Source organism: Mobula birostris, chromosome 24 (assembly GCF_030028105.1).
Source record: "Mobula birostris isolate sMobBir1 chromosome 24, sMobBir1.hap1, whole genome shotgun sequence".
NCBI lineage: Eukaryota > Metazoa > Chordata > Chondrichthyes > Myliobatiformes > Myliobatidae > Mobula > Mobula birostris.
Window position 1 is genome coordinate 62,820,609 of NC_092393.1, and position 72,089 is coordinate 62,892,697.

Consider the following 72,089-nt stretch of genomic DNA (forward strand, 5'->3'; position numbering starts at 1 on the left):
GGTAAAGAAACAGCAGATGTAATACAGTGTCGGGAAGTGTATGTTCATGCACTTTGGTAGAACGAAAGGGTTGACTATTTTCTAAATGGAGGGAAAATACAAAAAACTGAGGTGTAAAGCGACTTGGGAGAAATGTTAGCATTCATTTCAAGAGGACTGGAATATAAAAGCAAAGATGTAACATTGAAACTTTATAAAGCACTGGTGAGACCTCTCTTGGAGTATTGTGAGCAGGTTTGGGCTTCTTGTCTTAGAAAGGATGTGCTGAAATTTCAGAAGGTTCAAAGGAGGTTCACAAAAATGATTCCAGGCTTGTTATATGAAAAGCATTTGATGGCTCTGGGCCTGTGTTCACTGGATTTCAGAAGAATGAAGGGTGTCCTCATTGAAACCTATTCAATGGTGAAAGACCTCGAAAGAGTGGATGTGGACATGTTTTCTATGGTGGGAATGTCTAAGACCAGGGGACACAGCCTCAGAATAAAGGGGCACCCTTTTAGAATGGAGATGAGGAGGAATTTCTTTAGCCCGAGTGTGATGAATCTGTAGAATACTTTGCCACAGGCAGCCGTGGAGGCCAAGTCTTTATGTATATTCAAGGCAGATGTTGATAGATTCTTGATTGGTCAGGGCACAAAGGGATATGAAGGGAAGGCAGGCGATTGGGGTTGAAAGAAATATTGGTTCAGCCATGACAAAATGGCGGAGCAGACTCGATGGGCCAAAAGGCCTAATTCTGCTCCTATATCTTATGCCTTTATGGTCTTATTTCTGTTTCTTCAATAACCTATTTGTACTTATTTGTCCGTTATTCCTGATACATAGGTAAAAGTGGACATAGGTATGTTTACAAAGCAGCTGATTCTGCTTGCACAACCAAATGAACATTAAATCTGTACACCATGTTCACAAAAGTACACTTTAATGAGGAAAGTTAAAGTACTTTGTATCACCCTTTCCTGAATAAGCCTCATTCAAGAAGTAGAAATTGTCAGCCACTCAACTTATGTGACTGCTTTTTCATTCAATATGATCATGACTCATCCTTTACTTACTAACCCTACAAACTCACTTTCAAGGACTCCACAACTCATGTTCTCAGTATTATTTATATATTTGCACAATTTCTCTTCTCCTGCACATTGGTTGTTTATCAGTCTTTGTTTATGTATATTCTTTTCATAAATTCTACTGTATATCTTTATCATTCCTGCGAATGTCTGCAAGAAAATGTATCCCAGGAAGTACACGGTAACATATAGGTACTTTTATAGTAAGTTTACTTTGACTTTACCTTTCAAGCTATTTTCCTGCACCAAGCCCTTGTTCCTAAATTCTCTTCATATCCATAAATCCGTCAAATTATGTTTTGAGTATGCTCCATCACAGAAGAGTATTTGTTAAACGGTGAGACTGGGTAGTGCTGCTGTTCAAAGAGGTAGGTATGCTTATTGAAGGATGTGCAGGTGCAACAAGTAATCAGGTGGGGAACTAGTCCTTGTTACAGGAGGGTGCAAATGGAAGGTCTTATTGCCATTCTGTGGTGTGCTGGTGGACTGTTGTAAGGAAGGACGTACATGCCATGGAGGGTGGCAGGAAAGATTCAATGGACTGGTTCCAGGATGGCAGCACTGCTGGAAGTTCATTGATTTATTGTTGTCACATGTACCAAAGAACAGTGAAATCTTTGTTTTACATTGCAGATCTACTGAGAGCAGCTTGCAACAAGTTGCCACACTACAGTGCCATGTTGCATCAGAGATTGAGTCGAACTGGAATGCACTTGCTGGAGTTTATGACAATGAGAGCAGCCTCCAAAATTCTTAAAGAGATCGACAGGTAGGACGTTTCCCCTGGCTGAGGACTCTAGGACCAGAGACAACAATATCAGAGTCAGGGCCAGGCCATTCAGGATAAATGTTTTCACTCAGAGAAGGTGAATCTCTTTCCTGCAGCACTGTGCAGACTCAGTCAAAACAGGGATAGTCTCTACTGCCATGATGAGGCCAAATTCAGATCCTCTACTACCACGATGGGGCCACCCTCAGTGTGGAGGAACAACACCTCATATTCCATCTGGGTAGCCTCCAACCCAATGGTATAAACATCACCTCCCTCTGGTTCCCCTCCTCCTTTCTTTCATGGTTCACTGTCCTCTACTATTAGAGTCCTTCTTCTTCTTCAGCTCTTTACCTGTTCCACCTATCACCTCCCAGCTTCTTTCTTCACCCCACCCACCTTCCCCATCACCTATCACATGCCAGCTTGTACTCCTCTTCCCTCCCCACCCACCTTCTTATTCTGATGTCTGGCCTCTTCCTTTCCAGTCCTGGTGAAGGGCCTCAGCCTGAATGTCGGCTCTTTATCCCCCTCTATAGATGCTGTTTGACCTATGGAGTACCTGCAGCAGGTCCTGTGTGTTGCCAGAGGCTGATAGTCTCTGGTACATGAAGGGAATTTGGGCACAATGCAGGGAAATGGCACTGAGGTAGATTAGCTGTGATCTTGACGGATAGCAAAGCTGTCTCAGAGTGCTTACCCTTCTGAGCCTTCACAGCCCTCTTGAGTGACAGTTCCAACGATTCAGGCCACTTAGGGTGAGAAGGTTTCCTGGCTGAGTGATGACGTAATCCAAGAGCCCTAGCTAATCTCTGGGACTAGGGTCTATAGGGCCGGTGGCATTTAACCTGGAGGTACAGTGAGGAGGAGAAGACGTCAAGGATGGTTGAACTGGCCTGGTAAGTGTCAGATGAAATTTAGTGCTGAGGATTGTGAAGTGTACATTTTGGTCCAAAGAATGAAAGGATGGCACAATTCTGAAAGGGCTACAAAAGGGGGGGGGGTGGGGATATCTGGAATATCTTCAGTAAATCATTGAAGGTAGGAAGCCAAGTTAACAAAATATTCACAACAGCATACAAAACACAGGGCTTTATAAATAATGAGCAGGAGAACAAGTGTAAGGAATTAAGGTGAAGCTTTATTAGAACACTGGTTCAGCTACAGCTGGTGCGTTGTGTCCACGATGGACACCACTTTAAGGAAGATGGAAAGGTTTAGGAGAGGCTGCAGATGAACTTTACCAAAATGGTGCCAGGAATTAAGGATTTAAATTATGTGGATGCATAGAAGAACCCCTCAAAACAAAGGTAATTGGAGTAGCTGATAGAGGGCTTTAACATCACTGAAGGTACATACACCCAAGGTAGATAGAAACTTCCCACTCTTTCGGATTTAGGAACTAGGGACAGTGAATGAAGGACAGAGTAAATGGGACGTCCTCTTTTCCTGAGCAGAAGGGCCGAGAGTTTAAATTGATAGGAGGAATGAATGGGGAGGTGAGAAGAAATGTCAGACGGAGGATACAGTGTGGAGGCTGGGGGCTTCGGCAGGCAGCACTTTCTCGCTAGTAGGTAGCCGGCACACCGAACGGCCTGCTTCCTGCTGTATTTTCCGTGCTTCCAGGTCTGGCACCACTGTCCTGGGCGGGGGTAGCCGGCAGAACACCGCCCCCGCCGACAAGTCGCTTGTCCCGACGGGCGCGCCCTCCACCGGGCGGAGCTGGCCGGCACACTGGCGTCAGCCGCCCGGGGCCCGCACGGTGGCCATGGCTCAGAGCCGCCTGGAGTCGATATGGCGAGAGCTGGACGAGCCGCAGCTAGGTGCGGGCTGGGAACTCTTCGTGGACATCGCTGGAATCCGCATTTACCGCTTCTACCGCGAGGTAGGGCCAAGCAGCGGAACCGCAAGCTTCAGGCTCCGGCTCCGCAGAGGGGAGGGGAGAGTTGCGACCGTCATAGCGAGGGCTGTACTTCAGTTATTTGCCAAAAAGATGGCAGTTTCCCTCCCACTAAGTTTAAATCTTAGAACATAGAACAGTACAGGAACAAGCCCTTCGGCCCAGAATATTGTGCCGGAATAATTAGATTAGTAATCAAATGCCAAACCAAACTAATTCCCGCAGCCTCCACGGTTCCAGAGAAGACAACACCAACCCCACTTTAAACACATGCCTTCTAATCCAGGCAGCATCCTGCCAACCTACCAACTCTTGACCTTAGTTGCTCAACGCTGCATAAAAGATCTGTGGTATTCTCACCCAACTGTCAGTGAGTGATCTTCCAGCAAGAACTTGTGAAGTTTTAATAATCTTACGCAGAATTTATGCATCTAACCCAGCACTTTGCTTATCCAAGGAGTTTGTGTAGTAAAACTAAAAAATGGAAACTTCTAGATGTCACTGTTGATAGAAATGAAAATGAGAAATTTAGAATAATTATGTTTGTATTGATTTTGTTTGGCACTGAGCTCTAGTACGTATTCTTACCTAGTGAAGAGAAGAGGATATTGCAGGGGGAGCAGATGAGATGGGTACGCCTTGGTCAGGTATTGTCAGTGGATTGGGGGTAAAAGATCACTCCCCTCTCCTGCATCAGAGCAAGGATTTCCACAGCAAATACCTTAGTGAAAAAAATCACCTTAATATTGTACTGGACAAGAAATACTAAGTAGCACTGGACAAAAAAAGGCAGTCACAATGAACTGTCTCCCAGTGAACAGTCTCCCAATACATCTCCCAGTGGCCACACATTTTAATTCCACGTCCCATTCCCATTCCGATATGTCTATCCACGGCCTCCTCTACTGTAACGATGAAGCCACACTCGGGTTGGAGGAACAACACCTTATATTCCGTCTGGGTAGCCTCCAACCTGATGGCGTGAACATTGACTTCTCAAACTTCTGCTAATGCCCCACCTCCCCCTCGTACCCCATCTGTTATTTATTTATATACACACATTATTTCTCTCTCTCCTTTTTCTCCCTCTGACTATACCCCTTGCCCATCCTCTGGGTTCCCCCCCCCTTTTCTTTCTCCCTAGGCCTCCTGTCCCATGACCCTCTCATATCCCTTTTGCCAATCACCTGTCCAGCTCTTGACTCCATCCCTCCCCCTCCTGTCTTCTATCATTTTGGATCTCCCCCTCCCCCACCCACTTTCAAATCTCTTACTAGCTCTTCCTTCAGTTAGTCCTGACGAAGGGTCTCATCCCGAAACGTCGACTGTACCTCTTCCTAGAGATGCTGCCTGGCCTGCTGCATTCACCAGCAACTTTGATGTGTGTTGCTTGAATTTCCAGCATCTGCAGATTTCCTTGTGTTTGTGTCCTTCATGACTCAGCTTTCCTTCTCCTGTGAATTTGCTCACAAATTATTTAACAGCCATCTCAGATCAGCAAGAGGAAGTCCAGTCTCTGGCCTACAGAGAGGATGCTGAGCTCTTGAGGGATAACAGACTGTAAAAATGCATTTTCAAGGAAGAAATGAACAGCAGATATCCAGATTTGTAATGTGTATCTATAGACTGACATCTTTATGGAGCAAATGTAATCATATCTAGTTCTCTGATGCTAGCCCAGTATTACCATGGAAGCAACGGTTGTGAAGGTTCTGACAATGATTCTTGGTGTTGCGTTCTCAACATGCCTCATTTCTGCCGTGGGTGTTTCAGAAGCGGTCGTTTTTTGCGAGCTGGCATGATCCTTAGTGTGGCATTTAACTGGTTCCTTAGCCCTTTGCCACTCACTCTCTTTCTGTGTTTTGCAGGAATCCTGCCTCTATGAATATAAAATCTGTGGAACCATTTCAGGTTGTGCTCCGGAGTTGTTTGTGGACGTCTATATGGACCTGGACTATAGGAAGCAATGGGATAGTTATGTGAAAGGTTGGTGGTTGATGTGCCTGGTGTGTTGTTAATGCTTCAATGGCAGCTCAGCTTGTTTACTCAAAAAGATTGCTGCAGAACACAATTTCTTACGAGCTTTTCAAAGGTTGTCTGTGTAGGCCTGAAAACAGCTACATTTCTTCAACTGCAAGTTCTTCATCCACTGAAAGGAAATATGAGTGTTCACACCCCAGCTGCAACCGAATAACCTTTGCTGCAATAAAGATGGAATTGCATTGGAGTGTCACGCTTGCAAGAATGAATAAGTCCTCAACAGTTACTGGGAGAACAAGGTATGGAGACGGCTGCTTTTAGACCCTTTCTCTGGAGAAGCATCAGTGCCTTGAGAGATGAAAGGAAAAGGCTTTGTATTAGAGAAGGTGCAGAGTGGCACGTGTCTTGTTTAAGTAATGTGGAGACACAAAGCTGTGCGTTTAACCCTCTGCTCTACTCGCTTTATACTTATGTCTGAGCTCCAATGCCATATTCAAGTTTACTGACACAGGCTGAATCAAAGGTGGTGATGAATCAGCATACAGGAGGGAGATTGAAAATCTGGCTGAGTGGTGCCACAACAACAACCTCTCACTCAGTGTCAGCAAGACCAAGGAGCTGATTATTGATTTCAGGAGGAGGAAACCAGAGGCCCATCAACCAGTCCTCATCAGGGGATCAGAGGTGGAGAAGGTCAGCAACTTTAAATTTCTCAGTGTTATCACTTTGGAGGACCCAGCACCCTAGTGCAATTACAGAGAAAGCTTGCAGAGCCTCTACTTCCTTAGGAGCTTGCAACAATTCAATCTGACATCTTCAACTTCGATAAAACTTCTATAGATGTGCGGTGGAGAGTATATCAACTGACTGCATCACAGTCTGGTAAGGAAACACTAATGCCCTGGAATGGGAAATCCTACAAAAAGTAGTGGATACAGCCCAGTCCATCACGGGTAAAGCCCTCTCCATCACTGAGCACATCTACATGAAGTGTTGTCACGGGAAAGCAGCATCCATCATCAGGGACCCCCACCACCCAGGACATGCTCTCTTCTCGCGGATGCCACCAGGAAGAAGGTAAATGAGCCTTAGGATTCACATCACCGTGTTCAGGAACAGTTATTACCCCTCAGCCATCAGGCTCTTAAACCAAAGGGAATAACGTCACTTGCCCCATCACTGAAATGTTCCCACAATCTATGGGCTCACTTTCAAGTTCTCAATCTCATTTTTTCAATATTTATTGCTTATTTATTTATTATTATTATTTCTTTTTGTATTTACAGTTTGTTGTCTTGAATGCCCAAGTTGGTGTGATCTTTCATTGATTATATTATGGTTATTATTCTATTATGGATTTATTGATTATGCCTGCAGGAAAATGAATCTCAGGGTTGTATGTGTACTTTAGTAATAAATTTGCTTTGAACTTTGATTGTTGGGGTGCACCTGCCAATGAGGGGTTCAGGGGTAATGGGTGTGCTAGTGACAAGGAAGCAGGAAGGTAAGGTGGGGGGGATGTCTGTGTCTTTGTACTAGTGAGCAGGGTGGGGTTGTACCGGGAATGTGGTGATGGTGGGGTAAGGTGTTTAAGTACTGTTGAGAGGATTGGCAAAGGCATGAACAGTGTACTGGTGTTGCACTGATCTGTGTGAACTTTGTTCAACTGATCAAGATGTATATTAAGATACAATATGTAAGTTGTATATTGTGTGAATTGCCGCCCTAGGAACTTCAAAGTCTGGCAATTGCTGTTGAGCTTGCATACCTCCTGCACTACATCACAGGGGGAGCAGCGGCAGGATAATTCCCAGCAGAAACGTTTTGATGCATTTCTTTGTTTAAACAGCTGCCCTACATCTGTGAGCTTTGCTGAACTACAGGTCAAGTAGTCTTTACACAGTCCTTTTCTTTCCACTTGCCCTGTGTGAAGTTAGAGTCCTCTGATGTGTGGTGGGGCCGGGGTAGGTTGCTCGTCTTTTTACATGATACACAATTTATGTGTTTTGAAATAACCAGCCCAGGAAGCTGCTGGGAAGTTCCACCCTGTGCATTCTGTGTCTAGCAATGCTGATATTTTCTCTATTGTTAACTGTTTTTTGGATGTTCTGTTCTCTTAATTGTGTGGCTGAAGTGTTCACATTAGTAGCCTTCATCTGGGTTGGCCATCCACCTGGCCTTTCTAACAGGTGTCTCCTTTTGAGTGACCTGTGAGGCACCTTTTCCACCTACTCAGTAAGGAAGGTGCATTGTCACTCCTGCAGTGGTGCAGAGCTCTGAGATCTCTCCACATGCAATAAAATATTTGGATACAAACTTTTTCCTCCCAGCAGTGTCCCATACCAAGATTAAAGGAAGAAGCCAAAGGTTCACTGTATCTCTTAAATACATTTTAAGTTGATAACAAGTAAACTGTTGTTTTTACTGTGCTTGTATTTTTCTGGGCTATTTGCAGTATTGGCTTCCTTCAGCATCTCTTTCAGGTACTGTTCATGTCATTTCTACCTCTTGTCTGGGTGTCAATAGCTAAAGTTTTTATAATAATTTAGAATTGTAGATTAGGTAAAATGGAATGTTGAAACTCTTCAAACAATAATGTTGTGTTGAACATCCAGTGCTGATCCTGGCCTTTCTGACCCAATAGATTTGTGAAAGGGTCTCACATAATCTCACCCTCGCCACATAACTTTACCTTTCATTCTCTTTTGTGTTTATCCAGCTGTTCCCTTGACAGTAAGGGATAATTAGCCATATAAATGTCCTGAGTCCCTGCCTTGCAGGGTAGTTGCTGAGAATTGAGTAGAGGTGAACGAGCCAAGATTGCTCCCAAGTGTAGATACAAGATGAGAAAAGACCGGGGATTGTCTGTCCTGCTTCTGACAGTTAAATAGTCTACTGTGTACAGTTCCCTGTTACCAGAGGGCTGCGATTGCCTGTGGTGACACACCCTGGAATGTGACTCCCTTCCTGACAATAGTGTGGAGGATGCGAAAGGAAATGGAGAGAAACACATATTAAAGGTGTAGTCCTATGCTGATGCTCAATGATCCTAATAAATCAATTAATCAACATTTAAATCTTTTTTTTAACCCTGCAGAGCTGAAGGAGCTGGAGCATAGCGGGCAGAAGGTGATTTACTGGGAAGTTAAATACCCCTTCCTCATGTCTAACCGAGATGTATCCTTCACTGTACTGAATATCCGTCTGGTCACAGAGTAGTCCCGGCGTCTAGTGGGCTCTATGTGGATTAACTTGGAGTTAAAATGTTATTTTCTCAGTTATCTTGAGAAAGTGGTTTGTTGTTAATCAAATATTTAAAATTTACAACCACAATCACCTTTGGAGTTCCCTCCTTAAATATTTTAAGCCGGGGATTCCCAACCTGGGATCTACGGATCTCTGTTAATGGTAAGGCTCCATGGCATAAAAAGTGGTTGGGAACCCTTGCTTTAAGCAGTAAAGATAATGTTCCATTACATGCCTGGTAACGCCCAAACATCAGCTGTTCAGCAGAAAAAGCGAAATGTTTAGTTGTGCATGATACAAAAGCAATGGGGTAAGTACTGAAGGAAGGGAGTCACAGTCGTGTGGTCAGGGTGGGGTGGAATTTATAGGGTTATGGAAGCAAGATAGAATTAGACTATATTTTAACACATTCAGAACAGCTGGAAGAGTCATGAGGGGCTGAATAGTTGCCTACTATGCTGAGTTTAGTTGCTATAAGTGATTCTTTAGACCAGTTCTTCTAACAACATCGGTGTTCAGACACTGAAAAGAAAGTGAAACCTTTCAGACAAGATCACGTGAACTTTGTTACTTTGTGAAAGCAGTATGGAGCAGACATAAAATGTGGTTTGGCCAAGGAAAGATGAACTCTTTGCTTCACAGCCTCCTGTCAGGTGCACCTTGTAGCCTTCTGTGGGGAAAGTGCTTGGGACAAGACCAGATTTCTGACTGTCTTCCTGGGAGCTAAATCAAAGCTTTGGTGATAACCTCACTGTGTGCCTCTGAGGTGTTGCATGTCTGATGGATTGAGGAGTCACAAGCCACTGTGGAGATGATGCAGTGTAGAACTAAGCATGGGAATTGCACTAAATGACAGCATTCAAGTTACTGATGAAGGTCTGCAACCTGGAACGTTAACTCTCTTATGGCAATGTCTCTGTCCCATGCTGCTGAAGAGAAAGTTTGTAAGGTTATTGTAGCAGTTTGGCACTGGTTCTGCTGTAGGAGTGTAATGATTCTACTAACGGGCATAAGTTGGTTAATGGGATTAGTCCAGATGAGTCAAAGTGGGCAGGGTGACCAAAGACCCTGTTAGGGTGCGGTTTGTCTCACACTGGGTTATTGGAAGGAAGATACTGTCAGTAAGAGGTGACTCTTTGTGTGCAGCTCTGATGGGAATCGTCAAATATTCCCGGTTAGGACTACTACAGCTGAAATCCACACCCACTCCAGTAAGCAACATGTTTTTTAAATGTCTTAAGACAATATCAATCCTCAAAATTGATGGATCCTCATGGCAGACTCAGGTCATGAGTGCAGTTCCCCTTTAAGAAAACGGAAGTGAGGAAGGCACAGGTACAAATGAAATGCACAACCCTTAGACTCCACTCCCGACTACCCTAATGGTGAATGTACTGCCTGTCTGTCTAGGTACCGTATCCGATGCGGACCATGGTTTTCCATATAGATCTAGGTCAATGTACAGACTCTGGAAAATAAAATGGAAGCTCTCAGAGCAAAATTGCAGTACCAGAGGGACATCATGGACTGCAGTGTACTTTGCTTCACGGAAACTTGGCTCACTCCTGCCATTTTGGCTGTACCACTCACCAAAAAGACAGGCCAGTTGAGTCTTTTAAAGGTAGAGGAGGCGGAGTATGCTTCATGATTAATTCATTGTGGTGCACGGGTTCTGTCTCAGTCATGCTCACCTGTCATCTAGTGGCCAAGTATCATCTATTTTATCTGCTGAGGCAGTTTTCTGACATCATCCTGGTAGTGGTATACATTCCACCTCTGGCCAATGTCAGACAGGCTCTGAAGGAGCTGAACACAATGATCAGGAGTCATGAAACAGCACACCCTGATTTCTTCCCTATCATTGCGGGGAATTTCAACCAGGCCAGCTTGAAGAAGCCTCTGAACATCTACCACTAACATATCACCTGGGGAACTAGAGAGCCAACACACTTGACCACTGTAATATCACCATCAAGAATACTTACCATGTCCACGATTTGAAAAGTCCTGGCTGTACTTCTACTCCCAGCAGAAACTAAAGACTGAGAGCACCAATGGTGAGGACCAAGAAGGTATGGCCAAGGGAGGCAGAGGAATACTTACAGGACTGCTTTGAGTCAGTGGAATGGACAATATTCAGGGATTCATCGTCAAATTTAAATGAATGTGCCACATTTGTCACTGACTTCTAGACCTGTGTGGATGGTTGGGTCCCTTCAAGAACATACTGGACATATCCAAACCAAAAGCTGTGCATGAACCAGGAGATTTGTAGTCTGCTGAGGACTAGATCTGTGGCATTCAGGACCTGTGATCCAAAACTATACAAGAGATCCAGGTATGAGCTACGGAAAGGCTATTTTAAGAGTGGAAAAAAGAGCAGTTGAAGTTATAGATGGAATGGGATGCAATCCAGCAGCATCTAGAGATTCTGTAATCTCTGTCTCAGAGGCCGATGCCAGAATGTCTTCATGAGAGTTAACCCTTGCAAGGCATCATGCCGATGTTGTACCTGTTATGGTAATGGAAACCTGTGTTAATCAACTGGTGGGAGTGTTGAAGGACATCTTCAATCTCTCATTGCTGCAGTCAGAGGTTCTCCACCTTCTTCAAAAGGGTGACGATCAAACCAGTGCCCAAGAAAGACAGGGTGAGCTGCATCAACAACTGTCACTCACATCTTCTGTGATGAAGTACTTGGAGAGGTTGGTCATTGCCAGAATCAACTCCTGCCTAGGCAAGGATTGGACCTGCTGAATTTACCTATCACCACAATAGGTCTCCAGTGGACGCAATCTCACTGGTTCTTCACTTTGCCTTGGATCACCTGGACAGTAGCAATACCTGCAGTACGTCTGGTGTTGTTTATTGATACAGCTCAGTGTTCAGCACCATCGTACCTTCAGCTCTAATCAATAAGCAAGAAAACCTGGGCTTCTGTACCTCTCTCTGCAATTGGATCCTTGACTTCCTTTAGTCAGTGCACTTCAAAGCTCACATCTTCGCCTCACTGACAATCAATACTGACACGTGAGGTAATGTTGCAACTATATAACCTTAATTAGACCCCACTTGGAGTACTGTTTTGAGTTCTGGTCACCTTACTACAGGAAAGATGTGGATACTATAGGAAGAGTGCAGAGGAGATTTACAAGGATGTTGCCTGGATTGGAGACTGTGCCTTATGAGAACAGGTTGAGTGAACTTGGCCCTTTCTCCTTGGAGCAACGAGGATGAGAGGTGACCTGATAGAGGTGTATAAGATTATGAGAGGCATTGATCATGTGGATAGTCAGAGGCTTTTTCCCAGGGCTGAAATGGCTAACACGAGGGGGCACAGTCTTAAGGTGCTTGGAAGTAGGTACAGAGATGTCAGGGGTATATGTTTTTCACACAGAGAGTGGTGGGTGTGTGGAATGCACTGCCAGCAATGGTGGTAGAGGCAGATACAATAGGGTTTTTTTAAGAGACTGTTAGATAGGTACACAGAGATTAGGAAAATGGAGGACTATGCGGTAGGGTAGTTCTAGGCAGTTTCTAGAGTAGGTTACATGGTCAGCACAACATTGTGGGCTGAAGGGCCTGTAATGTGCTGTAGATTTCTATGTTCTACACACCTCAAGGACGTGTGCTTAGCCCACTGCTCTACTCCCTCTACACCCATGACTGTGTAGCTAGGCACAGCTCAAATGCCATCTTACTGTATAAATTTGCTGATGACATAACTATTGGTGGCAGGGTGTCAGTTGGTGACGAGATGTACAGGAGTGAGATGGTTCAGCTGGTTGAGTAGTGTCACAACAACCACCTTACACTCAATATCAGTAAGACCAAGGAATTGATTGTGGACTTCAGGAAGGGGAAGTCGAGGGAACACACACCGGTCCTCATCGAGGGATCAGCAGTGGAAAGGATGAGCAGTTTCAAGTTCCTGGTTGTCAACATCTCCGAAGAAGTATTCTGGGTCCAACATATTGATGCAGTTACAAAGAAGGCATGACCGCGGCTATATTTCATTAGAAGGTGCGGAGACTTGGTATGTCACCAAAGACTCTAGCAAATTTCTACAGGTGTACCATGGAGAGCATTCTAACTGGTTGCATAACGATCTGGGGCCACTACCCAGCACTAGAAAAAGCTCCAGAAAGTTGCAAACTCAGCCAGCCCCATTAGTGGCCCTAGCCTGCCCAGCGTTGAAGATGGCACCCATCATTAAGGGCCCCATGTCTGCTTCTCATTGCTACGATCAAGGAGGAGATGCAGGAGCCTGAAGACACACACTCAACGTTTCAGGAACAGCTTCTTCCTCACTGCTATCAGATTTCTGAATGGATGATAAACCCATGTAAACTATCTCACTTTTTTTCTTGTTCTCTTTCTGCACTACTTAATAATTATAATTTTATATATACATATACACACACACATTTCTTAATTTATAGTTTTTAATATTATGTATTGCAATGTACTGCTGCCGTAAAACAACATATTTAATGATATATGCCAGTGATATTAAACATAATTCTCTTTCCCTGTGACATTATTCAGGAAATAAGTTTAAATTAGTACTATGACAAGTAGTGAAAAGTCATTGAAACTCATGCAGCAGTGGGATTGTTGCAAAATCCACTGGTCATGGATATACCAGAGAAGGATTATCTCTTGCCTTGGGTAACCTGTCATATGTGACTCAGTCCATTCAACTGAACAGTACTTGAAATAGCCAGCATGCCATTTGTTCAGTCATTAAGCTGTTTTAAAATAGGCAACAATGTGAGAATTGACAAATTGAAGATATTTTTGTGTACCACTGGCCAATAATTATTTGAATGACAAATGTACCCTTGCTCATGGCACCCATATCTCAAGGCTTGAACAAAGCATCATTTTAAGATCAAGCGCACCTTTCCCTAACTTTACCCACAGTATGTGTATGGGCGTGAGCTTCATGACCTGGATATCAACGGACGGAAAATTTGGGTGATCATTGCACAATCGAAATGTGTACTGGAGATACCAGCCAAAGCGGGCATCATCCGAGTGGAAGACTACCATCAAACTGTGGCTCTGGAGAGTGATGGTAACCAAGGCACCAAAGGTACAACTGTACAATTTTACTTTCAGTCTTGCCCACTCAAAATCTCACATTAGAAGGCTGGGTAGGAAAATAAAGCCCCAAAGTAGAAAGAGACTGGGAATGAGACTGACTGGATCGCTGACACAGACTAGCTGATCTAGATATCAGGGGTAGGTTTTTTATGCATAGAGTGGTGGGTACATGGAATGCATTGCCAGGGGTGGTGGTAGAGACAGATACATCAGGGACACTTGGGACCCTTAGATAGGCACATGGATGAAAGAAAAATGGAGGCCTTATGGGAGGGAAGGGTTAGATTGGTGTTGAGTAGGTGAAAGGGCCTGTTTCTGTGCTGCACTCTTCTATGTTCTATAATTTAAACATCTTCAAGAGATGTTGCACAAGTATCTGGCTATTGGCAGCTTCTGGAGAGAGCCGAGGAGGAAAGGAAGATCTATGAATAAGGAAATAATTAGTCAATTTACTTTAACATTTCACTCTTCATTGCCTTATCTTAAATTTCCAGGTGACTATTTGGCCAGTAATGTTATTGTTACTGCTATATGTTTCCTAAATGGACATTGAACCCATGAACACTACCTCACGTTTTTAAAATATATATTATTTTTGTTTTTGCACTATTTTTAATCTATTCAGTATACATATATACAGTGGCATGCAAAAGTTTGGGTTTTCCGGTCAAAATTTCCGTTACTGTGAATAGCTAAGCAAGTAAAAGATGAACTGATTTCCAAAAGGCATAAAGTTAAAGGTGACACATTTCTTTAATATTTTAAGCAAGAACACCTTTTTATTTCCATTGTTTACAGTTTCAAAATAACAAAAAAGGAAAAGGGCCCGAAGCAAAAGTTTGGGCACCCTGCATGGCAGTACTTAGTAACACCCCCCTTTGGCAAGTATCACAACCTGTAAATGCTTTCTGTAGCCAGCTAAAAGTCTTTCAATTCTTGTTTGGGGGATCTTTGCCCTTTCTTCCTTGCAAAAGGCTTCTAGTTCTGTGAGATTCTCCGGCTGTCTTGCATGCACTGCTCTTTTGAGGTCTATCCACAGATTCTAGATGATGTTTAGGTCGGGGGACTGTGAGGGCCATGGCAAAACCTTCAGCTTGCACCTCTTGAGGTAGTCCATGGTGGATTTTGAGGTGTGTTTAGGTTCATTATCCTGTTGTAGAAGCCATCCTCTTTTCATCTTTGGCTTTTTTACAGACGGTGTAATGTTTGCTTCCAGAATTTGCTAGTATTTAATTGAATTCTTTCTTCCCTCTACCAGTAAATGTTCCCTGTGCCACTAGCTGCAACACAAGCTCAAAGCATGATTGATCCACCCCCGTGCTTAACAGTTGGAGAGGTGTTCTTTTCATGAAATTCTGCACCCTTTTTTTTATTGCGACCAAAAAGTTCTATTCAAAAGGTTCAAAGGAACATTTTATCAAGCCTGATGCATTTTGGAAACAAGTCCTGTGGACTGATGAAGTTAAAATAGAACTTTTTGGCTCATTGAGCAAAGGTGTGTTTGGAGAAAAAAGGGTGCAGAATTTCATGAAAAGAACCCCTCTCCAACTGTTAAGCACAGGAGTGGATCGATCATGCTTTGGGCTTGTGTTGCAGCCAGTGGCACGGGGAACATTTACTGGTAGAGGGAAGAATGAATTCAATTAAATACCAGCAAATTCTGGAAGCAAACATCAGATTGTCCATAATAAAGCCGAAGATGAAAAGAGAATGGCTTCTATAACAGGATAATGAACCTAAACACACCTCAAAATCCACAATGGACTACCTCAAGAGGTGCAAGCTGAAGGTTTTGCCATGGCCCTCACAGTCCCCTGACCTAAACATCATCGAGAATCTGTGGATAGACTTCAAAAGAGCAGTGCATACAAGACGGCCCAAGAATCTAACAGAACTAGAAGCCTTTTGCAAGGAAGAATGGGCAAAAATCCCCCAAACAAGAATTGAAAGACCCTTAGCTGGCTACAGAAAGCATTTACAAGCTGTGATACTTGCCAAAGGGGGTGTTACTAAGTACTGCCATGCAGGGTGCCCAAACTTTTGCTTCAGGCCCTTTTCCTTTTTTGTTATTTTGAAACTGTAAAAGATGGAAATAAAAAAAGTTTTCTTGCTTAAAATATTAAAGAAATGTGTCATCTTTAACCTTATGCCTTTCGGAAATCAGTTCATCTTTTACTCGCTCATCTATTCTCAGTAACAGAAATTTTGACCAAGGGTGCCCAAACTTTTGCATGCCACTGTATGTACTTACTGTAGTTGATTAACTTGGTTATTTATTTTTCCTTTCTGTATTATCATACATTGCATTGAACTGCTGCTGCTAAGTTAACAAATTTCACAACACATGCTGGTGTTATTAAACCTGATTTTGATTCTGTTCTAAGTCCCTTGATAAATAAAGGAAATGATGTCCATTCTGCGATGTTTTCTTCTCTAGTGTTTCTACATTACTTTGATAATCCAGGAGGCTTGATCCCAACCTTCCTCATTAACTGGGCCGCAAAGGTGAGTGAGTGTTTTCAGTATTGTAACAGCTATGTTTCTAAGAAGCGATAAATATTTTGTCCTTCAGGGGTTGCACAGTGGTGTAGCGGTTAATGTAATGCTGTTACAGCACTAGCAATCCGGGTTCAATTCACACCAGTCTGTAACGAGTTTGTATGTTCTCCCCATGACTGTGTGGGTTTCCTCCCACATTCCAAACAGCATGTGAGTTAGTAGGTTAATTGGTCCATAAGACCATAAAATATAGGAGCAGAAGTAGGCCATTCTGCCCATCGAGTCTGCTTTGCCATTCACATGGATGTTATTGGGCAGTGTGGGCTCGTTGGGCCAGAAGAGCCTGTTATCATGTTGTATCAATAAATCAATTGGTTGAGTATCTTGGTGGGTTTGTGATAAAGACATGAAGCTCTGGCAAAAAGATGAACAAATATCTTCTGGGGGAACAGCAGGAAAGGTAAGTAAGGAAGAGAATGGACCCTTTCCTTGGCTGAAGTGGCTCAACTCAAGAGATACTTAGGTCAGGGAAGATGAAGAGTTGGCCTCTTAATTGCCTTTCTGAGATCTGATCTGAGCCACGTTGTAACATGCAATTGGCAAAAACCAATCTGCTGGAGGAACCCAGCAGGTCAGGCAGCATCTGTAGATGGAAAAGAACAATTGGCATTTTGGGCCAGCTCTCTCTTAAGAGGTGCTTGGACAGGAAAGGTCTAGAAGAATAGCAGCCTAATGGGATTGGTGTAGATAGGTATAGACAAGATGGACTGAGAGGACCTGTTCTTGTGCTGTTCAGTGCTACAATGTATGAGGCTGGTGCCAGGAGTTGACCTAACTGAAGAACATTGGTCGAGGAGATTGAGCCAGTGTCAAGGAGGAAGTATATATATTTTTGTCACAGAGCAGCAGGAATAATGTTTATACTGCAGCAACCATTATGTTGATAAAGATTTAACATGACCAAGGGGGAACTCAACATCTTTAGTCCCTTAGGCCAATGAGAGAAGCCCTTTTTTAAAGTGCTCCTTACCATTGCTGTCTCTTCGATATCTGTATTTCTGTGAGACAGCAGGAGTACAACCTGACTCTGCTTTTGGTGCAGGCTGAACTTGTGAATGATCACACTCCAACAAACTAATTCTGCTCAGCAGTTTTAAAATGCAGAACTAAGAGTTCTTGTTCCGATTACAAAAGTGTTGATCTTCAGGGCAGCGTTTTGTTACACTGTAATATACTGCTTATTTATTGCTAGGTTCATTGTTTGGAATCTATACCTCACTTCCCTCAGATCATTTACACCAATGTATTTTTCCACAGACTGGAGTGCCTTCCTTTCTGAAAGATATGCAGAAAGCCTGTGCTAACTACCCTGAATACCGCAAGAAATCTGGAAAAAAGTCAGCATTGTATTGATTGAGTCTATATCCAAGGAGATGACAATGGGCTGTTGTTACTTTATTGTGTTTTGAAGTGGAGGGATATTATTCTCATTTGCATATCGCACCAGGCTGCATTACTGCCCAATCAGTTTCTTTTCATCACTATCAATAAGGTTTATGTATCATAGGTTAAGGGTGAAGGGTGAAATGTTTAAGGGGAACTTCTTCACTCAGAGGATGGTGAAAGCATAGAACGAGCTGCCAGTGGAGGTGGTGGATGCAGGTTGGATTTCAATGTGTAATAGAAATTTGGCTGAGTACATGGATGGGAGGGGTCTGGAGGGCTGTGGGTGGGTGGGACTGGGCAGAATAACAGTTCAGCACAGGCTGAATGGGCTGAAGGGCTGTCTCTATGCTGTGGTGCTCTCTGCCTTGATTTTGGAAAGCCACCACATCCAGTTTCAAAGGGAGACGGCAGTTGTAGATTTGAGCACATAACTGTTAGGTGTGGGCTGGTACCAAGGAGGGGAAATGTGACCTGGTAACCTGCTCGCACTTGGACATCTTAGTTTCCTAGTTTCATCAGAGAACTTTGCCATTTTCAGAGCTGGACAGTGCATGAAGGGAAAAAGAACAGAATCCATGACAAAATCCATCTTTAGACACAAGCTTGCATATTTTTGGCCATCTTTCCTTCAGTCGCCGTTCACCGTGGCCCATTTTCCTTGATACTGTTTCACACAGGGTTTGAGTTGGGCACTTGTGTATTTGAAGACCATGGAGATCGGAGAGGTGAAATATGCTACTCTGGTGGGAAAACTTAAAACTGTTCTTGTATGGTTGAGGGCTGGATTAATGCATAGCCCATGGGAAATAAATACCCTCTCTGGAAGCAGCTCTCGAGAACAGCATGAGCCTCTGTCCAATGTGATGGTGTAAACACTGGGAACTGCCAAGAGTGTTCAGTTTTCCCTGTCACGCTAATGTGCAACCCGTCATGTGTTCCTGGAGGTAAAAGTTCTTTCTTTAGCTTTCGTTAATACACTCCTCTCGAGAGGAAGAGACAGCTTCAATTCCTGCCAGCGAATAGCACTGGGGTTCCCTCACTGAGTGCTGCCTTTCACAGGTGCCAAGCCACTTCTGTAAAATCCATGTAAAATCTGTGACAGATTTTCAGCTGTTCACCTGAATGGTCTAATGAATTAAATATCTGCCTCTCCATTTGGACTCTGATCATCCTTTAAAATACATGGCACATATTTTAGACTCTCAAACCAGTGTGTTTTCACATTCAAATAGCCTTTTAGCACTTTAGGAGCAATTTCTAATTGTTGGCTATGTGGATTATACTGGTGAACAGTTGTGTCTCTGGGTTATTGAGGGCCATGCACCACGCTGTGAACAAGTCCATTACTACTTTGGCATCCTTAGCTATTAGCATTCCTGGTTGATGCTAGGATGTCCATCTGTGCCTACCCCTTCGGTAAGCACATTTCATTTCCCACAATGGGGCAGTTTACAAGTTTCCTTACATTTCTATAGCTGACAGACTGTTCCTGCCCCTCTACATTCACAGTTATTTAGAAATCCCCTCCATTCCTTTTGATAATTGTATCCATTTCTGCATTTGCAATTCCACCCACTGAAAAATGCTGTTGTCTCGCAACTGTTCTGACTGCTGTGTGTTCAAACTAATCGCTGGCCTTTTACCAAGCCAGTTTGGTTCCAGTTTGCTGAAGTGCCCTGGGTTCCTTGTGCCTTAACCTCTGGGCCAGCCTATCGTGTAGGACCTTGTCAAAAGTCTGAAAATCACTAAAGTCCATGAAAATCACATTTCTTGCTTTGTCTTTGGCAGTTTTCTTAACTGCTCAAAAAGTTAAGCATGAACTCTTCTGCATAAAACTGTGTTGATTTCTGTGAATCAGACCCTGCCTTTCCAGGTGTCTGTAAATCCTGTCCTTTGAATCTTCTCCACTGACTTCCCTGCCACTCGTGTAAGGCTCAATGGCAGAGTTGTAGACTTTTCCACATTGTCTTTTTTGAACAAGGGGCATTATTAACCATCCTAAGGCTCAGTGGCCAGATTGCAGACTTTTCCCCACTGTCCCTTTTTGAACAAGGGGCACTATTAATCATCCTCCAGTCTTTGATACTTACTTCACTCCTGAATACAAAGATGGAAAAGTCTTTGAATAATCTCCTCACTTGCTTCATAAAGCAACAACATAAAGAAATGGAGAATTGTCTAGCTGACACTCTTTCTCACTGGTGTAGAATAGGCCTCATCATGAGCACTTGGAGGAGGTTGATGAAAATCCTCAGTGGAATTACTGCCTTCAGTGTAAGGGTGTGTACTCTGTGCTGTATTGCCCCATGACTCTATAGTGTGTTGACCAAAGCTGCACACAGTATTCCAGCCACAGTCTAACCCTGTTAACCATGTCTTATGTCCTGTCCTGATTTGACTTCCCAAGATGCATTAATTTAAATTCCATCTGCCATTCCTTTGTCTGTTATCCTGTATAACATTAGACACCCGTCTTCACTGTCCACTAGACCTCCAGTTATGGTGTTATCTGCATACTTTCATCATTACACCCAAATCACTGATATTCATGACCAACAACGGAACTGCAGCACCAATCCTGTAGCACGCCACTGGTCATAGGCCTTCATTTTGAAAAATAATGCTCCGCCACTACCTTCTGTCTCCTACCTCCAAGCCAAATTTGTATCCACAAAATGCTGAGTTCCTCCACTTTTTCTGTCTGTTGCTTTGGATTTCCAGCATCTGCAGAAATTTTTGTGTTTCAAATTTGTGTCCAGTTGGCTGTCCCACCATGTTTCACACGTGTTCTAACCTTCCACACTAGCCTTGTAGCTCACATAATGTCAACTGTCCTTGTCAATCCTCATGAGTAGTGAGACATCACTTCCCTACCACTGATGTAAGACTCACTGTTCCCTACCTATCTGAAATCAAGGTCGCTTAGTACCTCACCAGTGACTAATAAAGTTACTCCTCCCCCATTGCCACTCTTAGATACAGTGAATTAGGAAATATGGGTTAGTGTGGGAAATTAAAGGCACAATGTGAAGAAAAAGCCAAGCAGGCAGGAAGCCTGATAGTTCTCTCCATGAGTGCAGGCTGAACATTTCACACTCCTTTGCCAGGATTACAGCTGCTATCCCTTGCTGTTACCCCCATCTCCAGGCAGCCTCTATCCTATCCCTTGCTGTTACCCCCATACCTCCCATCTCCAGGCAGCCTCTATCCTATCCCTTGCTGTTACGCCCCTATCTCCAGGCAGCCTCTATCCTATCCCTTGCTGTTACGCCCCCATCTCCAGGCTTCGCACCAGCACAAATATACCATTCCTAACAACTTGCCTCTCTCCACCTTCACTGCGATTTCCAACGAGCTAGTTCCCTCCATTTCTCCTTCCGCGTGAGGGCTGTGACCTGAAAGTGGACGGGTCCTCTTTCCGCACAGACTGCCTGGCCTGCTGAGTGTTTCCAGCAGTCAGGTTTATGTTAGATTTGCACCCCTGTCCTGTTTATCGTCAGCCGGCTGGTGGCGTAGTGGCATCAGCGCTGGACTTCGGAGCAAAGGCTCCCTGGTACACTTTCCATCCGTGCTGGGTTGAGTGTCGAGCTAGCAGCTCGACCTCGTAAAAAAGAAATTGCCTGCTACAGAAACATCAACAGCAAAAAGTTGATGGTCTATGCTCTCTGTCAGTTTAAAAGGCAATTTCCTTCCTTTTCTTTCCTGTTTACGAAGGTCCCGTGAGCTGTCCGGTTCGGGTCCGTACCTCCAACCCTGAACCCGGACATGGAGGTGGGTCGGGGGTGAGAACAGGAGGGAGTTGCTGCCAGTTTGTGCAGGCTCTGGCTCTGCGAGCTGAGCTGGGTGTGGCTGTCCATCCGGTCCATCAGCGTGCACCGGGTCTGAGGTGGACGTACGGCCTGCAGGTGCCTGGTCGAGGACGGGACCGGGCTTTGCATTGCTATGCCTGGATGCAGTTTTCACCCTCGCTGAGCAGTGTGAAGCGATGCTTGTTGTGTCGGCTTTCCTGCTCTCGGGTTTGCAGGGAGCGGGAGCTTGATCCCATGGCAAAGGAAGTGTGCACCTCCCCCGGGTCCTGCAGTGACACCATCCACGGGCCGCCCCTCTGAATATTCCCACGCCTTTTCTTTAGGTGGGATAGCTTTCTAATCAACCTAATGACCCAGTTAACAGTGGAGCGCCTTACAGATGTTTCCTGGATGAAGGCAGCTTTGCTTGCTCTGGTCAACTGCTGGCCAGTGGTTTATCACCGCAGACACGAGGAAATCTGCAGATGTTGGAAATTCAAGCAACACGCACAAGAAATGCTGGTGATCGCAGCAGGCCAGGCAGCGTCTATAGGAAGAGGTACAGTCGACGTTTCGGGCCGGGACCCTTCGTCAGGACATAGTATGATGACGAGACAGAGTATAGAGAGCAAGTGGAGCGGCTGTGGCTGGTGAATTGGTGTGAGAAGAACAACCCAAGCCTGAACATGGAGAAGACAAAGGAAATCATTGCGATTTACATTGATATAGTCCTGACAAAGGGTCCCGGCCCGAAACGTCAACTGTACCTCCTCCTGTAGATGCTGCCTGGCCTGCTGCGTTCACCAGCAATTTTTGTGTATGTTGGTTTATCACCGCGCTGACTCTCGTGGGTTGACCTGGCCGCCACCTTAAGCTGCCCCTCTCCCTGCAAGCACTGCCTGATCTGCTGTGTGTTTGCCGCAAGCGGTGAGGCCATTGGTTCCGCAGACCTCGCTACTGCATGTTGGACACTTGTGAGGTGTGATCGCCCGTGTGCGGGAGTACTGCCCCCAACCCGCAGGGTACTTGGGGAGGGAGTGAGATTGTTGCTGCCGTCTGATCCGCAGCTCTGCACCATCCCTGCACTGTGAGAGAGTGCTCACTAACGTGAGCGGTGCAGTCCTGCCGTGCCATATTGTGTTCGGTTCTGGTCGTCGGATTGTAGGAAGGATGTGGACGCGTTAGAAAAGGAGCTGAGGAGATATACCAGGATGCTGCCTGGATTAGAGAGGGTGCAGAGGAGATTTACCAGGATGCTGCCTGGATTAGAGAGGGTGCAGAGGAGATTTACCAGGATGCTGCCTGGATTAGAGAGGGTGCAGAGGACATTTACCAGGATGCTGCCTGGATTAGAGAGGGATCTGAAGAGATTCACCAAGATGCTGCCTGGATTAGAGAGGGTGCAGAGGAGATTTACCAGGATGCTGCCAGTGCCACGTGCTAGTCAGAGTAGAAATAGGAGGATATATCAGATGAATACATAGTTTGAAAAATGGCGTAAGGGGGAGGGATTCAAATTTCTGGGACATTGGAACCAGTTCTGGAGGAGGTGGGACCGGTACAAACAGGACGGTCTGCACCTGGGCTGGACTGGAACCAACATCCTAGGGGGAGCGTTTGCTGCTGTTGTTCAGGAGGATTTAAACTAATGTGGCAGGGGGATGGGAACCAGTGCAGAGAGACAGAGGGGTGTAAAATGAGGGTAGAAGCAAACAGTAGTAAGGTGAAAAGTAAAGGTGGCAGGCTGGCAAATCCAGGGCAAAAATCAAAAAGGGCCGCTTTTCAACATAATTGTATAAGGGCCAAGAGCGTTGTAAAAGCACGCCTGAAGTCTTTGTGTGTCAATGCAAGGAGCATTCGTAACAAGGTGGATGAATTGAATGTGCAGATAATTATTAATGAATATGATATAGTTGGGATCACAGAGACATGGCTCCAGGGTGACCAAGGATGGGAGCTCAACATTCAGGGATATTCAATATTCAGGAGGGATAGACATGAAAGAAAAGGAGGTGGGGTAGCATTGCTGGTTAGAGAGGAGATTAACGCAATAGAAAGGAAGGACATTAGCTGGGAGGATGTGGAATCGATATGGGTAGAGCTGCATAACACTAAGGGGCAGAAAACGCTGGTGGGAGTTGTGTACAGGCCACCTAACAGTAGTAGTTAGGTTGGGGATGGCATTAAACAGGAAATTAGAAATGCGTGCAATAAAGGAACAGCAGTTATAATGGGTGACTTCAATCTACATATAGATTGGGTGAACCAAATTGGTAAGGGTGCTGAGGAAGAGGATTTCTTGGAATGTATGTGGGATGGTTTTCTCAACCAACACGTCGAGGAACCAACTAGAGAGCAGGCCATTCTAGACTGGGTATTGAGCAATGAGGAAGGGTTAGTTAGCAATCTTGTCGTGCGAGGCGCCTTGGGTAAGAGTGACCATAATATGGTGGAATTCTTCATTAAGATGGAGAGTGACATAGTTAATTCAGAAACAAAGGTTCTGAACTTAAAGAAGGGTAACTTTGAAGGTATGAGATGTGAATTAGCTAAGATAGACTGGCAAATGATACTTAAAGGGTTGACGGTGGATATGCAATGGCAAGCACTTAAAGATCGCATGGATGAACTGCAACAATTGTTCATCCCAGTATGGCAAAAGAATAAACCAGGGAAAGTAGTGCACCCTTGGCTGACAAGGGAAATTAGGGATTGTATCAATTCCAAAGAAGAAACATACAAATTAGCCAGAAAAAGCGGCACACCTGAGGACTGGGAGAAATTCAGAGTTCAGCAGAGGAGGACAAAGGGCTTAATTAGGAAAGGGAAAAAAATTATGAGAGAAAGCTGGCAGGGAACATAAAAACTGACTGTAAATGCTTTTATAGATATGTGAAAAGAAAAAGATCAGTTAAGACAAATGTAGGTCCCTTACAGTCAGAAACAGGTGAATTGATCATGGGGAACAAGGACATGGCAGACTAATTGAATAACTACTTTGGTTCTGTCTTCACTAAGGAGGACATAAATAATCTTCCGGAAATAGTAGGGGACCGAGGGTCCAGTGAGATGGAGGAACTGAGGGAAATACATGTTAGTAGGGAAATGGTGTTAGGTAAATTGAAGGGATTAAAGGCAGATAAATCCCCAGGGCCAGATGGTCTGCATCCCAGAGTGCTTCAAGAAATGGTGGATGTATTAGTGATAATTTTTCAAAACTCTTTAGATTATGGATTGGTTCCTGAGGATTGGAGGGTGGCTAATGTAAGCCCACTTTTTAAAAAAGGAGTGAGAGAGAAACCGGGGAATTATAGACCGGTTAGCCTGACATCGGTGGTGGGGAAAATGCTAGAGTCAGTTATCAAAGATGTGATAACAGCACATTTGGAAAGCGGTGAAATCATCGGACAAAGTCAGCATGGATTTGTGAAAGGAAAATCATGTCTGACGAATATCATAGAATTTTTTGAGGATGTAACTAGTAGAGTGGATAGGGGAGAACCAGTGGATGTGGTATATTTGGATTTTCAAAAGGCTTTTGACAAAGTCCCACACAGGAGATTAGTGTGCTAACTTAAAGCACACTGTATTGGGGGTATGGTATTGATGTGGATAGAGAATTAGTTGGCAGGCAGGAAGCAAAGAGTGGGAATAAACGGGACCTTTTCAGAATGGCAGGCAGTGACTAGTGGGGTACCGCAAGACTCAGTGCTGGGACCCCAGTTGTTTACAATATATATTAATGACTTGGATGAGGGAATTAAATGCAGCATCTCCAAGTTTGCGGATGACACGAAGCTGGGCGGCAGTGTTAGCTGTGAGGAGGATGCTAAGAGGATGCAGGGTGACTTGGATAGGTTAGGTAAGTGGGCAAATTCATGACAGATGCAATTTAATGTGGATAAATGTGAGGTTATCCACTTTGGTGGCAAGAACAGGAAAACAGATTATTATCTGAATGGTGGCCGATTAGGAAAAGAGGAGGTGCAACGAGACCTGGGTGTCATTATACACCAGTCATTGAAAGTGGGCATGCAGGTACAGCAGGCGGTGAAAAAGGCGAATGGTATGCTGGCATTTATAGCAAGAGGATTCGAGTACAGGAGCAGGGAGGTACTGCTGCAGTTGTACAAGGCCTTGGTGAGACCACACCTGGAGTATTGTGTGCAGTTTTGGTCCCCTAATCTGAGGAAAGACATCCTTGCCATAGAGGGAGTACAAAGAAGGTTCACCAGATTGATTCCTGGGATGGCAGGACTTTCATATGATGAAAGACTGGATGAACTAGGCTTATACTCGCTGGAATTTAGAAGATGGAGGAGGGATCCTACTGAAACGTATAAAATTCTAAAGGGATTGGACAGGCTAGATGCAGGAAGATTGTTCCCGATGTTGGGGAAGTCCAGAACGAGGGGTCACAGTTTGAGGATAAAGGGGAAGCCTTTTAGGACCGAGATGAGGAAAAACTTCTTCACACAGAGAGTGGTGAATCTGTGGAATTCTCTGCCACAGGAAACAGTTGAGGCCAGTTCATTGGCTATATTTAAGAGGGAGTTAGATATGGCCCTCGTGGCTAAAGGGATCAGGGGGTATGGAGAGAAGGCAGGTGCAGGGTTCTGAGTTGAATGATCAGCCATGATCATACTGAATGGCAGTGCAGGCTCGAAGGGCCGAATGGCCTACTCCTGCACCTAGTTTCTATGTTCTTCTCACACCAATCCACCAGCTGCTGCACTTCCTCGCTATACTCTTTCTCGTCACCATACTTGGTAAGGCCAAACACTGTTGTGTCATCCACAAACTTGAGGACACGGTTTGAACTGGATTCTACAACACAGTCATGCGTCAGCAGTGTGGACAGTGGGTGCTGGTGGGTGAAACAAGGACTGTCTGATATGGACAGTGGGTGCTGGTGGGTGAAACAAGGACTGTTTGATGTGAACAGTGGGTGCTGGTGGGTGAAACAAGGACTGTCTGATGTAGACAGTGGGTGCTGGTGGGTGCTAAGGACTGTCTGATATGGACAGTGGGTGCTGGTGGGTGAAACAAGGACTGTTTGATGTGGACAGTGGGTGCTGGTGGGTGAAACAAGGACCGTCTGATGTGGACAGTGGGTGCTGGGTGAAACAAGGACTGTCTGATATGGACAGTGGGTGCTGGTGGGTGAAACAATGACTGATGTGAACAGTGGGTGCTGGTGGGTGAAACAAGGACTGTCTGATGTGGACAGTGGGTGCTGGTGGGTGAAACAAGGACTGTCTGATATGGACAGTGGGTGCTGGTGGGTGAAACAAGGACTGTTTGATGTGGACAGTGGGTGCTGGTGGGTGCTAAGGACTGTCTGATATGGACAGTGGGTGCTGGTGGGTGAAACAAGGACTGTTTGATGTGGACGGTGGGTGCTGGTGGGTGAAACAATGACTGATATGGACAGTGGGTGCTGGTGGGTGAAGTGAGGACTGCCTCAGCACACAGGCAGTCACCTGAAGACAGCGGAAAGGGAAGGGGTTAAGGTGCTTTTTGGAAAAACATTAATCATAATATTTATATAACTCTCAAATGTTGAATCCAGATGCCTTTGCGATCGAGAAGTTTGGAGCTGAAGAATGAAGCATAAAACAGATTGCTGATGGCCTTTTTGTCAAGTTTTACCAGAACAAAGAATTGATCATCTACTGGAGAGACCAGCATTCCAGTGAGAACATTTAACCATCATATAGCCAGATTCAAGTGACAAGACACCTGCTGTAGAAAAACTAGGAGTTTCCAGAAAAATACAGAAGTAACTATACACTATTACTGAAAAATGAATGAACAATTACTCATATATAAATGATTATATAAAATTACAAGCAGGCATAAGGAAGTTAAATTACAAGAAAATACAATAAATTAAGAGTTCTACACCCTAATCCAACACAAATTAAAATGTGACCATACTAGTCCAGGCAACATCGATGGAAAAGAGTCCACTCTGTTCCATAGATGCTGTCTGGCCTGCTGAGTTCCTCCAGCATTTTGTGTGTGTTGCTCGGATTTCTAGCACCTGCAGATTTTGTTTGTGTCTGTACTAGTCCAGGGTGCATTGCTGCCCCCTGCCAAAGCAGCCATTCACAAACCCACCAACCTCCTCTTCTGAGGACACAGGAATGTGCATACAGCTGGCTAGACAAGGCCCTCTGCAGCAGTGTACAGACGCTGGACACAGGCCATAGGCTGAACACTGAAAGTAGTTCTGATGCTCCCTGTCAAACATCAGTTCCTGCCTGAGGAAGAAAGCATGTTGTGACCAGCCGTCTGGGAAAGGTACACCAGATCCTGGAGCCTTGTCATTTGTCCAATGAGTAGGAGGTCAAGGTGTGGTCCAAGTCGTGGTCACATCACACCACCCACGACCTCATGAACTGCAGACCGCAGAGCATGCTTTTCTTCATCTTGTACTTTTGCCGCAGGGCAAAGTCGTCAACGTCTCGACCCATTTCAGGCTCCAAGTTGAGCCCTACCCACATCTCACCCCTGCCTCAAGGAGGAGAGGCTGCAAATGGGACCAAAGGAAGACCTGATTGGGAGTGACTTGGGGAGAATAGCTTTCTGCTCCACGGCCTCCAGTGGGCCCACTGCCCTCCTCTCACCCCTGAGAGCTGCTTGCTCAGGACCAGGGATCTTCAAAAACCGACAACTCCAAGGCTGTGACAGTGACCAGAAGGCTGACAGCATTGACAGTTGCTTACACACAGACCTCTATTACCACATGGAAACAAGCAACCCCATTCATCTCCAGCCCTCCTATCAGATTCCTTCATCTCCAGCCCTTTACCTTCCCAGGCTTCACCGAGCACTTCAAACTCTCCTTTTTTCCTCTTCCTCCTCCTTTTTATTCTGGCATCTTCCCCCTTCCTTTCCAGTTCTGAAGAAGGGTCTCGGCCCCAAACGTTGACTGTTTATTCATTTTCATGAATGCTGCCTGACCTCCAGCATTTTGTGTGTTATAGAGATGTAGAAAAGTACAGCAAAGAAACAGGCCCTTTGGCCCATCTAGACTGTGCTGAACCATTTAAACTACCTAATTACCATCAATCTGCACTGGGACCATAGCCCTCCATACCCCTACCACCCATGTACCTATTCAAACTTCTCTTAAACATTGAAATTGAAAAAGGAGGAGAAGATGGTGGCACGACGCAGCGCGTGCGGCCTCTCTGGTGATGAATATCTGTAATCTGTCAAGTAGGGGACCGTGCACAATTCTGATTTGATGGAGATGGACGTGAGAGTACGGAGGAACATCTGGAGAAACTTCTGAAATGCCCGCTTCGCTGCCGCTGCTACTGTGTGGTAACCAGAATCTCCGGAGCAGAAAGCCTCGAATCCACGGCTTTGCTTGTTTCAGCGGCCGGGGCGAGGTCAAAGGTGCTCGGCAGAGGATGGCGCTCGGGAGGCTGTACGGAGGAGCTGGTCGGAGGCTCGAAGTTTTCGGATGGATGGACTCAGTGTCGGCTGTGATTGGCTGCTTCCAAGGCATCGGCAAGTTGACGGTGCCTGGAGGTTTTTGGCAGGGAGTTTCTCCCTTTTGCCGCCTGCTATCGGGGACTCGGGAGTCAATCAACTCAGGGACTTTGAAACTTTTTTTTACCGTGCCCATGGTTTGTTCTTCATCAAGTAATGGTATTGCTTTGCACTGCTGTAACTATATGTTATAATTATGTGGTTCTGTCAGTGTTAGTCTTTGGTTTGTCCTGCTTTCTGTGATATCACTCTGGAGAAACATTGTATCATTTCTTAGTGCATGTATGCATTTCTAAATAACAATAAAAGAGGACTGAGTGTTCTCATAATCTAATCTAATCTAATTGGCTCACATGCACCACTTGTGCTGGCAGCTCGTTCCACATTCTCATGATCCTCTGAGTGAAGAAGTTTCCCCTCAAATTCCCTTTAAACGTTTCACCTTTCACCCCTAAACCATGACCTCTGGTTGTAGCCCTACCCAACCACAGTGGAAAAAGCCCGCTTGCATTTACTCTATCTATACCCCTCAGAATTTTGTATACCTCCATCAAATCCCTCAATCTTCTACATTCCAAAGAATAAAGCCCTAGCCTATTTAATCTTTCCTTGTAACTCAGGTTCACCAGACCCAGCAACATCCTCGTAAATTTTCTCTGTACTCTTTCAAACTTATTTACTTATTTCCTGTGTAAGTGACCAAAACTGCCCATAATAGTCCAAATTCATTGCTCAAAAACGATCTGAGGGCAAGGCTGCTGTACCTGAGGCAAATGAGGCAGATCTCAATAGTTTGCTGTATTGAGACTTGGCTATCAGCAGCTATGCCAGGCGCAGTGGTCAGACCAGAAGACTTTATGATTTTCAGAATGGATTGAATTGTGAACTCTGCTGAGGAAAAAGGTGGTGCATGTGCATTTTAGTCATTCCTCTTTGGTGTATCGACATGGGGGTAAGGTCAACCTCTTGTTTCCATGACTTGGAACACCTAACGATAAAATGACCATTCTATTTGCCACGGGAGTTGTCACCCGTGATCCTGACAGCAGTTTATCTTCCACCAGCGACCGACTATAAGAAAGCACTTGCAACATTACATGATGTCAGCTGCAGACAAGAAACAGCCCATCCCGATGCATTTCAAATTATAGTTGTTGACTCCAACCAGACCTGTTTGAAGAAAGCCCTGCCCAATTATCACCAGCATATAACCTGTAGCACCAGACGTCCCAACACACTACAACACACTAGACCACTGCTACCCTACAATAAGTAGTGCCTATTAGTCCTTTCTGAGACCACATTTTGGCAAGTCGGATCATTTGGCTGTACACCTGTTACCTGCATACAGACAGACCCTAAAGATCAAGGCTCCAGGATCAACACAACTAAGAGGTGGTCACGGGAGGCTGAGGAACGGTTACAGGATTGCCTCGAGTCAGTGGACCGGCAGTGTTCAAGGACTTAACTGAGGATCTGAATGACTACACCAGGGTTGTAACAGACTTTATTAAAACAGCTGTAGATGATGTGTCCCTACAAAATCGTTCAGGGTTTACTCCAATCAGGAGCCCTGGATGAACAATGAAATCTGGAACCTGCTATGAGCCAGATCAGAGGCAATCAAGTCTGGAGAACAAGAATGCTACAGGAGGTGCGGGGATGATCTCCAGAAAGCCATCTCACGGGTGAAGTGGAGATTCCGGACTAGACAGGAATCAACGAGGGATGCTCGACAACTGTGGCAGGGATTGGAAGCCATAACCTCCTACAAAGCAAAATCAAGTGACATGGGGGATGGCAGAACTTCACCTGCAGATGAGCTCAATGCCTCCTCTGCTCACCTTGAGCTCCAGAACAAGGAGGAACCATCTCGCACACCCCCATGTCTCCCAATGATCCTTCGGTCTCAGTATCTGAAGATGATGTGCGGGCTGCTTTCAGGAGAGTGAATCCAAGGAAAGCATTCGGTCTGGATGGAGTATCTGGCCGAGTACTGAAGACCTGTAATGACCAACTGGCTGGTGTGTTCACAGATTTCTTCAACCTCTTGCTCTGGCAGTGTGTGGTACCAACCTGCTTCAAACAGGCTTCAATCATATCAGTGCCCAAGAAGAACATGGTGACCTGCCTAAATGACTGTCGCCCAGCGGCACTTACATCCACAGTGATGAAGTGTTTTAAGAGGCTGGTGTTGAAATATATCAACCCCTGTCTGAGTGGCAACTTGGATCCACTCCAATTTGTCTACCAGAGCAACAGGTCCAGAGCAGATGCTATCTCACTGGCTCTTCACACACCACACCCCTGGAACATCTGGACAGCAAAGATGCATACATCTGGTTGCTCTTTATTGATTACAGTTTGGCATTTAACACCATCATCCCCTTGACACTGATCAGTAAACTCCAAGACCTGAGTGTCGATAACTCCTTGTGCAATTGGATCATGGATTTCCTTATTTGCAGACCGCAGTCCGTTTGGATTAGCAAAAACATCTCCACAATCTCGGTCAGCGCAGGAGCACCACAGGGATGTGAGCTTAGACCCCTGCTCTACTCGCTTTACACCTATGACCGTGTGGCTAAGTACAGCTCCAACACCATATACAAGTTTGCTGATGACACCACTGTGTGGGCTGTATCAAAGGTGGTGATGAATCAGGGAGATTGAAAACTCTGCTGCGTGGTGTAATAACAACAACCTCTCCCTCAATGTCAACAAGACCAAGGAGCTGATTGCAGACTTAAGGAGAGGGAATCCAGAGGTCCATCAGAGGATCAGAGGTGGAGAGGGTCAGTAACTTTAAATTCCTGGGAGGTACTACCTCATCTTGGATGCTGAGCGACTGAACCTTTTTGACCAACCTCCAATGTGGGAGCTTGTCAAATGCCTTGCGAAAGGCATTTTGTTGCTTTGGATTTCCAGCATCTGCAGAATCTCTTGTATTTATGATTTCCTCGCTTATAGCCATGTGAAGAATGAGACACATCACCCTAACCTTGGGAGGGCCCACCGGAGAGGGTGGAGTGGTGATGGTAGGAGGAGGTGTTGGTGGATGAGGGGAAGGGAGAGAGGGAGTGGAGTGGTTGACGTGGGCAAGGGGGAAGGTAGGACAGTAGTTGATTGGAGACAGGGTGGGGAAGGGAGGGGATGAGGGCAGGCAGTGTTGCAGTTTTTTGGCTGGGTCTTCACCTCTCCATAAACAGCACTTTGCTCAAGCTGTGCTGCTGGGACCTGGCTTCCCACCTCTGGGCACCCCCTTAGAGTGAGCTTCCTATCTGCAGAAGGAAAAGCCTCCCACCCCCACCACCACCACCACACACTGTGCCTCTGTCCAAGGGCCACGCTGGGTGGTCCCATAAACCTGGCACTGTGCAATGCCAGTAATGGTAACCCAGGATAACGTTGAGCCCAGGCTAAGTCGGTGGTGTGATATGATAGGCTCGAATTTCTGTGCCTTGGGTTTTGAAGTGTGAATTTGAGGAAAGAATTTTACCAGCTGTGAAATGCTGCCAGTGAAAATACTTAAACGGAGCGGAGTCTGTGCATGGGTTTTCAGGTTGTGTGTAGTAATGTAGTTCTGCCATCAGGTGGCGCTGTTGGTACATCCACATCTTTTGCCACCGCAAACACAGTTGATAAGTATTTGTGAAGGACCACGCTTGTCACCTGTGGCTCCACACATACTTAATCTCTGTGATTTTAAGGGGCCCTACTCTCATCCTAGTTACTCTTTTGCCCCTAATATACTTGTAGAATGTCTTGGGATTCTCCTTTGCCTAATCTGCCAAAATTATCTCTTGCCCTCCTAATTTCCTTCCCAGCATTCCCTCAAATCTCATATATGCTTTGAGGGCTTTACTTCATCTCACCTGCTTATTGTCTCTTTTATTCACCAGAGCCTTAATATTTCTCAGAATCAGGTTTATTATCACTGGCTTGTGTTGTGAGATTTGTTAACTTAGCAGCAGCAGTTCAAAGCAGTACATAATACAGAAGATAAATAAATCACAATATATGTATATTAAATAGATTAAAAATCGTGCAAAAACAGAAATAATATATATTTAAAAAGTGAGGTAGTGTTCAAGGTTTCAAAGTCCATTTAGGAATCAGATAGCAGAGGAGAAGAAGCTTATCTTGAATCGCTGAGTGTGTGCCTTCAGGCTTCTGTACGTCCTGCCTGATGGTAACAGTGAGAAAAGGGCATGCCTTGGGTGCTGGAGGTCTCTAATAATGGACGCTGCCTTTCTGAAATACCGCTCCTTGAAGATGTCCTGGGTACTTTGTAGGCTAGTGTCCAAGATAGAGCTGACTAGATTTACAACCTTCTGTAGCTTCTTTCAGTCCTGTGCAGCAGCCCCTCCATACCAGATAGTAATGCAGCCTGTTAGAATGCTCTCCATGGTACAGCTATAGAAGTTTTTGAGTGTTTTTGTTGAAATACCAAATCTCTTCAAACTTTTAAAAAAGTATGGCCGTTGTCTTGCTTTCTTTATAGCTGCATCGATATGCTGGGACCAGGTTAGGTCCTCAGAGATCTTGATATCCCGGAATTTGAAACTACTCACTCTTTCCACTTCTGATCCCTCTATGAGGATTGGTATGTGTTCTTTCGTCTTATCCTTCCTGAAGTCCACAATCAGCTCTTTCATCTGTTACGTACCCCGTAACTGGGTTGCCAAACCAGCAGAAATGGATCACTCAGTTGGAGTCTGGATTACTAGAACTAAGAAGGTTTTATTAAAGAAACAAGCAACACAGTACTCTAATCAAAAGGATAATGAATGCAACAGTTCAGCAATGATAAACATACATGTACACAGAATTAAGATAACAGGATCAATCAAGCTCTATTGTTGTCTAGGGGTAAATGACCAGTTTCAAAGTGACGCAAAGTTCAGTTCAATTTAGTTCAGTTCAGTTCGCAGTAATCGCTGCCGTGGCGATGGACAGTGGGGGGAAGGAGAGAGAGAGCAAAACGAATGAATATTCAAAACGACTTCCACACAGACCTTCGCAGTCAGCTTTCGGGCGAGTCCTTTGTGATGTCATCTGAGGTCACTGACCGTGACCCCTCCGTTTCCAGATACGAATCGTTTCCCTGCGCTGAACCTGGCACCCAGGCAAGAGTGGACACACACCAGGTTCCCGCCGATCGTGCCTTTCAAAACTTCCCACCGCCTTGTGAGAGACGCACTGCTTCCAGGGTCTCGTTACCTCGGGTGTCGTGTGTGTGTCCTGCCTTAGCAAACCTGTCCCTTTTTATCCCCCTGCTGGGGTATCGCCTGTCCATCACTTCAAACAGTTCAGGGTTCAAAGGGGGAGCCGATCTTGACAGCTCTCCTTCCTTCATTAACATCTCCAAATGCTGCTCCATTGTTTTCCTTATCTCTCTCTCTCTCCTGAAGACAGGTGGCAGACCAACTGCTGATTCCACTGGTGCCAGCACAGGACAGCTACATCTTAATCTATGTGTATTCTCGTCACACATCTTACTGATGTTGAGTGCCAGGTTGTTGCTGTGGCACCAATTCACTAGTTGGCATATCTCACTCCTGTACGCCCTCTTGTCACCACCTGAGATTGTACCAACAATGGTTGTATCATCAGCAAATTTATAGATGGTTTTTGAGCTATGCCTAGCCACACAGTCATGGGTATATAGAGAATAGAGCAGTGGGCTAAGCATACACCCCTGAGGTGCGCCAGTGTTGATCGTCAGCAAGGTGGGGATATTATCACCAATCCGCACAGACTGTGGTCTTCCGGTTAGGAAGTTGAGGATCCAATTGCAGAGGGAGGTACAGAGGCCATAAGACAACAAGACATAAGAGAAGAATTAGGCCATCTGGCCCATGGAGTCTGCTCTGCCATTCAATCATGGCTGATCCTTTTTTTCCTCCTCCTCAACCCCAGTTCCCAGCCTTCTCCCTGTAACCTTTGATGCCATGTCCAATCAAGAACCTATCAATCTCTGCCTTAAATACACCCAATGACCTGGCCTCCACAGCTGCATGTGGTAATAAATTCCACAAATTCACCACCCTGTGGCTAAAGAAATTTCTGCGCATGTTTTGAAAGGGTGCCCCTCTATGCTGAGGCTGTGCCCTCTTGTCCTAGACTCTCCCACCATGGGAAACATCCTTTCCATATCTACTCTGCCTAGGCCTTTCGACATTTGAAATGTTTCAATGAGATCCCCCTTCATCCTTCTGAATTGCAGCGAGTACAGACCCAAGGCCATCAACCATTCCTCGTATGATAACCCTTTCATTCCTGGGATCATCTTTGTGAATCTCCTCTGGACCTGCTCAAATGCCAGCACATGTTTTCAAAGATGAGGGGCCTAAAATTGTTCACAATACCTAAGGTGGGGCCTCAAATTTTTGGATTTTCTCCCTGTTTAGAAAATAGTCCCTGCATTTATCTCTACTACCAAAGTGCATGACCATGCGTTTTCCAACATTATATTTCATTTGCCACTTTCTTGCCCATTCTCCTAATCTGTCTTTCTGTATCATACCTGTTTCTTCAACACTACCAGCCTCTCCACCAATCTTCATATCATCTGAAAACTTGGCAACAAAGCCATCTATTCCATCATCTAAATCATTTATATACGGCATGAAAAGAAGTGGTCCCAACACCGACCCCTGTGGAACACCACTAGTCACTGGCAGTCAACCAGAAAAGGATCCTTTTATTCCCACTCGCTGCCTCCTACCAATCAGCCAATGCTCTAACCATCTTAGTAGCTTTCCTGTAAAACCATGGACTCTTAACTTGGTAAGCAGCCTCATGTGTGGCACCTTGTCAAAGGCTTGCTGAAAATCCAAATATACAACATCCACTGCACCCCCTTTATCTATCCTACTTGTAAATTCCTCAAAGAATTCCAACAGGTTTGTCAGGCAGAATTTTCCCCGAAGGAAACTATGCTGACTTTGTCCTATCTTGTCCTGTGTCACCAAATAGTCCATCACCTCGTCCTTAACAATTGACTCTGACATCTTCCCAACCACTGAGGTCAGACTAACCGCTGCCTTCCTCCTTTCTTAAAGAATAGAGTGACATTTGCAATTTTCCAGTCCTCTGGCACCATGCCAGACTCTAATGATTTTTGAAAGGCCCAGGTTCTGTAACTTCTCAATCAAGATTGTGGGAATTATGGTGTTAACTGCTGAGCTAGTCGATGAACAGCATCCTGGCATAGGTGTTTGTATTGTCCAGATGGCCTAAGGCTGTGTAAAGAGCCATTGAGATTGCGTTTGCTTTTGACCTATTGTGGCAACAGGCAAATTGCAATGGGTCCAGGTCCTTGCTGAGGCAGGAATTCAGTCTAGTCAGGACCAACCTCTCAAAGCATTTCATCACTGTCGATGTGAGTGCTACTGGGTGATAGTCATTAAGACAGCTCACATTATTCTTCTTAGGCACTGGTATAATTGTTGCCTTTCTGAAGCAAGTGGAGCATCCACCTGTAGCAGTGAGGTTGAAAATGTCCTTGAATACTTTTGCTAGTTGGTTGACACAGGTTTTCAGAGCCTTACCAGGTACTCCATCGGGACCTCCAGCCTTGCAAGTGTTCACCCTCTTTAAAGACAGTCTAACATCAGCCTCCGAGACAGACATTACAGGGTCGCTGGGTGCAGCAGGGATCTTCACAGCTGTAGTTATATTCTCCCTTTCAAAGTGGGCATAGAAGGCGTTAAGTTCATCTGGTAGTGAAGCATCTCTGCCATTCATGCTATTGGGTTTCACTTTGAAACATAGAAATATAGAAAACATACAGCACAAAGTCTTGCAAACCCCGCAAGAGTTGTCGTACACCTGATGTCACCCTCAATCTCGTTCGAAATTGACTCTTTGCGCTTAAAATAGCCCTCTGCAATTCCTACCTGGTTTTCTGGTACGGACCTGGGTCGCCAGAATTGAATGCCACAGATCTAGCCTTCAGCAGATGATGTACCTCCTGGTTCATCCATGGCTTTTGGTTAGGGAATGTACAGTAAGTCTCCGTAGGCACTTCGGAGTAATTCCTTGTCAACCTGTCACATAGTCGGCCGTGTCCGTCTCTCCGAGGTCCCGTCGCGCTCCGGCAGTGTTCGTGTCTCTAACATCTTCTCACACTCTGGCAGAGTCCATTTCCTGCAAAAAAGTCCTCCCCCGATCTTCTTTGGTAAGTACCTTTTTAATCTCATCTCAATATAGAACTTGATCTTGTGGACTTGTCCTATCATTTTCCACATTTACTTTTAGCTCGTGGAATCATAGTCAATAGTCCCAAAGCGAACCCCGCTAACACTTCACTCACGTGTCTTGCTTTGTTTCCAAAGAGGAGGTCCAGGTTTCCTTCATCTATTTTCTGGCAATTTACAAACTTAACCAGTTCCTCCCCCGTCCTCGTCTGTAGCATTATGGAATTCCTAGTAGAAGTTTGGAAAGCTAAAATCTGCCACTATTACAGCTATCTGTAATCTGCCAACACAGTTGCTCTGCTTGCCTCTGATTGTTGGGGTTAGGGCCATAATACAATCCCATCAAAGTGATACCCCCCCCTTTTATTTCTTTGTTCCACTCATGTAACCTCTCACTGGATGATTCTAGAGGAATGGATGATGTTGTCTGTAATTTAAAAAGGCATCTTTTCACTCCACCTCTTTCTCTCCAGTAGGATCTGTAACCTAGAACATTGTGTATAGAATTATGAGGGGTAGGCCTTTTCCACTGAGGTTGGATAAGACTGGAAGTAAAGGTCATAGGTTAAGGGTGAAAAGTGAAATATTTAAGGGGAATCTGAGGGGGAGGGGGGACTTTGATGTTTCTGTCACTCATTCTTTGGGGTTTTTTGTTTGGTGGATGTCTGTGAAGTGTAGGAATTTCAGGTTGCTACTGCTTACATTCTCTGATATTAAAATGAACCCGTGCACATCTTCACCCAAAGGGTGGTGAGAGTGGGGACTGAGCTGCCAGTGCAAGTGGTGGGTGTGGGTTCAGTTTCAGTATTTACATGACACATGGGTGGGTGGGGTATGGAGAGTTATGTCCAAGTGTGACTCAATGGACTAGGCAGAATAACAGGTCAGTGCAGACTAGATGGGCTGAATGGCCTCCTGTACTGTAGTGCACTGTGACTCTATGGCATTGAGCTGCCAGTTCTGCCCCGTCTTCAGCCATGTTTCTGTAATCGCTACAATATTCCAGCCCCCTGAACCACCCATGCCCTGAGCCCACCTGCTTTACATTTAGGCTTTTTGAATTGAAATAAATGCAGTTTACCCACCGTTCTTCCCTCACTCCCTGCCGTGCTCCCGTCTACTAAACTTGCTCACCTTAACTTCTGTAGTTTCCACATTGACTCATTACTGTTCAGGGCCCCATCCTCTGCCAGACTAGTTAACCCTGCCTGAGTTATCCCAGCAATTCTCCTGGCCAGTCCAAGGCCTCCAGTTCAGACTTCAAACTCCTCTGCTTTTGCACTCTGTCCCAAAAGCCTCGATGACATAGACACAACAAATTCTGCAGAAGCTGGACATCTGGAGCAGCACATTTAACATGCTGGAGGAACTCAGTGGGTCAGGCAGTACCTGTGGAGAGGACTTTTGGGCCGAGACCCTTCAGCAGGACTCCTGATGGGCAGGTGACTCAGGGGATGGATGTTTCGAGGGACTGAAATGTTGTTTCTCTTTACAGAAACATGGCTGAAGGAGGAACAGGACTGGCGGCTCAGTGTTCCAGATGTTACTGCAATGACAGAAGTGCAGAGAAGAGGGGAGAGGAGAAGCATTTTTAATTAGCAGTAACACGGGGGTGTTATTCAGATAAAGAGTTTGGTAAGTTGAGAATTGTTATAGAAGGAAAGCTAGGCTACAGATGGGGCAGTGGACTTTAGTGATGTGGGAGATGATGGAGAAAGCAGCTTTGGGGCAGTGGGGTGAGAGCCTTCAGCAATGGGGACCAGAAAGTGAAGTTGTTAGGTCAACAGTTCAGTGGAAAATGCAAGTCAGGATTGCTGCAGGTGGCTCACAGTCATGGGGTGTGTGAAGATATAGAGGGAGGATGATATGGAGGGATAGGGGCTGAGGGATGATATGTAGGGAAGGGGCCAAGGGATGATATGGAGGGAAAGGGATGAGGGTTGATGTGGAGGGCAGGGAAGGTGCAGCAGCTAGTTGATTGGTTGATCACAGTTTCCATGGCAAAGAAGGTTCTAAACTATCTCTTGGTACAGACAGGGGTGTAGGAGAGAAGATCATGAAACTTGGTGGGATAATTTTGGGATTGAGGGAATGGTGTGAATATTTGGGTAGCAGTATGGGAATATCACTCTGGGTTACAAATTGTGAAATGTGGGTTGTAGGCCGAATCAAAGGCAATGAGTCCGGAGAGAGATTGAAAATCTGGCTGAGTGGTGCCATAACTCTCTCAGTGTCAGCCAGACGAAGGAGCTGATTATTGACTTCAAGAGCAGGAAACCAGAGGTCCATGAGCCAGACCTCATCAGAAGGTCAGAGGTGGAGAGGGTCAGTAACTTTAAATTCCTCAGAGTTATCATTTCAGAGGACCTGTCCTGGGCCCAGCACGTAACTACAATTACGAGGAAAGCACGTCAGCACCTCTGCTTAGGAGTTTGTGAAGATTCGGCATGACATCTAAAACTTTGACAAACTTCTGTAGATGTGTGGTGGAGAGTATATTGACCAGCTGCTTCACAGCCTGGTATGGAAACACCAATACCCTTGAACAGAAAACTCTACAGAAAGTAGTGGGTACAGCCCAGTCCATTGCGGGTAAAGCCCTCTCCATCACTGAGCACATCTACACGAGTGCTGTCGCTGGAAAGCAGCATCCGTCGTCAGGGACTCCCACCACCCAGGCCATGCTCACCTCTTGCTGTTGCCATCGGGAAGCAGGCACAGAGCCTCAGATGTCACGATGTGTGCTGGCTATGTCAGATCTAAGTGTGGTGAAAGACAGACTCCAATGTCGAGTTGGTGGTGAGGGATTATTCATAATAATTCCAAAAGAACATCAGGGATGGCCGAACAGCACTGCGAGATGTAACATTCTCAAAAGTAGGACCCTATGATTAGAATTAATCAGGCAGCCGCTGAAATAATACAAGTTACTCAATTCCCTGAGCCTATCAACAAGCTAAAACAAAGAGCATCAGGAGACCTCATTACAAAGAGCAAGCTGCTCGAGAAAAACAGGAGGATCTCTAAATGATTAAAGAACTCTCCTTAAACACGATAAGCCAATTCAGGTGCTCTAAAAGCCTTGGAGACCAAAGCTATCTGGCACCCAACACTAGCCTGAAGAGCTCATTCCATCAGGACTCACGCCATCAGGAACAGTTATTACCCCTACCACCAGGCTCTTGAACTAAAGGGAATAACTTTACTCAACTTCACTCACCCCATCACTCAACTGTTCCCATAACCTATGGACTCACTTTCAAGGACTCTTCATCTCATGTTCTCAGTATTCATTGCTTGTTAATTTATTAACTATTACTATTTTTCTTTCTTTTTGTATTTGCACAGTTTATTTTGCATGCCTGTTGGTGTGGTCTTTCATTGAGTCTATTATGGTTATCGGATTTATTGAATCTCAGGGTTGTAAATGGTGACATGTATGTACTTTGATAATAAATTTACTCCGAACTTTAGAGCTGGAATGGTGGGACATGACAGAGGCTGGGTGGGACAGCAGGGTACTGTGACAGGATGGAAGGAGGGAGCAGATTGAGCAGGAGGGAACGTGTGTGGAGAAACTGGGCCAATCCAGGTGGGACAGAGAGCCCGGTCATGCACTGCATGTGGTGTTGGTGAACAGGAGAGTGACCTGATCTGGTCTCCATTGCTACTGATCAGTGCAGAAGCAATGTTTTTTTAATATGAAATGTCAGTTGTGTGATGTTGATAAAGTTCCTTTTGTTATGGTTGCCAGAGGAGCTGGGATTGTGGGTCCGGCAATCAGGTTCCACAATGGAGCTGCCGTTATCTGCTGCGATATCAGTGCCTTTGCTGAGTCTCAGTGACTCGGGCTCTGGTGTCAGTTAGCTGCGTGGTGATATGCTGCAGGAGGCAGAACACTTACTGACAGAGCTCCATTCGGCCCATCGTGCCAGGCCGGCCCACTGAAAACTCCAGTTGAACCTCCTTGCACCATGCCTACCGCAGATCATGGGCTGCAGACCCTGTCTCTCTGGCCTGTGCACGTCACAGAGGAGATAGGAACATGGAGAAGAATGAAGAGTGGATGTGGAAAAGTGAACAAAAGAGATGAAAGGAACAAAGAGACAGAGATGCTGTGAGCAGAAGCCGAGTGAAAAGGGGAGAGACGAGGATGGTGAACAGAGAGAATGAGGTGTGACAGGAGGGATTACGCCACGGGGACTGTGAAAAAGAGGGCATCCAGCCATCTTCCAACATTGACGTAACTAGTCCCTGGACGAGTCCCTCCTATGCTACTAGCTATAAACCATACTCATCTCTCGCTAATCCACTGTCCAGCATTTAGCATGAGAATTATCAAATAAAACCAAAATGATAGTAGACACAGATGACCAACATCTGAGACAGAGAGGAAACACTATAATGGAAAAAAGATTCATTAGAGATACTCCCTCAGTATTCAAGGGTCTTTCTCCTATTCCAGTTTCCAACCGCAGGTTTTCCTTCTGACGACTGAGTGGTTGGTTAGTCTGTGGGGTGGCCCACACAGTGTTGTACATTGGGAAGACCTCGTGCATGGCACTGTGCCAGTGTGGGTGGGAGGAGCCTGGCGACAGCACCATGCCATTGGGGGCAGGAGGAACCCATGTGTGGCACTGTGCCAGTGTGTCTGGCTGGAGCCTGTATGCGGCACTGTGCCAGTGTGACCAAGAAGAACCCATGTGTGGCACTGTGCCAGTGTGGCTGGCTGGAGCCTGTGTACGGCACTGTGCCAGTGTGGCCAGGAAGAACCCATGTGTGGCACTGTGTCTGGCTGGAGCCCGTGTGCACCACTGTGCCAGTGTGGCTGGCTGGGACCTGTGTATGGCACTGTGCCAGTGTGGCTGGCTGGGGCCTTTGTGCGGCACTGTGCCAGTGTGGCTGGCTGGGGCCTGTGTGCAGCACTGTGCCAGTGTGGCCAGGAAGAACCCATGTGTGGCACTGTGTCTGACTGGAGCCTGTGTGCGGCACTGTGCCAGTGTGTCTGGGAGGAGCCTGTGTGTGGCACTGCGCCAGTGTGTCTGGGAGGAGCAATGTCTCGGATTGCAGCATTTGAATTTCGATCTGCGAGCAGCCTACGGCAGTTCTGCTCCAAGAACCTTCTGCAAACTTCCTGTGTGTAAAGGTGGATGTACTGGCTACAGCTCTGAGGGAAGTGGCTGGCAGCAAGCTTCTGGAAAAATATAACTGCACTCTTCTTCCCCCCCCCCACCCCCAACCTCGCTCCCGTCTCACCCCCACTCTCTACCCCTCTCCCCAGTCCATCCGTTCTGTTCTGCCTCTTTCCCCCTCAGCTCATCCTTCACCCCTTTTCCGTCGCCTTGTCCTTTCTTCCCCATCTCGTTCTCACTTCCACCTTTACACCCGTGTTCCTGTTCCTCCTCACTCACTGTATCGATTACCTCCAACACTGCTCTTCAGCTGACCACACCAGACCCTCTGCCCAGGTGAACTGATGGTGCTGCAGAAGGTCCTGTCGCTTCTCAGGGGCTACTTGCGGAGGAGCTGTGGATCGTACAGGAAGGGTTCCTGGAGGACCCGTCGTTACACGGTGACTGAGCCCAGGGACAGTGGAGGCCGCTCTGATGGCTGGTGCCGCGGATCTGCTGAGGCAGAGGCAAGATCACTTGCTCTCGGAACGCAAAGTCTCCGCATTGTCTCAGGGACTCTGTGAGTTCTCAGAGCTGAGTGTGATTTCCTTTCATCATAACTACCAGCTGTAGTTGCTGCAGATTTCAATACCTGTAACTGCATAGCTGACAATAGGTTCAGACGTTGGCAGTATACTGTGATTTTCATTGAGGGACAGTGTGGACTGGGCAGAAGGGGGGGGCAGAGGTGAGGGGGGCAGTGTGATTGGGGCAGAGGGGGGTTGGACAAAGCTGAAAGGGACAGTGTGACGGGGGCAGAGGTGAGGGGGGCAGTTTGACTGGGACAGAGGTGAGGGGGGCAGTGTGACTGGGACAGAGGTGAGGGGGGCGGTGTGATTGAGACAGAAGTGAGGGGGGCAGTGTGATTGAGACAGAGGTGAGGGGGGCAGTGTGATTGAGACAGAGGTGAGGGGGGCAGTTTGACTGGGACAGAGGTGAGGGGGGCAGTGTGATTGAGACAGAGGTGAGGGGGGCAGTTTGACTGGGACAGAGGTGAGGGGGGGCAGTGTGATTGAGACAGAGGTGAGGGGGGGCAGTGTGATTGAGACAGAGGTGAGGGGGGCAGTTTGACTGGGACAGAGGTGAGGGGGGGCAGTGTGATTGAGACAGAGGTGAGGGAGGCAGTTTGACTGGGACAGAGGTGAGGAGGGGCAGTGACTGGGACAGAGGGGGCAGACAGAGGTGAGGGGGGCAGTGTGATTGGGGAAGAGGGGGTTTGAACAGAGCTGAAGGGGACAGTGTGACGGGGGCAGAGGTGAGGAGGGGCAGTGTGATTGAGACAGAGGTGAGGGGGCAGTGTGACTGGGACAGAGGGGGCAGACAGAGGTGAGGGGGGCAGTGTGACTGGGGAAGAGGTGAGGAGGAGCAGTGTGATTGGGGAAGGGGGGGGTTGGACAGAGCTGAAAGGGAAAGTGTGACGGGGGCAGAGGTGAGGAGAAGCAGTGACTGGGACAGAGGAGGCAGACAGAGGTGAGGAGGGGCAGTGTGATTGGGGAAGAGGGGGGTTGGACAGAGCTGAAGGGGACAGTGTGATTGGGGAAGAGGGGGGTTGGACAGAGCTGAAGGGGACAGTGTGACTGGGCAGAGGAGGCAGACAGAGGTGAGGAGGGGCAGTGTGATTGGGGAAGAGGGGGTTTGGACAGAGCTGAAGGGGACGGTGTGACTGGGCAGAGGGGGCAGACAGAGGTGAGGGGGGCAGTGTGATTGGGGAAGAGGGGGGTTGGACAGAGCTGAAGGGGACGGTGTGACTGGGCAGAGGGGGCAGACAGAGCTGAAGGGGACAGTGTGATTGGGGAAGAGGGGGGTTGGACAGAGCTGAAGGGGACAGTGTGATTGGGGAAGAGGGGGGTTGGACAGAGCTGAAGGGGACAGTGTGATTGGGGAAGAGGGGGGTTGGACAGAGCTGAAGGGGACAGTGTGATTGGGGAAGAGGGGGATTGGACAGAGCTGAAGGGGACAGTGTGACTGGGGCAGAGGGGGGTTGGACAGAGCTGAAGGGGACAGTGTGATTGGGGAAGAGGGGGGTTGGACAGAGCTGAAGGGGACAGTGTGATTGGGGAAGAGGGGGATTGGACAGAGCTGAAGGGGACAGTGTGATTGGGGAAGAGGGGGGTTGGACAGAGCTGAAGGGGACAGTGTGATTGGGGAAGAGGGGGGTTGGACAGAGCTGAAGGGGACAGTGTGATTGGGGAAGAGGGGGGTTGGACAGAGCTGAAGGGAACAGTGTGATTGGGGAAGAGGGGGGTTGGACAGAGCTGAAGGGGACAGTGTGATTGGGGAAGAGGGGGGTTGGACAGAGCTGAAGGGGACAGTGTGACTGGGGAAGAGGGGGGTTGGACAGAGCTGAAGGGGACAGTGTGACGGGGGCAGAGGGGGGTTGGACAGAGCTGAAGGGGACAGTGTGACGGGGGCAGAGGGTGGTGAATCTGGATTGAACAGTGGTGCCGATCCCACTACAGAGAGGCCTGCATCCTGTGTTTGAATTCAGCTTCCAACAACAGGTGGAAGCATTTGTCTGCCACATGATGTTCTGGTGCAATGTTCCGTGTGCTGTCCACTCAGTGTAGTCCCCTGCAGACTGGTCGTACAGGAACTAGAACTGCAGAGAGCCTTTATCCCTGGCTCTCCTATTGCCTGGATGGACATGAAGGGCCAAGTCACATCCACTTCAGTGGCAGCAGTCTGCTGCTCGTAGGACATTGCAGTCCCCAGTGTGACCACATTCGAGTGAGGCTGACAAATGAAGAGCTGTGGAGTCCGGGCTTTGGCACCAATGTAACCAGAACGAGAGGACAGTGGAGAGCTCAGTTTCAGCAGCTGGCAGGTCCTGATCGAGGGGCTGTGAGGGTGGGCCCTGGCTTGAGGGAACTATGACACTCATGGCTTCCCATTATGAATCCCACAGGGAAGGTGTGGAGAAAATTCCAGTTCGGCATCTGGCTTCCCTACCAGCAAAACTCCAACCAGAGGCAATGGCCAAGACCCGTGGAGTGAGGAAAAGGAGACGTCTGCCACCGACACCAGGAGGCCTGAGCTTTAAGACAGGTATACCAAACCACTGTCAACAGTCCTGATTATATAACCCTCTCGTACAGTTCACGGATTCCAGAGCCTCTTCACTCTTATACCACGTTATTAACTGAGCAACATCCTGGTTACAACACCCAGCATTATACCCCCAATCTCAGTCACACCCCCCGTGTTATTCCCCAATCTCAGTCACACCCCCCGTGTTATTTCCCAATCTCAGTCACACCCCCAGTGTTATTCCCCAGTCTCAGTCACACCCCCAGTGTTATTCCCCAATCTCAGTCACACCCCCAGTGTAAGACCCCAGTCTCAGTCACACCCCCAGTGTTATTCCCTAATCTCAGTCTCATCCCCAGTGTTAGACCCCCAATCTCAGTCTCATCCCCAGTGTTATTCCCCAATCTCAGTCACACCCCCAGTGTTAGACCCCAATCTCAGTCACACCCCCAGTGTAAGACCCCAGTCTCAGTCACACCCCCAGTGTTATTCCCCAATCTCAGTCACACCCCCAGTGTTATTCCCCAATGTCAGTCACACCCCCAGTGTTAGACCCCCAATCTCAGTCACACCCCCAGTGTTAGACCCCCAATCTCAGTCACACACCCAGTGTTAGACCCCAATCTCAGTCACACCCCCAGTGTTAGACCCCAGTCTCAGTCACACCCCCAGTGTTATTCCCCAATCTCAGTCACACCCCCAGTGTTAGACCCCAATCTCAGTCATACCCCCAGTGTTAGACCCCAATCTCAGTCACACCCCAGTGTTAGACTCCAATCTCAGTCACACCCCCAGTGTTATTCCCCAATCTCAGTCACACCCCCAGTGTAAGACACCAATCTCAGTCACACCCCAGTGTTATTCCCCAATCTCAGTCACACCCCCAGTGTTATTCCCCCAGTCTCAGTCACACCCCCAGTGTTATTCCCCCAATCTCAGTCACACCCCCCGTGTTATTCCCCCAATCTCAGTCACACCCCCCGTGTTATTCCCCCAATCTCAGTCACACCCCCCGTGTTATTCCCCAATCTCAGTCACACCCCCAGTGTTAGACCCCCAATCTCAGTCACACCCCCAGTGTTATTCCCCAATCTCAGTCACACCCGCAGTGTTAGACCCCAATCTCAGTCACACCCCCAGTGTTATTCCCCAACCTCAGTCACACCCCCAGTGTTATACCCCAATCTCAGTCACACCCCCAGTGTTATTCCCCAATCTCAGTCACACCCCCCAGTGTTAGACCCCCAATCTCAGTCATACCTCACGGTCAGTCGTATCCTCCCCACTCGGCCGCACCTCACGCTCGGTCGTATCCCCCCCACTCGGTCACAGCAAGTAGTTGGTAGTGATCTATGGAGTTGGACTCTGGTGAGGTTGAGATTACACAGACCTCTGCACTGTGGAGAGTGAATAGACTCTGAATCAATGAGATATGTGCCGAAATTTGTTCTTTCACCATTGAATTAGCAGTGGATCACCAGTCGATCACTGCTGGATCACCAATCCTGAACACCACAGATCTCACTTCATTAAAACATACAGTTGTTTAACGTTTGATGGGAGATTCTGTTTGTTCGGATGGAGGATGTTGGGCCGTGGCGAATCTCATCTCTTCCCCAGTCCTTATGTTCTCCTTCTCCGCACTTGGAAAGGTACAAGTTTGTCCGGGCCGGGAATTCCAGAGAGCTGGCCATTGATTGCTGGGATCGGTTAATGGACCTGTGTGTGGCAGTGCCCCAGTAATCTGACCTGTATTCTATCCTCTCTCAGTCGTTGATGGTGTCTCTGTCTGAGTGAGCATCAGTGATGTGGGAAGCAAGGGTGAGGATGTGGTATGTGGTCTTGGGCAGCATGGAGAGTGTGTGGCCAGCACCAACCAGAGAATGAGCAGTGAGAGTAGAGAATGATTAGTGATGGGTGTGAGCATGGGGCACAGTGAGAGGCACTGTACTAGGCAGGCAGCTGGTCTGCGAGTGTAGGCAGTCGTGTGAGGAAATGTCCTTGTACAGAGGAGTGAAGCATGCGGTAAAGGTGCAGCTGGGCTAGGCTATGTTGTGTAACTGGATGCAGAGGCTCATAGAAACACAGAAAACCTACAGCACAATACAGGCCCTTCGGCCCACAATAGTGTGCCAAACATGTACTTACTTAGAAATTACCTAGGGTTACCCATAGCCCTCTATTTTTCTAAGCTCCATATACCTGCCGAGGAGTCACTCAAAAGACCCTATTGTATCTGCCTCCACCACCATCACTGGCAGCCCATTCCACACACTCACCACTCTCTGCATAAAAAAAAACTTACCTCTGACATCTCCTCTGTATTTCTTAAAACTGTGCCTTCTTGTGTTAGCCATTTCAACCCTGGGAAAAAGCCTCTGACTAGCCACGCGATCAATGCCTCTCATCATCTTATACACCTCTATCAGGTCACCTCTCATCCTCAGTCACTCCAACAAGAAAAGGCCAAGTTCACTCAGCCTATTTTCATAGGGCATGCTCCCCAATCTAGGCAACATCCTTGTAAATCTCCTCTGCACCCTTTCTATAGTTTCCACATCCTTCCTGTAGTGAGGTGACCAGAACTGAGCACAGTACTCCAAGTGGGGTCTGACCGGTGTCCTATATAGCTGCAACATTACCTCTCAGCTTCTAAACTCAATCCAACGATTGATGAAGGCCAATACACCGTATGCTTTCTTAACCACAGAGTCAACCTGCGTAGCAGCTTTGAGTGTCCTATGGAATCGGACCCCAAGATCCCTCTGATCCTCCACACTGCCAAGAGTCTTACCATTAATGCTATTTCTGCCATCAAATTTGACCTACCAAAATGAACCACCTCACACTTATCTGGGTTGAACTCCATCTGCCACTTCTCAGCCCAGTTTTGCATCTTATCAGTGTCCCACTGTAACCCCTGACAGCCCTTCACACTATCCACAACATGCTCAACCTTTGTGTCATCAGCAACTTTACTAACCCATCCCTCCACTTCCTCATCCAGGCTCTTGTTGGATGAAGGGCTGATGTTATACTGGGCAGGTTCTGATCCTACTTTAATCTGAGCCATGTCTACTGAAAGTCTGCTGATCAGTGTAGGGCAGAAATGTAAGCAGCAAATTCTCGAGTCAGGCAACAGCACCACATTTAAATTGTTAGATAACTGAAGGAATGTCTATAGGTGCTGCAGTTTCTATGTGAAAATCTATGGCAATTTCTATATCCTTTCACTGGTGTGTTTCACAGTGGATTTAATTTGGCTTTTTTTGACACTGATCAACAGAAGAAGGCTCTTGTGTCAAAGTGAAAACGGATCTCTACGAAGTGATCTAAATTAATTACAAATATAAAACACAAAATAATTGATTGCTAAGTACTTTCCCCTTCAAGTCAGTATTTAGTAAATGCACCTTTGGCAGCAATTACAGCCTTGAGTCTGTGTGGATGGGTCTCTGTCAGCTTTGCACATTCGGGTACTGTAATTTTTCCCCATTCTTCTTTACAAAACTGCTCAAGCTCTGTCAGATTGCATGGGGATTGTGAGTGAACAGCCTTTTTCAAGTCCAGCCACAAATTCTCAATTGGATTGAGATCTGGACTCTGACATGGCCACTCCAGGTCATTAACTTTGTTGTTTTTAAGCCATTCCTGTGTAGCTTTGGCTTTATGCTTGGGGGTCATTGTCTTAATGGAAAACAAACTTCTCCCAGGTTGCAGTTCTCTTGCAGACTGTGTCAGGTTTTCCTCCAGGATTTCCCTGTATTTTGCTGCATTCATTTTACCCTCTACCTTCGTTCACAAGCCTTCCAGGACCTGCTGAAATCAAGCATCCCCACAGCATGATGCAGCCACCACTACGTTTCACGGTAGGGATGGTGTGCTTTGATGATGTGCGGTGTTTGGCTTATGTCACATAGTGTTTTGTCTGATAGCCAAAAAGCTCAATTTTGGTTTCATCAAACCATAGAACCTTCTTCCAGCTGACTTCAGAGTCTCCCAAATGCCTTCTGGCAAACTCTAGCCGAGACTTAATGTGAGTTTTTTTTCAACAGGGGCTTTCTCTTAGCTACTCTCCCATAAAACCGTGACGGTGAATACACCCGGGCAACAGTTGTATGCACAGTCTCTCCTATCTCAGCCACTGAAGCTTGTAATTCCTCCAGAATTGTTATAGGTCTCTTGATAGCTTCCCTCACTAGTCCCCTTCTTGCACGGTCACTCAGTTTTGAGGATAGCCTGCTCTAGGCAGATTTACAGCTGTGATATATTCTTTCCATTTTTTGATGATTGACTTAACTGTACTCCAATGGACATTCAGTGACTTGGAAATTTGCTTGTATCCATCTCCTGACTCGTGCTTTTCAATAACCTTTTAATGGAGTTGTCTGGCATATTCTTTTGTCTTCAAGGTGTAGTTTTTGCCAGGATATTGTCTCATCAGCAGGTGGACCTCCAGATACAGGTGTATTTTTTTTACAATTAATTGAAACATCTTGACTGCACACAGGTTTCTAGAAAAAAAGAGATCTTAATTTAACTAATTATGTGACTTCTAAAATGAATTGGCTGCACCAGTGATGATTTGGTGTGTCATAATTAGGAATGGGGAGGTGAATACTTATGCAATCAATTATTTTGTGTTTTATGTTTGTAATTAATTTAGATCACTTTGTAGAGATCTGCTTTCACTTTGACATGAAGAGTTTTTCTGTTGATCAGTGTCAAAAAAGCCAAAATAATCCACTGTGATTCAATGTTGTAAAACAATAAAACATGAAAACCTCTGGGGGGGGTGGGGTGAATACTTTTCGTAGGCACTGTATGTTGTGAAATTTGTTGTTTTGTGATGGCAGTACAGTACTATGCAGGACATAAAATAATTACTATAGGTGACAATAAACAACAAAATAAACAGCATGAAAGAGGAATAGTGAGGTAGTGTTCATGGACTACCCAACAATTTGATGGTGGAGGTGAAGAAACATTGCACATGGGTCTTTAGGCTCCTGTACCACCTCCCTGATGGTAGTAATGAGAAGAGGGCATGTCCCAGCTGGTGAAGTTCTCAGTGATGCATGCCAGCTTCTTGAGGCACTCAGTGTCTCTTGAAGATGCCCGCAACAGTGGGGAGCCTCGCACCCATGGTAGACTTGGCTGAGCTTACAACCCAGCCCAGTGGCACTGACCCCAACAGTCATAAGTTGCCTTGAGCAGCTGGTAATGAATCAGAAAATCCAACCTTCCAACTACATTGGACCCTTTCCAGTTTGTCTACTGCTCACACCAGTCCAGTGATGATGGCCTGCTCCTCCATAGTAGGTACAGTTAGGATGGCAGGGGTGAGTTTTTTATGCAGAGAGTGGTGAGTGCGTGGAATGGGCTGCTGGCGACTGTGGTGGAGGAGGAAATGATGGGGTCTTTTAAGAGACTTCTGGATAGGGACATGGAGCTTAGAAAAATAGAGGGCTATGGGTGACCCTAGGTAATTCCTAAAGTAAGTACATGTTTGGCACAGCATTGTGGGCCGAAGGGCCTGTATTGTGCTGTAGGTTTTCTATATTTCTATATTCTGTCCCACCTAGAAAACGATGCCTGGATGTTGGTCATCGCCTTCAGCTCGGTTTTTAACATGATCATCTCTTAGAGGCTGGTGGATAAACTGTCCTCATCGGGACTCAACACCCTCACTGTAGCTGGATCTTGGACTTCTAGATAGAAAGACCCCAGTCAGTCTGAGTTGGCAGCAACATCTCAAGCTTCATCATGCTGAGCACTGGTGCCCCCCCCCCCCCCACGGTTGTGTGCTCAGCCCACTGCTGTACCTGCTGCTGACTCACGATTACACTACCAGATTCAGCTCAAGCTGCATCATCAAGTTTGCTGGTGATACTGCAGCAGATGGCCTCTTCAGCAACAATGATGAGCCGGTATTCAAGAGGAGGTGGAGAGACTTGTCAGCAACAACCTGAGTCTCAACGTGGACAAGACAAAATATATGATTGCAGGTTTCAGGAAGGCGGAGGTTGACCACTCTCCACTGCACATGACTCTGCCGTGGAGAGAGTGAAGAGCGCCAAGTTCCCTGGTGTGCACGTAACAAATGATCTAACCTGGGTTCACAACACTTCCACATTAGTCAGGAAGGCACAGCAACATCTACACCTTCTGAGGAGATTGAGACATGCAAGGCTTCCACCCCCATTCTGACAACTTTCTGCAGAAGCACCATCGAGTGTTCTGTCTGGCCACATCATTGTGTGGTATGGAACTGCAAGACCCAATGGTAAAAACCATCGAGAGGATCACCGGGATCTCCCGCCACCCTATTTATGACATTTATCTGGAGCGCTGTATACAAAGGGCCAGACCATTGTTGAGGATCCCTGCCACCCACCCCACTACCGTCAGGACTAGGACTGCCTGACTGGGTAACAGCTTCTTTCCTCAGGCTGTGAGACTAATGAATACCTTGTCACCCCCGAGGTCTCGTCACCAGGGCAGTGAGCTGTCTACTGTTGACCTGTGCTGCATACCTCACATGCATTTTTTGAATTAAATGTTGTTAATTTATTTGTGGTAGTAATTTGGTTTATTTGCTGAGCGTGATATATGTATTATGGATCCACTGTGGTCTGGAGGAACATTGTTTTGTTTAGTTGTATATAGGTACAATCAGAGAGCAACAAACCTTGAACTTGAACTTGGGCCCTCTGTAGCCTCTTTCAATCCTGCATATTGGAGCCTCTATTCCAGGTGGTGATACAGTCAGAATGTTCTCCACGTTCCTCAAGCTCCTAATGAAGTAGAGCCATGACTGTGCCTTCTTCATGATTGCATCAATATATTGAGCCTGGATTCTCTGAGCTATTGATGCCCAGGTATTTGAAGCTGCTCACCCTTCCCACCACTGAACCCCCACCCCCAATGAGGACTGGGATATGATCTCCCCACTTCTCCTTCCTGAATTCCACAATTAGTTCCTTGGTCTTGCAGATGGTGGGCGCAAGGCCGATGTTGTAACGCTACTCAACCATCTCGCTTCTGTATGCTTCCTCGTCACCTTCTGAGATTCTGCCTGTAGCCGTGGAGCCATCAGTGTATTTATGGCTGGCATTCGAGCTGTGTCTAGCCACACTGTTATGAGTATAGAGAGAGAGTAGTGCAGTGGGTTAAGCACACATCCTTGTGGTGCACTGGTGTTGAATATCAGTGAGGAGATGTTATTTCCAATCCTCACGACTCTGGTCTCCCAGTGAGGAAGTTAAGGATCCAGTTGCAAAGAGAGGTACACAGCCCCAGTTCTTGGAGATTGTTGATTAGATCTAAGGAGATGGTGTTGAACAGCCTGACATAGGTATTGTTGTTGTCTTGGCACTCCAAAGTCAAGTAGAGAGCCAGTGTGATTGTATCTGCTGTAGACCTCTTGTGGGAGTAGATCTAACTTCTTGCTCGGGCAAGAGTTAATTCTAGCCATGACCAACCTTGCAGAGAGTCATAGAACACTACAGCACAGAAACGGGCATTTTGGTCCATCAGCAGCAGTGAGAGATTGAAGATGACCTTGAACATTCCCGCCAGCTGCTTGGCACAGGATTTCAGCACCATGCTAGGTACACCATTGCGTCCTGACGCCTCACAAGGGTTCACCCTCTTGAAGCATATTCAGACATCAGTCTCTGTAACAGGGATCACAGAGTCATCAGTGGAGCGTCCTCCTCAGCACCCTGAGTGAATGGGCCGATGCACTGACTCAATGAAAGCTTGAGGAAATGTTCCTTGTGCTCCTTCTAAACATTGCAGCGTCCAAACTGAGCACAATCCAAAAATCTCAAGCATTCATTTCCACCATTTTAATTTCTGATTTTAAGGGTTCTCAGGTTATGGTAACAGTTCAGTGATGGGCAAGTGAAGTTGAATGAAGTTATCCCCTCTGCTTCAGGAGCCTGATGGCTGAGAGGCAATAATTGTTCCTGAACCTGGTAGTTTGAGTTCTGAGGCTCCTGAACTTTCTTCCTGATGGCAGCAATGAGAAGAAAGCATGGCCTGGGTGTAGGGGAGCTTGATGATGGATACTGCTGTCCTGCGACAGCAATCCATGTAGGTGTACTCAGCAGTGGGGAGGGCTTTAGGCAAACTGGAATGGAAGTAAGTCACTTCTCAGGCAGGAGTTGATATGCTTCATCACTGACCTCTCCAAGCAGAGAATCAGAATCGTATTTATTATCCCTGACAGATGTCATGAAGTGAGTTCTGTTGCAGCAGCAGTGTAGTGCAGGACATAAAAATTCCAGCATTGCAGTGCAGGACACAAACATTCCAATAGGAAATGTGTAGTACAAATAAATAACCATTGCAAACAGAGAGCAATGTACTGAGGGGGTTGTGTACAGGGGGTCATTGTCCAATATAGTGAGGGGGTAGAGTACATGGTCATTGTCCAATGTAGTGAGGGGGGTAGAGTACATGGGTCATTGTCCAATGTAGTGAGGGGGTGGACATGGGGTCATTGTCCAATGTACTGAGGGAGTGGACATGGGGTCATTGTCCAACGTAGTGAGGGGGTCGTGTACATGCGGTCATTGTCCAATGTAGTGAGGGGGTTGTGTACAGGGGGTCATTGTCCAATGTAGTTAAGGGGTGTACATGGGTCATTGTCCAATATAGTGAGGGGGTGGACATGGGTCATTGTCCAATGTAGTGAGGGGGTTGTGTACAGGGGGTCATTGTCCAATGTAGTTAAGGGGTGTAATGGGTCACTGTCCAATATAGTGAGGGGGTGGACATGGGTCATTGTCCAATGTAGTGAGGGGGTTGTGTACAGGGGGTCATTGTCCAATGTAGTTAAGGGGTGTACATGGGTCACTGTCCAATATAGTGAGGGGGTGAACATGGGTCATTGTCCAATGTAGTGAGGGGGTAGAGTACATGGGTCATTGTCCAATATAGTGAGGGGGTAGAGTACATGGGTCATTGTTCAATATAGTGAGGGGGTGGACATGGGGTCATTGTCCAATGTAGTGAGGGGGTAGAGTACATGGGTCATTGTCCTATATAGTGAGGGGGTGGACATGGGGTCATTGTCAAATGTAGTGGGGGGATATACATGGGGTCATTGTACTAAGTGGCTAAGCACAGCTCCAAAGCCATATTCAAGTTTGCTGATGACACCAGTGTTGTAGACCGAATCAAAGGTGGTGACGAGTCAGCATATAGGAGGGAGATTGAAAATCTGGCTGAGTGATGCCACAACAACAACCTCTTACTCAACGTCAGCAGGACCAAGAAGCTGATTATTGACTTCAGGAGGAGGAAACCAGAGGTCCATGAGCCAGTCCTCATTGGAGAATCAGAGCTGGAGAGGGTCAGCAACTTTAAATTCCTCAGTATTATCATTTCAGAGCATCTGTCCTGGGCCCAGCACGTTAGTGTGGTTATGAAGAAAGCATGGCAGTACCTCTACTTCCTAAGGAATTTGTGAAGATTCAGTACGACATCTAAAATTTTGACCAACTTCTATAGATGTGTAGTGGAGAGTATACTGACTGGCTGCCTTACACCCTGGAAACACTAATGCTCTTGAATGGAAATCGTACAAAAAGTCCATCATGGGTAAAGCCCTCCCACCATTGAGCACATCTACACAGAATGTTGTCACAGAACAGCAGCGCCCATCATCAGAGACCCCTACCACACAGGCCCTGGTCTCTTATCACTGTTGCCACCAGGAATAAGGTACAGGAGCCTCAGGACTCTCACCACCAGGTTCAGGAACAGTTATTACCCTTCAACTGTCAGATTCTGAAACCAAAGGGGATAACTTCACTCAGCTTCACTTTTCCCATCATTGTAATGTTCTCACAACCTATGGACTCTTCATCTCATGTTCTTGATATCTATTGCCTATTTATTTATTATTACTATTTCTTTCTTTTTGTATTTGCACAGTTGGTTGTTCTTTTGCATACTGGTTGAATGTCCAGGTTGGTGTGGTCTTTCATTGATTCTATTATGGATCTATTATGAAAATGAATTTCAGCATTGTATATGGTGATATTTATGTATTTGGTGATGGGGGTCCTTAATGATAGATACTGATTTTTGAGACACTGTCTTTTGAAGATGTACTTGATGCTGAGAAGACTAGAGACTGTGACAGAGTAGGTTGAGTCTAGAAATCTCTGCTGCATTTTCAAGTCTTGTGCAGTTGCCTCTCATGCCAGATGGTGTCAATGCTTTCCACACCAGTGGGTCAGTGTAGGAGTTTCTGGCAGAATGTTGGTATGTGGAGAAGTTGTGAGTTGTTATGCTCTCCCATGGTGTGGTTGGTCACACGTGAAGATGTGAGATGTTATGCTCTCCCATGGTGTGGTTGGTCACACGTGAAGATGTGAGATGTTATGCTCTCCCATGGTGTGGTTGGTCACACGTGGAGATGTAAGTTGTTTGAGTTAGCAAAGGATAGGGTGAACACATGGAAATGGCAGCTCATTCTCAGTCATCGACCTCAGTGGAACAGTAAGAAAACATCAAGGCAGAAAGTTTTCTGGGATTGGGACCATTACTCTCCTAATGGTAATAAAAAACATCAAACAAGCAATTAAAGCAGCATACAAAATAACGAAGGGGACGAAGGGGATTGTTACTATAACAACTGATATGTTGGCACAGTTAGAGTCCTGAGACAATTACTGAGTGAAGCAGGCCTCACAGACACACACTGAGAGCAACAGATACAGAATTTATCCAGCACTCCACAATCATTACCAGTTACTTAACCAATCCCCCAAATAGCACCACAACTAGAAAAGAATATAACTTTTAATAATCTCACACCCTCAGCCTCCCATACATTGAGACTCAGATCTTTTTCCTTAAATCTCAACACATTTCTGTATCTACTGAAAGAAACAATCATGCTTCTTCTTTTCATGTAATTCTCTCAAACCCGTCCCATCACACACTCCAGGGGTCAGACACAGAGTGAAGCTCCCTCTACACCGTCCCACACACACTCCCGGGGTCAGACACAGAGTGAAGCTCCCTCTACACCATCCCATCACACACTCCCAGGGTCAGACACAGAGTAAAGCTCCCCCCACACTGTTCCATCGCACACTCCCAGGGTCAGACACACAGTGATGCTCTCTCCTCACCATCCCATCACTTACTCACGGGATCAGACATAGAGTGAAGACATACAGTGTCATAGAAAAGTACAGCACAGAAACAGGCCCTTTGGCCCATCTAGTCCATGCTGAACCATTTACAGTGCCTACTCCCATCGACCATAGCCCTCCATACCCCTACCATCCATGTACCTATCTAACTGCTCTTAAAACATTGAAATCAAGCTCACATTCACCACTTGCACTGGCAACTCATTCCACACTTTCCCGACCCTCTTTTGGCTCCACACAGAGATTACCAGAGGACCAATTTTGTCCCTTGCAATCCTTTTGCTCTTAACATATCCATAAAATCCCTTAGGATTCTCCTTCACCTTGTCTGCTAGAGCAAGCTCGTGTGCCTTTTAGCTCTCCTGATTTCTTTCTTTAGTGTTCATTTTTTCCCTTGTAGTCCATAAGCTCCTCATTTGTTCCTACCTGCCTTTACCTGCTATGCATCTCCTAATATTTTTAATCAAGGCCTCAATATTTTTTAAAAATCAAGGTTCCCTACATCTGTTTGTTATATTTACCTTTTATTCTGACAGACAACTATAAGCTTTGTACTTTCAAAATTTCAGTTTTGAAGGCCTCTCACTTACCAAGTGCACCTTTTCCGGAAACCAGCCTGACCCAATCCACACTTGCCAGATCATTTCTGATAACATCAAATTTGGCCTCTCTCCAATTTAGAATCTCAACCTGCGGACTAGACCTACCTTTTTGCATATTTACTCTGACATTGTGGTCACTGGATATAAAGTGTTACCCCGCACAAACTTCTGTCACCTGCCCTGTTTCATTCCCTAATAGGAAATCAAGTATTGCATTCTCTCTCATTGGGACTTCTACAGTTTGTACTGATGAAGGAAACTTTCCTGAAGATATTTGACAAACTCTATCCCTTCTAGTCCCTTTACAGTATGAGATCCCCAGTCAATATGTGGAAAGTTAAAATCACCTACTGTAACAACCTTACATGTATGTTTCTTGCAACAGTCTGCGATATATCACAAAATTTGTTCCTCTAAATCCCATGGACTATTGGGTGATCTATGATAGAGACCCATTAATGTGGTTTTGCCTTTCTTATTCCTCAGTGCCACCCATAAAGCCTCCACTTCTCTTCTGTACAGGTCCCACCTTCACTGGAAGAGAGTCCAATGATCCAAAAATCTAACACCCGATCTCCTACACCAACTCAGTTGCCACAAATTAAACTCTATAATCTTCCCACTCCTGGCCCCACTAGCACGTGGCATATGTAGCAATCCTGAAATCACAACTCTAGAGGTCCTACCTTTTAACTTGGCATAGAACTCCCTGAACTCACTTTGCAGAACCTCGTCACTCTTCCTATGTCATTGCTACCAACATGGAGCACAGCCTCTGGCTGTTCACCCTCCCACTTAAAAATGCTGAGAATTCGATCTGAGATATCACGGACCTTGGCAACCAGGAGGCAACATACCATCCAGGAGTCTTGTTCTCATCTACAGAACCTCCTTTCTGTTCCCATAACTAAAGAATCCCACAGCTTGCCTCTTCTTCCCCCTTCACTTCTGAGTCAGATTCAGACTCAGTGCCAGAGGCCTGACTGCTGTGACTTTCCTCTGCTAGAGCATCCCCCACAACAGTGTCCAAACTGTGTATCCATCACACACTCCTGGGGTCAGACACAGAGCGAACCCCCCTCCACACCGTCCTATCACACACTCCTGGGGTCAGACACAGAGTGAACCCCCCTCCACACCGTCCCATCACACACTCCTGGGGTCAGACACAGAGAGAACCCCCCTCCACACCGTCCCATCACACGCTCCTGGGGTCAGACACAGAGTGAATCTCCCTTCACACTGTCCCATCACACACTCCCGGGGTCAGACACAGAGTGAAGCTCCCTCCACACTGTCCCATCACACACTCCTTGGGTCAGACACAGAGTGAAGCTCCCTCCACACCGTCCCATCACACAGTCCTGGGGTCAGACACAGAGTGAACCTCCCTCCACACCATCCCATCACACACTCCCGGGGTCAGACACAGAGTGAATCTCCCTCCACACCGTCCCATCACACACTCCTGGGGTCAGACACAGAGCGAAGCTCCCTCCACACTGTCCCATTACACGCTCCTGGAGTCAGACACAGAGTGAAGCTTCCTCCACACTGTCCCATCACAGACTCCCGGGGTCAGACACAGAGTGAAGCTCCCTCCACACCGTCCCATCACACACTCCTTGGGTCAGACACAGAGTGAACCTCCCTCCACACCAGCCCATCACACACTCCTGGGGTCAGACACAGAGCGAAGCTCCCTCCACACTGTTCCATTACACGCTCCTGGAGTCAGACACAGAGTGAAGCTCTCTCCACACTGTTCCATTACACGCTCCTGGAGTCAGACACAGAGTGAAACTCCCTCCACACTGTCCCATCACACACTCCCGGGGTCAGACACAGAGTGAAGCTCCCTCCACACCGTCCCATCACACACTCCTTGGGTCAGACACAGAGTGAAGCTCCCTCCACGCTGTTCTGTCACACACAAAGGAACTGCATGTATCAGAGTGTATTTGATGGTCAAGTTGGATACTGCAGAGGGTTTGTGGACTAAGGATTATACTCAGTGTTCTCTGCCAGTTGTCTATTGTTCCCCATAGTAATAGGGTTAAATGTTTGATGAAGAATCTCCAGTTTCAGCTTTGTGATATGCTCTCTCTGAGCTGACTGGTCACAGCCGATGACTGACACACTGGGTCATTTTTCATTATAAAGTTGATCATCACAAACAGAATTAGTTGGCGAAGAGCAGGGGTGGGTGGTAGTATCGCTGTCCTGCCTGTGACAGGTGGGGAACCACCAGGGTGGGTATTGGGGATCCAGTGACCAGTGGGGATCCACAGGGGTGGGTGATGGGGATCCAGTCTGTGACTGGTGGGGATCCACAGGGGTGGGTGATGAGGATCCAGTCTGTGACCAATGGGGATCCACAGGGGTGGGTGTTGGAGATCCAGTTTGTAACCAATGGGGATCCACAGGAGTGGGTGTTAGAGATCCAGTCTGTAACTGATGGGGATCCACAGGGGTGGGTGTTAGGGATCCAGTGACCAGTTGGATCCACAGGAGTGGGTGTTGGGGATCCAGTGACCAGTTGGATCCACAGGGGTGGGTGTTGGGGATCCAGGAGCAGCCAGGTGGGTCCAGTGGGCTGCTCTCTCTCCTCAGGCTCAGGACATACTTCACTGTCTTCAGGCAGTTTTTCATTAAAATGGGTTCCTTGCTGGTCTCAAAAGGGGATGTCACAGTAACACAGAATTTTTCAGGGACGAACAGAGACACTCTGGCCACTTAAGTTACATATGAAACACCCTCAGTAATTCAGGCCCTCATCTCAGTGCTGTTTGAGGGAGCTTGCAGTTTGCCACATCGCAACAGTGCACTGCAGAAGTGTGTTATCGACTGTGATATGCTGTGGGATGTTCTGAGGCTACTGCTATAGAAATGCGAGACATTTCTTTATCTAGAAAGGACTCACAGCATCATTCATAGAACGGAGAGCTCTGCGCACAGTCAGGCCCTTCAGCCCATGAAGTTGCACCTAACCCTTCCCTCCTCCATAGACCTTCATTTTCCTGTCATCCATGTGCCTACCTAAGAGTTTTTTAAAAGTCCCTATGTATCTGCCTCTACCATCTCTATCAAACGTTCCAGTTGCACGTGATGGTGACGTGTGGTCCTTTTACTGATTACAGTCAAATGCAATGGTTCATTTCCATCCTTGTGTTGGCTGTCATTTGGGTTTGCATGCCCTAATAATTGTGGCTGCTGTACACTGATGGGGTGATTGTCATTTAAATAAATGGGTTTCATTGAGATGGAGACAGGAACATTAGAATCTAGTGCAACAGAATTTGAGACACATCTGACAGTCCCTGAGGAATTGCAGAGTTATTGGTTGCTGGCTCCTCGTGTATTGTTACTCCCACAGGCAACTGTCCAGGAGCAAGTGACAAGACACAAAACACCCAGCCATCAGCTCAGCGTCATTCTGGGAACAATGACTGCCATCCCTGGAGAAACATGGACCAAACTACCCGGAGGGAAAGTGTCTCTGCTGACAACAGTTTGTCTCAGCTGGTGCGGAAGGAGCAGCAGCTACTGCTGAGCCGGCTCGGAAGAGGCAGGAGGAAGACTAGGCGCAGACATGTGAGTGACAACAGATGCTCCCTGTCAGAAATGTCACCGAGTCCCGGGAGGGGGGTTATTGAAGTTACTTTTCAGTCAATCTATCATTCACTTTACTCACATTTGATAAAGCGCTGGACTTTAAAGGAGTCAGCATGCTTTGTGCAAGGCAGATTGTATCCTATTGACTTGATTATGGTTTCTTTAGAAGGTGACCAAGATGATTGATGAGGGTTGGGCAGTGGATATTGTCTACACAGACTTTTGTAAGGCACTTGACCAGGTCCCTCATGGTGGCCTGAACCAGAAAATTTAGATGCATGGGGTCCACACTAACTTGGTAGATTGGATTCCAAACTGATTCCAATAGTGAATAGTGGTGACGGGTGTTATTCTGACAGAGGACTGTCATCTGTGTTCTGCAGGGTTCGGTGTTGTTTGTGATATAAATGTTATAAAGCTAACAAGCAAAAATACATAGGGGCTGAAAAATTGGTGAAGCGGAAAATAGTGAAGAAGAATGCAAAAGATTACAGCAGCACGTAGATCAGGGTGGAGAAATGGTAGATGGAGTTTAATCCAGACAAGTGTGAGCTGTTGCAATTTGAGAGGTAAATGTATTCAGGAGGTGGCAAGATCCTTAAGAGCATTGATGTACAAAGGGATCTTAGGATCCAAGTCCACAGCTCCATGAAGGTAGGAAAACAAATAGAGAGGGTGGTAGAGATGGGACGTGTGGCATGCTTGTCTTCATCACTCATTGCATGACTATAAGAGTCAGGAGGTTGTAGTGGAGCAGCATTTGGAGTATTGTGTGCAGTTCACCCCATTTGGTATGGGGGGGGGCGCTACTGCTCAGGACTGAAAGCTGAAGAGGCTTGTAAATCCAGTCAGCTCCATCTTGGGTACTAGCCTACAAAAGTACTCAGGACGTCTTCAAAGAGCGGTGTCTCAGAAAGGCAGCATCCATCATTAAGGACTCCTAGCACCCAGGGCATGTCCTTTTCTCACTGTTACCATCAGATAGGAGGTACAGAAGCCTGAAGGCACACACTCAGCGATTCAGGAACAGCTTCCTCCCCTCTGCCATCCGATTCCTAAATGGACATTGAACCCATGAACACTACCTCAATTTCTTAATATATATTATTTCTGTTTTTTGCACGATTTTAAATCTATTCAATATGCGTATACTGTAATTGATCTACTTATTTATTTATTATTATTATTTTATTATTTTTTTCTTCTTCTATATCATGTACTGCATTGCACTGCTGCTGCTAAATTAACAAATTACACATCAAATGTTGGAGACAATAAACTTGATTCTGATTCTGAATCTGATTTCAGGAAGGATGTGGAGGATGCAAAAGAGATTATTTGTTTTATTTATTTAATGATACAGTACGGAGTAGGCCCTCCTGGCCTTTCAAGCCACGTCACCCCAATAACCTCCTAACCCTGATTAACCCTAACCTAATCATGGGACAGTTAATCCCCAGTATGCCTTTGGACTGTGAGAGGGAGTTGGGACTGCTGGGGGAAACCCATGCCTGCCACGGGGACCCACATACAGATTGAGCTCTGAATTCTGCAATGCCCCGAGCTGTAATAGCATCACGCTGAACGCCGTGCCGCTGTGCCGCCGTGTGCCCGTGTTTGGGAGCTTTAGTCATAAGGAGAGACTGGACATGCTTGGATTGTTTCTTCTGGAACTTCAGAGGCTGAGGGGAGACCCAGTAGGCTACAGCTGGGTACAGATCAGGTGCGCTGTGTTGATATGCTGCTGTGGAGGAGTGACACTGTCATGGGTGAGAGAACTAAACCAAAGGCTGAAGCAGTACTGGAGTCGAGTGCTGGCCTAGAGCAGGGGTGGCCAACCTTTTACATTCCACGCGTCAATTTTTTCATGCACGAGTTCAGATGCGCCATTCAACTCTTGTGCACCCATTCAATTCTTGTAAAAATATGTTAATATAGACATATTTAGTATTTTTACATGATATATTGATTTGATATAAAAACAAGATAAACATTACTTACCTTAATGAGACTTCTTTCAACAAATATGTTTTGTCTTCTTTTGATTTCTTCCTTTTTCTTAATCACATATTCTTTCCGTAACTCAGCCCCAAGCACTAGCTTCAGTTTTCCTTCTATTTCAGTCTGGTGTTGTGTTTTATAGTGTCTATTAAGATCATGTCTTCTATTATGTGAGAAAGTGTTTTCACAAACAATGCACAACGGTTTTCCTGAAGGACCCGCTATAAATAAGAACTCATTTTCCCACTGTTCATTGAATTCATGCTTATTATCACTTTCTGCTTTTCTTTTGCTCATTTTCTTTTGCACTGTGATGGGTAACTGAATGTAAAAACAAGGCTTAATTTTTGAAAAAGTACAAAACTGCAAATGTTCACAAAGGACGAACAAAGCACAACTCCGTAGCGCACGAGTGTCAATTGTAAACTGGCTGGCAAAAACCTGCGACGCACCGCTGGTACAGACGCCTGGCGTCTCAGGATCAAACAAGTATCAGACAGAAATTGAACAGTTATGGAACGACTGCAGAACAAAAGTCCTTCTTTCCTAGTTTGATTCATTGAACATTTTTTTACAATTGAAAACAGATTAATGTGAAGGAAGATAACATTTGCCAAAAGATGTGCATGAAATAATAAAATCGCTAAAAATAATTGCTAAGTTTTAGATTTATTCTCATTAAAACTCATTTCTAGCTGTAAGCTACTTGAATTCCTGTTATAGATTTTTTTTCTACAAATTGGTTTTTGGTTACTGCTTTTTGCATGAGTAGGCTTATTTTTTTATTATTATCACTGGGGTGCAATGCACCACTTTTGGCGCATGCGCCATAGGTTGGCCATCCCTGGCCTCAAGGAAACAGATGGCAAACAGGCTGTCTTCAGTCTGAAACAGAGTCAACGTTTCAGTCAGCTGACTGATTGCTTTGTTCTTGCTTCACTTAGCCTTTTCCCACTTGGGATATTTTTGTAATTTTTAAAATGGCAAATGATTAAAGATAAAGTTGTGAGAATTGATCATGAGGAGAAAGGAAATGGCCAAGGAATAATGGACGGTTGTCTATCTGACGGGAGGCCTGAGACTAGTGGAATGCCGCAGGGATCAGTGCTGGGTCTGTTGTTGTTTGTCATCTGTATCAACGATCTGGATGATAATGTGGTTAACCGGATCAGCAGATTTGCGGATGACACCGAGGTTGGGGGTGCAGTGGACAGTGAGGAAGTCTATCATGGCTTGCAGAGGGATCTGGATTAGCTGGAACAATGGGCTGAAGAATGGCAAATGGAATTTAATGCAGACAAGTGTGAGGTGTTGCACCTTGGAGGACAAGTAAGGATAGGACTTGAACAATGAACGGTAGGGCACTGAGGAGTGTGGCAGAACAGAGGGCTCTGGGAATGCAAATCCGTAATTCCTTGAAAGTAACATCACAAGTAGATAGGGCTATTAAGAGAACTTTTGTCACGTTGGGTTTCATAAGTCAAAGTACTGTGTACAGTGTCACGTGATCGGCAACAATGAACATCTCGAGTCGGGATTTATAAACAAATAAGCATTTATTAAACCCTGATAAATAATGAAAAAAAACGAAAACCCTAACCGGAAGTAAACTGCCATGCGGCCATTCATTAAACCGCTACTCAGTACTAGCTCTTAAAGCGATAAATGCGAAGCCAGTTCTTAAAGTGATAGAGGCTTTCATGAAGTAATGAATTCCTCGAACATGCAACGTCACTGCCACTCCCAGCCGGATCCTGCCTCGTCCACAGGATCCACGACGATGGAAATAAAACAGTTTAAAGGCACTGACCTTCCTCTTCCGTAGAATAGATCCTGCACAGTCTTTTCTACCACTTTTAGCAGAGGCTATCTCATGCAGATCACTCTTTATTGAACAAATTCAACAATGGTTGATCCTTTCCAAACCCGTCGAACGTCTCTTTCAGGGTCCTGTCTTCACTCTCCAATGTTACTGAAAAGATACATTAACAAACCTGGCAGCGATTGGTCAAACTGCCAGCCCAGACTTCTGTACCTTACAATAGAACATAAAACTCCGTTTAAAATCAAAACTGCGTCATAATGCAAATATGCAGTGGAGCGGAGTCTCTCATTGATGTTCTAACTGGAAAACTAACTGTGCCACCAAGGGTCTTCCCTTTTATACTCGTGGTGAGCATGTCATCACGTGACCTCACATTGGTGGGAAACTTACATCAGGTGACTTCCAAAAGACCATTACATCATTCTCACAAGAAAGTCACAAGATCTCCTTGAGGTATGTAACAACAGGACTTGGGGTGTTATGCTGAAATTGTATAAGACATTGGTGAGACCTAACTTGGAATATTGTGTGCAGCTTTGGGCATCTACCTACAGGAAAGATGGAAATAAAATTGAAATAATGCAGAGAAAATTTACAAAGATGTTGCTGGGACTTGAGGACCTAAGTTATAGGGAAAGATTGAATAGGTTAGGACTTTAATCCCTGGAGTGTAGGAGACTGAGGGGAGATTTGATAGAGATATACACAATTATGAGAGGTATAGATAGGGTAAATGCAAGCAGGCTTTTTCCACTGAGGTTGGGTGAGACTAGAACTAGAGGTCATGGATTAAGTGTGAAAAGTGAAGTATCTAAGGAGACCTGAGGGGAACTTCGTCACTCACTGGATGGAGAGAATGCGGAACATGCTGCCGGTGTAAGTGGTGGCGGGTTTGATTTCTACATGTAAGAGACGTTCGGACAAGTACATGGATGGAAGGGGTATGGAGGACTATGGTCCAGGCACAGGAGATAAGACTAGGCAGAATAATAGTACAACATTGCTTAGATGGGCCAAAGGGCCTGTTTCTTTGCTGTAGTGCTCTAAGAAAACAACTATTTTGAAAAAGGATCTGGTGCTTTCCCAGCATATATGACAAATAAACTCTTCTTGGGCTTCCAGCCAGATACAGATATCGATTTGAACCAACATTTCGATGGCAATCTCTGCCATCCTCATCAGGGAAGATGCCTAGGCACATCTAGTCGAGTGGTATATATTCTCCCGTCGTCTGGATCCTGAAGAAATACTGGATTAATACCAATTACAAACTCACAAGCTTGTGTGGGTCGAAAGTGACCTGTGTCACATGACCGGCAACAATGAATATAGAAATGAATCAGGTTTTATAAACAAATAAACATTTATTAAACTCTGCTCAAAATTAGTAAAAAGAAACAAACGAAAACCTTAACCAGAAGTAAACTGCTATGCGGCTATTTAACAAACCGCCACTCAGTACTAGTTCTTAAAGCGGTAAATGCAAAAACAGTCTTAAAGTGGTAAATTCAAAAACAGTTCTTAGAATGGTAAATTTGGAAGTCCTAGAGATTTATACAGTCAATTAGGAGAGACCTTCCTGAAGTAAAGAATTCCTCGAAGACTCGACACTGCCGATCCCAGCCGGAACCTGCCTTGTCCGCAGGACTCACAACAACAGAAATAAAACGGTTTAAAGGCACTGACCTTTTTCCTCCGTAAACTAGATACTGCACAACCTTTTCTGCTGCTTTTAGCAGAGGCTATCTCATGCAGATCAATCTTATTTGAACAAATTCAATAATGGTCGATTCCCTCCAGAACTGTCGAACGTCTCCTTCAGGATCCCATTTTCACTCTCCAATATTACTGAAAAAGTACATCAACAAATCTGGCAGCTATTGGTGAAACTGCCAGCCCAACACTTCTGTACCTTACAATAGAAAGTAAAACTCCGTTTTAAAACTATACTGCGTCATGAGATTAATAAGCAGCATAGCGGCGTATTTGACTAATGATCTAACTGAAAACCAACTGTGTCACCAGGGGTCTTCACTTATATACCTGGTGAGAACAGGTCATCACGTTGACCTCACATCGGCGGGAAAATTGCATCATGTGACCTCCGCAAGACCATTACATCATCCCCATAAGACAATCACAAGATGTCCATGAAGTATGTAACACTTGGGACTCAGGACAGCTGGTGTTTACAGGAGTCCCTGTGAATGTAGAACATCTAAAACTGGCCTGATGGAGCGCACGTGGAAACCTGCATCAAGGAGCACAGGAGGGGTATCCATATGGGTTACCTGGAGAAACCAGTGGTAGGAGAACATTGAATTCACAATGGCCATAGGGTTGACTTTGATGGTGCAAAACTACTGTGCCGTGACAATGGCATTTGGGACAGTCTGGTGAAAGAAGGCATTGAAATAAAACTAGAGGAAAGTAATTTTAACAAAGGTCTTGCTCTAAGTAAGAACTGGAATTCAATTGTAAACAAGATGGGACAGTGGAAACCTGATTGGATGAGGACTAACCAATCAGAGGGATGGACAATGGGGAAGACATACCTTGACATCATCCTTGATGAAGGCGGCAGAAGTTGTCATTGAAATGTTGGTTGAAATTGATACCTGTACCCGGCTGGAAGCCTGAGAAGAGTTTATCCAAACAACTGTTTTGTTTCTCTTGTCACTGAAGGACAGTACAGGGATACCAGAGGTAGAACCACTTCCTTGCTTTCCTGTGGTCGAATTTCGTCCTGACCTTGGGTGCTGCCAGTGTAGAGTTTGGACTCTCACTGTGACTGTGCACATTTCCCTCAGGTGCTTGGTTTCATCCCACATTTTGAGAATGTACTCGTCACTGGGGCAGTTGAGCACTGTAGATTGTCCCTAGTGTAGGTGGCTGGTGGGGGAATGTGTGTGTGGGAGACAGCAGGTTACAGGGAAGTCTGGGAGAGGGGGAGCAGGACTTATGTGATTGTTATGAGCTGGTAAACATCCGACGGGCAGAACAGTCTCCTTCCACATCGTATGAAGACACAATGCCCTCTTATACTGCAGAACCAAGGGTCCAGTGTGATGAGGGATTAGTACCAGCAAAGAAATACTGTTCAAAGTTAATGAGCCGGAGACTGGTGTGTCCAGTCCCATAAGATTATAAAACACAGGAGCAGAACTAGGCCATTCAGCTCATCGAGTCTGCTCTGCCATTTCATCATGGCTGATCCCGTCTCCCACTCAACCCCATACACCTGCCTTCTTCCCATCACCTTTGATGCCCTGATCAATCAGGAAACTATCAATTTTCGCTTTAAATACACCCAAGGTCTTGGCCTCCACTGCAGTCTGTGGCAGAGCATTCCACAGATTCACTACTCTCTGGCTAAAAAATTCCTTCTTACCTCTGTTCTAAAGGGTTGCCCATCAATTTTGAGGCTGTGCCCTTTAGTTCTGGACACCCGCACAGTCAGAAACATCCTCTCCACAACCTCCCTATCAGTCTTTTCAACATTCAGTAGATTTCAATGGTTCCCTCCCGCATTCTTCTAAATTCCAGTGAGTAAAGGCCCAACATTGCCAAATGCTCCTCGTATGTTAACCCCTTCATTCCCGGACTCATCTTTGTGAACCTTCTCTGCACCCTCTCCAATGACAACACATCCTTTCTGAGATATGGAGCCCAAAACTATTGATAATACTCTATGTGTGGCCTGACTAGTGTCTTATAAAGCCTCAGCATTATCTCCCCGCTTTTATATTCTATTCCCCTTGAAATAAATGCCAACATTGCATTTTCCTTCTTTACCACAGACTCAATCTGTAAATTAACCATCTGGTAGTCATGCATGAAGACTCCAAAGTCCTTCTGCACCTCTGAGATTCGAACCTTTTCCCCATTTAGATAATAGTCTGCACTATCGTTTCCTTTACCAAAATGGATTATCATACATTTCCTAACACTGTATTCCATCTGCCACTTTTTTGCCCATTCTTCCAATTTGTCTAAGTCCTTCTGCATTCGCATTGCTTCCTCAGCACTACCTACACCTCCACCTATCTTTGGAAAGCCATCAATTCCATCATTTAAATCATTGACAAACAAAGTGAAAAGTAGCAGTCCCAATACTGACCCCTGACGAACGCCACTAGTCACTGGCAGCCAACCAGAAAAGGCCCCTTTTATTCCCACACACTGCCTCCTGCCTGTCATCCATTCCTCTACCCATGCCAGTGTCTTTCGTGTAACACCATTAGACTTTATCTTGTTAAGCAGCCTTATCAAATGCCTTCTGAAAATCTAAGTAAGTGACTTCCACTGCCTCTTCTTTGTCCACCCTGCTTCTTACTTCCTTAAAGAACTCTAACAGATTTGTCAGGCAAGATTTCCTTTTACAGAAACCATGCTGACTGTGACTTATTTTATCATTAGTCTTCAAGTACCTTGAAACCTCATCCATAGTAATGGACTCCAACACTTCCCCAGCCACTGAGGTTAAGCTAACTGGCCTATAATTTCTGTTCTTTTGCCTTCCTCCCTTTTTAATGAGTGGAGTGACATTTGCAATTTTCCATTCCTCCGGAACCATGCCAGAATCAAGTGATTATTGAAAGATCATGACCAATGCATCCGTTATCTCTTCAGCAACTTCTCTCAGGACTCTGGGATGTCGTCCATCTGGCCCAGGTGACTTATCCACCTTAAGACATTTCAGTTTGCCTGCCACTTTTTCTTTGTAATAGCAATGACACTCACTCCTGCTCCGTAAGGGATTCCAAGGAGGTGAATGCTCTGGTTTTTGTCTTCCAGACTGGTCTATACAGATGTGGGAGAGTGTGACCCCACTGATAAAAAAAAGATGAGAGAGAGAATAGGGAACTACTGGCCTATCAGTAGCTGGGCAAATGTCGCTCTCTAATAAAGATGTCTTCACTAATCTGCTGTCAGAGTGGGTTACCTCACATTTATCCATGTAACACTCTCACCTCATCCCAGTCACTGTGGAGCCTGTCTGGTCTGTGGCTGAGCAGCCTGGGTCTGTGTAAGTGAATGTCACTCAGTAGCAGCAGTCACTCTGAGTGCACTCACAGGAACACTGGTGTGTAGTGTTGGTAGGGAGGTGTTTGCTGGGAGAGGATTGACAGGCCAGCGCAGTGATTGATGGGGGTGATTGTAAACAAACGATAGCAGAGGGATGACGCTGACGTCAGTACCTCTGCCACTGGAGTGAGTGCACAGCAGCCCCAAGCCCCGTCCGTGGGGAATGAACACTGACAGGTTGAATTGAATTGACTTTATTTCTTACATCCTTCACATACATGAGGAGTAAAAATCTTTACATTATGTCTCCATTTAAATGTGCAATGTGCAATCATAGTAGTTTATAATAACTTATAATAAATAGGACTGTCAATTAAATATAGAGTACACTCAAGTCAGCATGAGTTCATCAGTCTGATGGCCTGGTGGAAGAAGCTGTCCTGGAGCCTGTTGGTCCCGGCTTTTAAGCTGTGGTACCGTTTCCCAGATGGTAGCAGCTGGAATAGATTGTGGTTGGGATGGCTTGGGTCCCCAATGATCCTACGGGCCCTTTTTACACACCTGTCCTTGTAAATGTCCTGAATCATGGGAAGTTCACAACTAAAGATACACTGGGCTGTCTGTACCACTCTCTGCAGAGCCCTGCGATTAGGGGAGGCACAGTTTCCATACCAGGCAGTGATGCAGCTAGTCAGGATGCTCTCGATTGTGTTCCTGCAGAAAGTTCTTAGGATTTGGGGGCCCACACCAAACTTCCTCAACCGTCTGAGGTGAAAGAGGCGCTGTTGTGCCTTTTTCACCACACAGCTGGTGTGTACAGACCACGTGAGGACCTCAGTGATGTGGATGCTGAGGAACTTAAAGCTGTTTACCCTCTCAACCCCAGATCCATTAATGTCAATAAGGATTAGCCGGTCTCCATTCCTCCTGTAATCCACAATCAGCTCAAGCGGCGGGATGTGCATTTACAGTCCTGGACACACGTAGTCAGGCCCTTACACAACACCATCCCGTAGTATCAGTCATACTTTGAAAATAAAGCAGGAAGGATGGACATCTATGTTCCTGCAGTTCAGTGCGGGTCAGTGCTCCCTATCCACTGGGTATGAGCAAGTCATTGGATTCCACCTCCTTCCTTAGGACTTTCACCAATAACTTCCCTTCCACTAATGTTGGACTTACCGACCTGTAGTTACTTGACTTATCCATGCTGCTCTTCTTAAATAAACGATCGATATTAGATATCCATGTCTTCTCACCTATGGCTAACAAAGGCACAGAAATCTTCATCGGACCCCCAGCTCTCTCTCCCCCACCACTTGCTTCCCATTGCCACTGTCCTTTTGTGTGGTCACCAACCTGTCTGGCGAAGAGAGGCTCTTCCTAAATTGTCTGGTGAAGAGTGAGGAGAAGCTCTTCCTAAACTGTCTGGTGAAGAGTGAAGACAGGCTCTTCCTAAACTGGTGAAGAGTGAAGACAGGCTCTTCCCAAACTGTCTGGTGAAGAGTGAAGACAGGCTCTTCCTAAACTGGTGAAGAGTGAAGATAGGATCTTCCTAAGCTATCTGGTGAAGAGTGAAGACAGTCTCTTCCTAAACTGTCTGGTGAAGAGTGAAGACAGGCTCTTTCTAAACTGTCTGGTGAAGAGAGGCTCTTCCTAAACTGTCTGGTGAAGAGAGGCTCTTGTCCTGGAGCTTCAGTCCAGGAAACTCCCAACCTACCCAAAGCACTGCAGTGACTCCAGATGTCCTTCAGTCCTGGAAATCCTGAACTCAGTGATAGACTACAAAACTGTTTATTTCACTTCTAGTGTATCTTCTTTCTATCTGCAATGTGTTTTTTAGAAGTGCTGGAGTCTGCAATTTACAGTTTGGAGATGGATTGAATGATCTAGCACTTTGCTGTCTCTGAGAAAATTTCAGGAGGCGAGCGGCCTTGAGGTGAAGAAGCTTAGTGGTGGGGTGTGAGCCCATGATCAACACCACTTCTCACTGATCAAAGACATCAAGGTGAATGCAGAACCCGAGGGTTTAGTGCCTGCAACCCTCCTCTTGTTCGTTGGTATGACGGAGTCTCCCTCGCCGTTCCCGAGGGAAGGTGTCCATGTGACGGACTCTCCCCCGC

The 72,089-nt window shown here is 46.1% G+C and overlaps 1 protein-coding gene across 2 annotated transcripts; it reads left to right on the forward strand.

Annotated features, from left to right (window-relative positions):
- Window positions 1-3,468: 3,468 nt before the first annotated feature.
- On the forward strand, window positions 3,469-29,618 carry pctp (phosphatidylcholine transfer protein). Of its 2 annotated transcripts, none has more exons than XM_072242327.1 (6): window positions 3,469-3,724; window positions 5,608-5,725; window positions 8,817-8,896; window positions 13,892-14,063; window positions 16,512-16,579; window positions 27,380-29,618. In XM_072242327.1, exons 1-6 carry the CDS (start codon window positions 3,608-3,610, stop codon window positions 27,422-27,424), a joined length of 600 nt encoding a protein of 199 aa, XP_072098428.1. In that variant the 5' UTR covers window positions 3,469-3,607; the 3' UTR covers window positions 27,425-29,618. The 2 variants fall into 2 exon arrangements, with proteins under 2 accessions (XP_072098428.1, XP_072098429.1); XM_072242328.1 differs by lacking the exon at window positions 27,380-29,618 and adding an exon at window positions 17,891-19,167.
- The last annotated feature ends 42,471 nt before the right edge of the window (window positions 29,619-72,089 follow it).

What these genes read in the sequence shown, in the direction of transcription:
- pctp (XM_072242328.1), top strand. Translation starts at nt 3,608, where the DNA reads ATGGCTCAGAGCCGCCTGGAGTCGATATGGCGAGAGCTGGACGAGCCG. An exon ending in TTTACCGCTTCTACCGCGAG is followed by an intron (nt 3,725 to 5,607) that starts GTAGGGCCAAGC and finishes TGTGTTTTGCAG; the next exon opens with GAATCCTGCCTCTATGAATA. An exon ending in TGGTAACCAAGGCACCAAAG is followed by an intron (nt 14,064 to 16,511) that starts GTACAACTGTAC and finishes TTTCTTCTCTAG; the next exon opens with TGTTTCTACATTACTTTGAT.